This window comes from Pinus tabuliformis, chromosome 8, assembly GCF_031772625.1.
Source record: "Pinus tabuliformis cultivar Carrire ecotype Pingquan chromosome 8, CPIR1, whole genome shotgun sequence".
NCBI classification, from domain to species: domain Eukaryota; kingdom Viridiplantae; phylum Streptophyta; class Pinopsida; order Pinales; family Pinaceae; genus Pinus; species Pinus tabuliformis.
This window is the reverse complement of record NC_142294.1, coordinates 1,404,168,796-1,404,240,884: the sequence shown is the minus strand read 5'-3', so window position 1 is coordinate 1,404,240,884 and position 72,089 is coordinate 1,404,168,796. Positions and strand designations below refer to the sequence as shown.

At 38.6% G+C, this 72,089-nt stretch overlaps 1 protein-coding gene across 1 annotated transcript; it reads left to right on the top strand.

Moving 5' to 3' along the window:
- The first annotated feature begins 30,547 nt into the window (after positions 1-30,547).
- LOC149240809 (eukaryotic translation initiation factor 3 subunit A-like) lies at positions 30,548-38,563 on the top strand. Its single transcript, XM_089373843.1, has 13 exons — positions 30,548-30,938; positions 32,772-33,253; positions 33,660-33,875; positions 33,955-34,323; positions 34,477-34,506; positions 34,975-35,202; positions 35,485-35,646; positions 35,787-36,011; positions 36,126-36,332; positions 36,468-36,674; positions 36,893-36,973; positions 37,094-37,295; positions 37,421-38,563. Exons 1-13 carry the CDS (start codon positions 30,893-30,895, stop codon positions 38,083-38,085), a joined length of 3,120 nt encoding a protein of 1,039 aa, XP_089229969.1. The 5' UTR covers positions 30,548-30,892; the 3' UTR covers positions 38,086-38,563.
- Positions 38,564-72,089: the final 33,526 nt, after the last annotated feature.

The following is a 72,089-nucleotide window of genomic DNA, read 5'->3' as shown; positions in this document are numbered from 1 at the left end:
TGATATATACTTTTGAGCTGCTGTGCGGGATTCTTCCTTTGCACCACGGGCACCATCTTCTCTATATTTCGGCACATGAAAAATGGAATATTCATCATTCGTACCCGGGTGAAATGCATCAACAAACGGATATGGTACGAATATAAACGTGAAAATCTGCCCTCACAAGTGAAATAACGCATAATGAGCCTCATCAAGGGTGCATACTCATCCCTTAGGAATCTGAAAGGAAAAACAGCAGTAAGGTGCCTCATGCATCCGGGTTTGATGTATGGTTGATAATGAAATTTGTCTAGCAGCTTGCGCTTGGTCCACTCTTCCCCAACATTTGGTATCCCGGTGGCTTGAGCAATCATTTCAGGTGATAAGATGAAATCTACTCCTGCAAGGTTCACATGGCCATTGTGCAAATGTAGGACAAACAAGCGGACCAGCTCTCTATGGTGTTGAATTTGTGAGATCCTCTCACAATATCCAAAGCATGATTGATACCGAAAACATGACATTGCAAGTGGACAAGCTTGCAAATGAGCCAATGAAGTGGGCTCCTCTCTAACATGCCGACCACCCTTACCACCCTTATGATGCCTCCTTGGCACTTCTACCTTTGGTGTTGAACCACTGTCATAGCTCTGCTCATAATCTGTTTCGGTTTCTGACATGGTTATGAAGGCAAGATGACTGAAATATATTGCTGACTTGGCACCCAATTAACTGCTTTTTGACTTTTTCAAATGCTGTCACCAAGGGGACATAAATACAAGGGAATTGTTAGGGATAGGGGAACATGTGGGAATTAGGGAAAATAAACACAAAGAAGGAATTTAGGGAAGAAAAGCATGGGAAATTACAAAACTGTGGGATTTAAAGTGAAGTAGGGTTTTAGGAATTAAATATGCTTTTAGGAATTTTAAAGAGGAGAATGATGAAATTTCAAGGGAAAATTTGAGGGAGAAAAGTGATGAAAATGAGGGAAAAAAGGAATTTACAAAGGGCAACCTTGGATAGCAAGAGAATTTAAAACCCTAGTGCCATTGAAACTTTAAATTTTCCATAACAAGAGAGGGTTTTGATTTATCATTTACATAGCATTTGAACACATTAATTCTCTTTTTCATTGTGCAAAACCAAATTTAGGCATAGAGGAGAAGCCTACCTGCACTTTGCCTGAGAGAAAAGTCGTTTTGATGACTTGCTGGCAGTTTTTTGAGCTGAATCCCCAACGCGTAGTGCGCCCTGCCCAATGCGTAGCGCGCCTCTGACGCGTAGCGCACTTGTAAATTAACACTGGAAAAGTCTGCCTGACGCGTAGCGCGCCCCTGAAACTGCTCGACTTGCTCAAGAACTCCTCAAATCGACTTTGCAAGGATTCACTTAGCTTGTAAATGGCAAATGAGTTGCAAATGAGGAGTGATGTGCTTTTATAGGTTTCCTTTTGATTTTTACTTGCCCAAAACCCACTTTGTAATGTTTTGAGTGTTGACACTTTTTGAATTAATTGGCTCTGACCTTTGATTTCTTTTCTTTGAAAAATTGGTTGAAATGATGATTTCTTTTGAAAATTTTTGCAGGGATAACTTCTAGGATGCTTTGGCAAAGGAGACCAAGGCTGCACTTCGACATTTGAAGAATTTGAAATTTTGAGAATTTTTACAAAAATGAGATAATGACCTTTGTTTTCAAAAACAGAGTTTTTGAGAACAAGGTGAAAATTTAGCTGTACAATGATGAGAATCTTTGAAATAATATTTAATGAAGGACATCCCTCTGGCCTGCTGGTCCTTTATGACCTCTCAAGACAAAAATGGACTCAACCCTAGACCTAAAACCTTAAAACTTTAAGCAAGATGAATGACCCTTTGAGGATTTTATTTACTTGAACACACCTGAACCAGCAGTGCCAAACAAGAGGGGAATACCGACACAAACTCCCTCCACCAGGATTATGGCATGCCTAACGGAATGCAACATGATCACACTGATGGGACACCTAATCATGAAATACAAAGAGCTTTGATCTCTGGTGGAGGGCTACTAGACCGACTCTAACAGGTACCATCTTTCTCAGCTCGTCGTCCTGATTCTTATGGGCTAAGTCACCAATGATTGACTGTTGGTTTAGAATTTTGGTACAAGTGCTGCAATTCCGCAGCTAATACAGCGTTTCCGCAGCCGATCAGAGATTCCGCAGCCATTTTCTTGTTTGCTATGTTCCACGTGTCCTCCAAAGGAAAGGGCCACATGGGCAGGTTGGTATGACTGTGTACATGGTTCGTGTGCTATCAGCTAAGCCAACTCGCTCATATATACCCCCGGTCAACGCAGATGTAACCACGGTCAAACAGCAAGGTTCCAAGCGGTGGCACGGCTCTGCGTGAGCAAATGAGACACGGAACCACAGCTGGCACTTCCTCCATGCCACGAAGACAGCAAGGGACAGGATCTAACCATAGATTTACTCCCCATGATGACCGTTTCCTCCAAACGTGCACGGAGTTGCCTGCGTGTTGCTGCATAGTTAATTAGTCAAGACTGTAGTTGCTTAGTTTACGCAGAGGACAGTTTGTCCCTGTGCCTATAAATAAAGCATTTGCCAACGCTTAGAGATTAGCTTTTTAATATTGTAATTGCTGTAATTATTTTGGTTACCAAACTCTGTTTTAAAGACTGTTTTTACAGCACTTTTTCACTGTATTTTGACATGCTGATTTAATATAAGAAGACTGTTCCTGTTCATCTCTACGTAGCTGATCTTTAGCTGGTTGAGTGGATGGAGGGCCCCCATCTGCCACAACCTATGTACAGTAGCATTTAACTTTATTTTCCTGCCTTTCTTTGTTTTCATTTTCACATGTACAATAATGTATAGTTTGATTTCTGCAGTTTTTCATTTCTTTGAACATGTATAATAATGTACAGTTTGATTTCATGCCTTTACATTTCCAGCACTTTTCAGAACTGATCAGTTTGTTTATGCAGGTGTGTTAGGAGCCCGGGATAGTGTGTTTTTATTTCTTTTTATCACTGATGGTATTTGAAGTTGTCTTGTCTTAGCTGTTGATTTTTACCTTGCTTAATTAGTTTTATTGCTAGTTTACTTTATCAAGTTTTTGACAAGTTGCTTACTAACCTTTTGATGGTCTTCTCATCATAATTGACTAACCTTTATTGGACCAAAATATCATTGAGTGGCAGCTTGGTTTGATTAGCTTTTGGACTCATATTACTGATTCCTTCTTCACTATTTTTCACATGAACAATTTCAGCTAGAGGCAGAAAGTTAAGGAAGAATGAAGTGTTATGATTTGTCATTTAAGTTTTGCAGTTAAAGTAGTGTTTTTCACTTTCCATTGAGTTAACATAGATGCTATTTTTGTTCTTATCAGCAGCATAGATAGTGGACTAGTGCCATTAGTCACTTTGTTTAATGCTTTGCTTTCATTTGAAGTTTCAATTCCATTGCAAGTCACTTTTCAAGCTTTCTCTTTAAAAAGTTCAAGAAGCATTTAGAAACCACCATATGCACACACACACACTCATTTGTTTATAACTCCATCACATCACATTAGGAAGATAACTGACACATGAACTAAAAAACGACAAAAAGAACTAGAAAAGGCCGCTTAAGTATATATTGTACACTTCACTTCATCAGCTTACGAGCCCCAGGTTGACAATTTATGATAGCAATTTAGACAACACTAAATTGACCAAACATTTTGGCACCGTTGCCGGGGAAGTGAAATTAGGTAGCCAATTCTAAAAAAAAAAATTAAGAAAATTTCAAGAAAGGGAAATTGATAACCTCTCAAAGTATGCTCTCCTCTTGCACCTAGAGTGATCTGGAGGATCAGAAAAGAGAAAGTTATTGGTTTAATAGTTTCTTAAGTATGCTCTCTTCTTGCACCTAGAGTGACCTGGAAGATCAGAAAGAGAATTATTAGCCTGACTTGAAGAAAAAATAAAAAATGACATGCATAGAGCTAGAGATTCTAGGGGAAGGTTTTTAGCTAGAGCCAAGAGTTCGATTTTTACAAGTCCATCTACTTCAAGGAATAGACAAGAGACACCTCCCTCATCTCCAACTGACACTCCTAGCCCTAGGATTCCTGGAATTCAAGAGGCAAGAATTGACTCTCCCACACCTTCTATTGAATTTAAATCAGAAAGAGATCCTTTCCTTTCTTCTACAGAAAGACCAATTGTAATTGAAGAAGTAGAATCATCTGAGGAAGAGGGAGAAATTCCTTCTCATTCACCCTTTGTAGAAGAACCAGAAGATTCTGAAGTCTCTAGGGAAACCATTATGACAGAGGAAGGAGGTGGTAGAGGTAGAGGTAGAGGAGGAGGAGGAGGAAACAATGGAGGAGGTAGAGGTCACATTGGAGGAAATAGAGATGGGGATAACTCATTTGGGTTTCCTATCGTTGATGAGGATTCCCGAGCCACTATGAAAAACATATCACCATCTGTCCTCCCGAACTTCCATGGGTTAACAACTGAGGACCCTGAAACATTTTTATTCAAGTTTGAAGTCGTATGTCGAACTTATGACTATCTGGATGACACTCAAAAACTCAAATTGTTCCCTTCCACATTGAAAGGACAAGCTTTGAAATGGTTCATGGGGTTACTCACTCAATCCATTAGGTCTTGGAATGATATGAAACAGACATTTTTGGATAGGTACCTGGACTATTGTATGCCCACCAATCACAAGGATGAGGTATTTAAAATGGTACAAAGAGAAGATGAGAACTTAGAGGATTTACTCGAAAGATTTCAATATAACCTGAAAAGAGCAAAAATGAGTAGCTTGGATGAGGAGACCTTGAAAGCCCTCCTACTAAAAGCCATTAGAGATGAATGGATAGACATTCTGAACATGATGGGGAAAGGAGATATATCTCAACTTTCACTCAATGATATAGCAGAGCTATGTATCCATCTCTCAAGGGGCAAATCAAAAACTCAAAAAGGGCCTAGAGATCCTTCTCTCCTCAGGGCAAATAAATCTGCAACTGGATCAGTAAGTAGGGCTGAGATCGGCAATATGCTTGATGAATTCAAAACTAACATCTTAGGGAGTCTTAGTGAACAATTAGACACCCTTAAGATCCACAATAAACAGAAAGCAGAAGCCGAGGCCTTGGCCATCTTTTGCCCGAAATGTAGGAAGAAACTTGCTTTAAGGGAATGTCCCTTGGAAGTACAAGTTGCGGAAACATGTGTAATTTGCTTAGAAAACCATGAGACCAAGGATTGTCCTTCAATCCCTGGGCTCAAAGCAGTCTTTCAAGAAGATCCAAATACACTTGAATCTCTCTGTTTTGTTGCAAGGAGACCTTGGCAGGGGCAACAAAATCAAGGGTCTAACAACTCTATGAATTTTCAACCCCAACCAAATTGGAATCCTTGGTAACAACCTTGGCCTCAACCTCAAAATCCTTTTCAATCATGGATGCAAAGCATGCAAAATCCTTATGGGAGATTTGCTCAATCCTATCAATATCCTCCATCTTTTCAAAACCAGCAAGCTCCACAACTTCCAAATCAAAGTCAACAACTATCATTGCCATTCCCTCAACAACAACAACCTTCTCCACAAAATCAAAATTCTCAACTCTTGCTCCAATCCCAACAGAAGTCAAATCAACTTCCTTCTCAGCCATTGCCAAACCCCAATAATAGGAACCCTCAAAATGCTTACATGATGGAAGGTCAACCATTCCCTACCTATATGATTGTTCCTCTCAATGAAGTACAACTCAGATCAGGTAGAATCCTAGATCAACCTTCTATAAATGTTCAACAGCCAAGCATTTCTGAGGAAGAATCTCTTAAAGCTAATAAGGGTTCTGAAGCATCCCTTCAAAACCCAAACACTCAAAAAAAAAAAAAAAAAGAATCAACCCCCACAACTCCCATAGTTGAACAACCTACATCTTTGGCCACACCTCCTTTTCCTGAAAGGTTACAAATTGACAAAGGAGTGGAAAAGCAAATTTGGTTGCCTGACTATAATTTTCTATATGAATTGAAGAATGTCTGTATCAAGATTCCCTTGTTACAAGCCATTAAAGAGATTCCCATTCTAGCAAAAACAATAAAGGAGTTGAGCCTTAAAAGACCAGGAAGGAAACCAAGAGATACCAGAAGGATCCACCTGGTAGGAAAAATTGCAGATATCATGATGGGAAAGATTACCATGCAGAAATATGTAGACCCCGGTAGTCCAATTGTCAAAACACATATCAATGGGGTAGAAATACCAAATACTTTGATTGATTTAGGGGCTGCTATCAACATTATGAGTAGACAGACCATGGACCAGTTAAAACTTCCTAACCTTCTCTTTACACCTACTTTACTGCAACTTGCAGATAGATCAATCATTAAACCTGATGGTGTATTGGAAGACATTCCAGTCTCCCTAGACTCTTGGGAATATCCAGTTGATTTTATGATTTTAACTCCCAAGAACAATCTAGGAGGACATCCTCTTATTTTAGGAAGACCTTGGCTAGCCACAGCTGATGCTTTCATAAGTTGTAGGTCTGGGGATATGTATATTTCTGATGGCAATTCAACAAAGAAGTTCAATCTGTATCCTCCAGCGAAAGCAATTACAGAAATAGGAGATAATGAGTGGATTGATGATGAAGATACTATACAACCTGTCTTTACCATTTCTGAGATTAGTGAAGATAGTCAAATTCTGAATACATTAGAAAATTTTGAACCATCTTCAGAATATGACTCTACACAATTTCAGTTAGATTCTGACATAGAGTGTCTATCATCTAGACAAATGTCTCTTTTCTCTATGGAAGAATTTGGTAGTTCTGCCATTGAGATCTTTCCAGGAAAAACATTAAACATTAACAAAAACTTGGAAAAATCCCAACAGGAAGAGCTAACCAAAGTCTTGCAAAGACATTCTACTGCTTTTGCATGGGAGTATACCGACATGAAAGGTATTGACCCTAAGACTTGCATTCATCACATCTACATTGAGGAAAACAGTAGACCAATCAGACAACCTCAAAGAAGGATGAATCCAAACCTTAGGGAGATAGTGAAAGAAGAGCTCCAGAAGTTACTCAATGTAAACTTCATTTACCCTATTTCAGATAGCCGATGGGTTTCTCCCTTGGTTATAGTACCTAAAAAGAATGGTAAATGGAGGGTTTGCATTGATTACAGAGAATTGAACAAAGCAACCTTGAAGGATCACTTTCCTTTGCCCTTTATTGATCAAGTATTAGATACTTTAGCAGGTAAAAAAAATTTCTCATTTTTGGATGGTTTTAGTGGTTACAATCAAATTCAGGTAGCACCTGAAGATCAGGACAAAACCACATTTACTTGTCCTTGGGGAACTTTTGCTTACCGAGTACTTCCTTTTGGATTATGCAATGCACCCGCTACATTTCAAAGGGCTGTACTAGGAATCTTTTCAGATCTAATTCATGATTGTGTAGAGGTCTACATGGATGATTTCACAGATTATGGTAACACATTTGAAGAAGCATTAGAAAATTTGGAAAAAGTCCTAATTAGATGTAAAGAAGCAAATCTTTCATTAAGTCATGAAAAATGTTTTATGATGTTTACTGAAGGGATTGTTTTAGGACATCATATTTCAGGAGATGGAATTAAAGTTGATAGATCCAAAGTGGAAGTCATCTCCAAGTTACATGTTCCAAATTGCCAGAAAGATGTTAGAAGTTTTCTTGGGTTTACTGGGTATTATAGAAGATTTATTGAAAACTTCACTAAGATAGCATCTCCTCTTTTCAAATTACTTACCAAAGACTGTGAATTCAAATGGGATCCTGAATGTCAGTCTGCATTTGAAACTTTAAAGACTAGAATATCTAAAGCACCCATTTTGAGAGGGCCAAATTGGAAACTCCCTTTCCACATTTCTACTGATGCTTCAGATACAGCTCTAGGAGCTGTCTTGGGACAAAAGGATTTGGTCCCTTATGCCATTTATTACACCAGTAAAAATTTGACTCCCACTGAGTTAAATTACACTGTGACTGAAAAATAATTCTTAGCCGTTGTTCATGCAATCAACAAGTTTAGACATTATATAACCGGCTATGAAACTTTTGTCCATACTGATCACTCTGCAATTAGATATCTCATGAACAAACCTGTTACTAATGGCAGAGTTACAAGATGGCTTTTACTTTTACAACAATTCAACATTACTGTGTTAGATAGACCAGGGAAACAAAACACAGTAGCTGATTTCTTGTCTAGAATCCAAAACACTAACGAAGATTCTCCTGTAGAGGATAAGTTTCCAGATGAATACTTGTTTGCAGTAACTACCAAGACTCCTTGGTATGCAGATATTGCTAATTATCTAGTTACCTTATTTCCTAATGAGAAAAGGAAAATCATTCAGGAGAGTTCACATTATTCTTGGATTTCTAATGAATTGTTCAAAACAGGGCCAGATTGTATGATCAGAAGATGTGTTCGGGAAGATGAAATGCCTGACATCCTTAAGGCATGTCATGATGAACCGTGCGGCGGACACTTTGCTGACAAGAGGACGGCCTATAAAATCCTTTCTTTAGGATATTATTGGCCTTCTCTCTTTAAAGATGCAAAGCAATATGTTAGAAGGTGTGACAGCTGCCAAAGAGTTGGGAGACCAACTCCTTCAAATGAAATGCCACTACAGCCACAGGTATGCATCGAACCCTTTGAGAAATGGGCTCTAGATTTCGTTGGACCTATTAATCCACCATCTAAGCAAAAGAAGTATATATTGGTTTGCACTGATTATGTTACTAAGTGGGTAGAAGCCAAGGCATTGCCTTCCGCCACTGAAAATTCAGTTGTTCAATTTCTTTTTGAGGATATTTTTACTCGTTTTGGTGTCCCAAGAGAAATTGTGACAGATCAGGGAAGTCAATTTACATCTAAATTGATGGAGAAGCTGATGGAGGAATACAAAATCAAGCACAGAACATCTACTCCATACCATCCGCAAGCAAATGGTCAAGTGGAATCTACAAATAAAGTTCTTGAAAGCATCATCACCAAGACTGTTCATCTTCATAGAATAGATTGGGCAGAAAGGCTTCCTGAAGCCTTATGGGCCTATAGAACTACATGGAGGAACACAACAGGACATTCTCCCTATGAACTTGTTTATGGGAAAGAAGTTCTGCTCCCCATTGAGTTCCAAATCAAGACCTTCAAGATGGCAGTTCAATTGGGGATGAGCCTATCAGAAGCCCAAAAGCACAGAATGGACCAGCTAAATGAGCTAGATGAAATAATACAAGATGCAATTCTAAGGACCGATCTAGTTCAGCACCAAAGAACTAAGTGGCATGATCGACACATCAAAGAAAGAAAGTTTCAGAAGGGAGATTGGGCACTATTGTTTGATTCCAAGTTTAAGGACTTCAAAGGGAAATTTCAAACTCATTGGCTTGGGCCATATGAGATTGATGAAGTCTTTAACAATGGAGCAGTTCGAGTGAAGACCATTGATGAGCTTCAGACTCCTCTCATTGTGAATGGCCACCGATTGAGAGTCTACCATAAGCCACTCTCAAGGGAGGAATTTGTTAAAATGTTCCAAGAAGATTCTGCAATGAGGCTAGTGGAGAAGAATTCTTCTCCTCCATCAGCCTAACCTTTGTTTCTTTCAGTTGAAAAAAAAAATCTCTTGTATAAGCCTGAAAACCAATCTTGGATTGGCGGTCTTATGCAGAAAATATGAAGTGAAAATCAGGGTCACCTGACACTTTATATTTTCCAAAAAAAATCTCTCTCTTTCTCTGTCCATCTCATCCATCTCATCCATCTCATCATTTTCATTCCACTTCATTTTCTTCCAGTCCATTCATTCCATCTCATTTTCACCAAATAAAGTCCCTCTTAGGACTATTCCATTCAGTCAAGTTGTTTTAATCCTCTTTGTGCAGGCAGAAAAGTGTTGCTGCAATTTCCACAGCTAGGAGCCAATTCCGCAGCTGATATCAAGATTCCGCAGCTAATACACTCTGTTCTCGCAACAAAAACAAACTTTGTTTCAAGAAGAAAAAAATCTGCAATCAAAAGCACCAGCATCATTAAAGAGCAAGGACACATAGCATATACAAAGGCAACAACAAATCAAAGGTTAGCCACCATAATCAACAAAGGGATCAAAATGCAAATACACGAAGGTATGTTCTAGATTTCTAACTAACAGTTATATCATTTATGTATGGTTTTCGGATTATGGTATGAGGCACTTAATGTAATGATTGACAAGATCCCCATCCACTCCTCATCCATTATTCTGCGTAATCCACCTCACCACCTTCCCAACGGTTCCCTAATTGCTGTTGATTCGAACTTAATATGAGCTGCTCTTCCATTAACTACTCGTACCTCAGTGACGTGTACTGGTGTACTACGGCTCTCCAAATGATCATTTCCACAGCCAAGTGTACGCAGCCACCCGACGTTCAGGGATTTGGTCGTTGTATCCTCTACTCATAACTCCCCTTCTACGCATGCATAACTCCATTTCTATTGCTGTTCACTCCCTCATTCCACCGTTTCTCACTCTCGGTTTCATTCACTACTCTGTTTCACCGTAAACATTCTCTGTTCTATTTTCCTCACCTCTCCACTCAAAACCCTGACCACCAGTCTTGTAATTGCATCACGGCCATTCTGTTGTAGCCGTAATACCCACTGCTGAGCACTGTTTTCCCATATAGCTCTCTCCTCCAGTATTCAAACAGCGCTGTCAGAGCAGCAAGAGAGCTGGTAACCGAAATGGGCAAGTTATTAAGAGCAGAGCCGGAAGGTTCTAAGTTTCTAGACGGTTACCCACAAACAAAGGATGCCCTGCAGAAGGCCAAGTGGTTAAAATTTATTCAGAAATTCAAAGGATATCACAAAGAAGTTACCAAAGCGTTTGCCCGATCATTTAATGGAAAAACAAATACTGTGGAGGTAGGAGACCTGCAGTTCACTGTCACAGAGAGCAGCTTGGCTCAAGCAACTGCTTTGCCTCGTACTGGGGAACGTTGGTTCAAAAATCGAACTGTTGAAGACCAAGAGTGGAAGAACATGTTGAAAAATCCAGGTATGGATACCACTATCTTCACCAAAGGAATACCTGTAAGTGTCATTAAAGAGGAATGGACTGCCTTACTTTTGCTAGTTCAGAATTTTTTAACATGTGAAGGCAGATTTGGTATAATGTATGTTTATCATGCAAAGATAATGATGCATTTTATGGGTGAACATACCATCAATCTCCCTTATTTCTTGCTAGCTAGTCTAAGAAAAATGAGTGCCACTGTTCAGAAACACGTGGGAAACATTGAGCCCCACTTATATCACCATGGACTCATTAAAATTTTGATTGAGGAGCAGTTAAAAATTAAAAAGGATACATGGGAGAAGTTCCTTGTTAGAAACCATTTTCAAGAGGCAGCTGAAGCCTCTAGTAGCTCTCCTAGGGTACCAAAGAGAAGTAGAAGAAAAGGGAAAGAAATGGTTACCCAAGAAATTGCTATAGAAGAAACTGCTGCCCAAGAAACTGCTGTAGAAGTTGAAGAAACTGCCCAAGAAATTGTTGCAGAAACTCTTCAAGAAATTGCCCAAGAAACTGTCCAAGAAATTGTTCAAGAGAAAAAGAAAAAGGGAGGCAGAACTAAAAGACAAAAGAGGGATAAAGGGAAAGCCATTTTGCAAGAGTCATATCCTTCACCTGAGCCCTCAATTGAAGAAGATACCCAAACATTAGCTCATAGGCTTGCTCAGCTCCATGAAACTGCCATCTCCAAAAAGAAACAAAAGCAAAAACAGCAAAAGCCAAAGAGTACTAGCCTGCAAGTGAGAAGAAGCAGTAGACTTATAGAGAAGAAGAGTGTGACTAAAGAAAAACAGTCCCATTTCATTGACTTAGGCACACCTGAGAAGACTCCAATTCGGCTAGATATTGAGCTAAGTCCTCCAAGAGAGGAAAGTCCTTTCCAGCAAGAGAGAGAAAGCAGTTTTCAAGGATTTGAATTTAGGCCAAGACAAATACCTGACATTGACCCTGTCCAGCAGAAGGCATATGATTATTTGGAAACATTAGAGCAATCTGTTGCTGGTCCTAGTACTGTCTTGCCCCTTGAACAACAGGTTCAATCTCTGAAGCAAGAAATATTTGAGCTAGAAGTCCTCAATCGCCATATCAAACAGGAAAACGAAGCATTGAGACAACAGAGCAAAGTGGACAAAATGGTCCACGACAACACAATGCTTCATTTGGGTCTTTGGCAAAGAAAGAACAGGAAATTAAAGAGGAAATGCAAGAAATTAAGCAGGGCCTTGGTTAACTTGAAATTCAGGTGCTTGGTTAGGAAACCAAGAACAAATTTGACAACAGGGAGAAAAAGGAGAAGGTTGGATGTCTTGGCAGAGGCATCTGAACATGTGGACTGAAAGATTATGACAAAGTTTTGGTTGCATGAGGACATGCAACACCCTCACAGTGGGGGTATGTTGAGCCTCAACATTGCACTCATTTACCTATCCTCCCAACAGCTTTTCCCTATTCACTTCTCTCTTTTGTCATCATTTCCTCCATCAACTTGTTCAATTCATTGCATTATATGTCTTTTTAACATGATTTGTTGACTGTGCTAATGATTGACTGTTGGTTTAGAATTTTGGTACAAGTGCTGCAATTCCGCAGCTAATACAGCGTTTCCGCAGCCGATCAGAGATTCCGCAGCCATTTTCTTGTTTGCTATGTTCCACGTGTCCTCCAAAGGAAAGGGCCACATGGGCAGGTTGGTATGACTGTGTACATGGTTCGTGTGCTATCAGCTAAGCCAACTCGCTCATATATACCCCCGGTCAACGCAGATGTAACCACGGTCAAACAGCAAGGTTCCAAGCGGTGGCACGCCTCTGCATGAGCAAATGAGACACAGAACCACAGCTGGCACTTCCTCCATGCCACGAAGACAGCAAGGGACAAGATCTAACCATAGATTTACTCCCCATGATGACCGTTTCCTCCAAACGTGCACGGAGTTGCCTGCGTGTTGCTGCATAGTTAATTAGTCAAGACTGTAGTTGCTTAGTTTACGCAGAGGACAGTTTGTCCCTATGCCTATAAATAAAGCGTTTGCCAACGCTTAGAGATTAGCTTTTTAATATTGTAATTGCTGTAATTATTTTGGTTACCAAACTCTGTTTTAAAGACTGTTTTTACAGCACTTTTTCACTGTATTTTGACATGCTGATTTAATATAAGAAGACTGTTCCTGTTCATCTCTACGTAGCTGATCTTTAGCTGGTTGAGTGGATGGAGGGCCCCCATCTGCCACAACCTATGTACAGTAGCATTTAACTTTATTTTCCTGCCTTTCTTTGTTTTCAGTTTCACATGTACAATAATGTATAGTTTGATTTCTGCAGTTTTTCATTTCTTTGAACATGTATAATAATGTACAGTTTGATTTCATGCCTTTACATTTCCAGCACTTTTCAGAACTGATTAGTTTGTTTATGCAGGTGTGTTAGGAGCCCGGGATAGTGTGTTTTTATTTCTTTTTATCACTGATGGTATTTGAAGTTGTCTTGTCTTAGCTGCTGATTTTTACCTTGCTTACTTAGTTTTATTGCTAGTTTACTTTATCAAGTTTTTGACAAGTTGCTTACTAACCTTTTGATGGTCTTCTCATCATAATTGACTAACCTTTATTGGACCAAAATATCATTGAGTGGCAGTTTGGTTTGATTAGCTTTTGGACTCATATTATTGATTCCTTCTTAACTATTTTTCACATGAACAATTTCAGCTAGAGGCAGAAAGTTAAGGAAGAATGAAGTGTTATGATTTGTCATTTAAGTTTTGCAGTTAAAGTAGTGTTTTTCACTTTCCATTGAGTTAACATAGATGCTATTTTTGTTCTTATCAGCAGCATAGATAGTGGACTAGTGCCATTAGTCACTTTGTTTAATGCTTTGCTTTCATTTGAAGTTTCAATTCCATTGCAAGTCACTTTTCAAGCTTTCTCTTTAAAAAGTTCAAGAAGCATTTAGAAACCACCATATGCACACACACTCACTCATTTGTTTATAACTCCATCACATCACATTAGGAAGATAAGTGACACATGAACTAAAAAACGACAAAAAGAACTAGAAAAGGCCGCTTAAGTATATATTGTACACTTCACTTCATCAGCTTACGAGCCCCGGGTTGACAATTTATGATAGCAATTTAGACAACACTAAATTGACCAAACACCTATCGTATGGGCGAGTAATCTCTCCGAGTGCTGTTCTCGGTGTACTGTAGCAGCAAGACAACTGATAGTTTATCTATGGCGAGGTTTCAAGGGAGCTAGGGGACTTCCGATATACCCAGAAGGTACTTGGAAGACAGTCCGTGTGCGGTTCTGTCTAATGCGCTACTACTCGAAGGGGTACCCATAGGGGTTACAAGGGAGTCCAACAAGCGTGACCACCTCTTGTATTTCCTGCGTGCATGCCTCCCCAAATCCGCAGGCTTATGTGCTCAATGACAGATCCCGTGGTTTAAAGACGCCGGAACACGTCTCTAGCCAAAAAAAACAAAAAAAATTGCTAAAAAATGGAGATCCCACTGGCCCTAGAAAGCGCTCTGATACCACTTGTTATGTTCTTAATCTTGCAAGACGATACTAGAATACCAAATATCCGAAAAAATATACCCAGAACATAGAACAAGAGCAATAACAACAAGTATTTTATTATTTAGAAAACAAAGTTCACTTGCCTCTTCGAGGGGGCAACCTCCAATAGAGCTGAGCTCGATTACAAAATAAGACACGATGCTCCTCGCAGGGAGTCTATATCCTTTATATAGGATTTATACATGCAATACCATGGGGCAATACCATGGTTCTTATTAATACCATTTATCTAATACCATGGCCCATTTGCAACTAACTGTGGTCCCGTCATTAAATGCGAGTTAACCACTTACAATTATTAATATGGGCTTTATTGACTCTTTACTTAACTATAACTATGACTCGATCCTATTACATAAATAAGGGGGTTAGGGTGGGACCCTAACATCCTGAGGGTGATTTTTTATTTATCAGCATTGTTATTATGTTTTTAATGAATTCTGGAAGTTACCACAAGTTCTCGGTAGAGGCCAGGATTCTAGGCTAGAAAAGTGGCTTAAATCTCGGGGTCGTTGGCACAGAACTAGGAACTTTGGTCCACAATCGCTAGCAGGCAGGCGTGTGAGAGCGACTTTGGGTTTCTGGTCACTCCCTTACCCATAGCATGAGAGCGAATATGGCCTAAGAGTTGCAGAATAGTAGTGGGGCCTAGGGATAGGCTATCTGAGTGGTTGACTTATCTCCTAAGGGTTATGTTGATGATGTTGGATAACTATATGTGATGTTCTGTCGATTCCACTTCCTTAAGGTGACATAGGAGGTCGAATCTGATTATAGTAGCATCTCTCCTCAAGTTTACCCTAGTTGGCATGGTTACTTTGGGTAGACCTGGGAGGGGGTTTTACATATTGGTATCAGAGCATGCTTGCACTCTCTTTGGGTCATATATGGTGCTACAAATATGGGTGAATGTGTTGGTCATGCATGCATGTCAGTTGTGTGTGTGGCTCTTACACTTGTGTTCCATGTGATTATTGCACTGCATCATATTGATCATGGTAGTAGTAAGGTTATCATGAGGAACTTGATGTCGATTTTATGGAATGCATCATCATGAGTATATGACTAGTTATACAATTATATGCAGCTTGATTACATCCTTATACGTTGGGTTGGATTCTTGGTTATTTTATTACATGCATCAGTCTTGTAGGTTGATTACAAGAATTGATCGCTTATGCTCGACTACATGCAGTTATGCGTATGTGTGGTTGATTAGGCATTGCTTATGTAGGTGGAGAGTTGCATGAGGCAATGTGTATACTAGAGTAATGGTTGTTTTCATGCATGAATTCATAATATGCATTGTTAATATGGCCTTGCATTGATGACTGGACCCTAGTTAGTATGATGATTATGCATCGATGCACTTATTGATATATACATATATGTTATTATGGTTATGTTGTACATGCATCACACTGATTTGATGATCTTGCAGATAAGGTATCCTCCCCGAGTTATGCTAAGGTATGTTGATTTATGGTGACTTGGTTTAGCTGAAATAGTATGCCTTGCAGAAAAGAGATCAGATGGCTAGCAAGGTGGTAGACTACATAGAATCTCCCTATGCATCAGATGGGCAGCGTGGTGTGGGGCATTCTTCTGACATGGTAGACACATTGAGAATCTTGCGGGAAGAAATAAGGAGTTGCAAAGAAGACAATGACAAAATCATGAAGGCACAAGAGAAACAAGCAGAGGTGGATGCGATATTACTTCAGAGTTTGTCAGATTTGCAACGACAAAGACCTCTTCGGATCAGTGATGGACATGAGGACAAAACTAATGGGGCATATGGCAGTAGATCTCAAGTACACATAGGTCAAATAGATATGACACTATAAGAGATGGCAGGATGTTGGACACTCCGTATAGGAGGGGTGACAAACACAAGTATTACTCTAGTTCTGGTTTTGATAGACATCATGATCGTCACCATTATCATCTGTACAAGAGAAATGATATGGGATACTTGCTAGATGAGTTCAAGAAGGCAAAGCCACCTACCTTTGATGGAGAGATGAAGAAATCACAAGATGTGGAGGCTTGGCTGCTTGGCATGAGGAAATTATTTAGATTGCATGATTACTCAGAAAACATGAAAGCAAGGATAACCCTTTTCAGTCTCAAAGGTAAAGCAAATATTTGGTGGGAAGACACGAATAATGTCAAGGACATACATGAGGATGATTTGACTTAGCATGCATTCGAAAGGCTCTTCAAGAAGAAGTACTTGTTTGAGAGGTATTATGATGACAAAGCTAAGGAGTTTTATGAATTGCAGATGGGTTCTATGACATATGAGGAGTATACTAGTAGACTTTTGGAGTTGTTGAGATATGTGCCTTACCTCAGAGAGGATAAGGTAGAGGTTGAGAGATTCATCAGTGGATTTCCAGTTGCATACAAAGACCAGATAGAGTTCAGTGAGCCTAGATTGTTGGAGGAGGCCATCCAAAAGTTGAAGTATTGTTATGAGCAATCGAAGCACAAAGTTGAGTCGAAACAAGACTTGAAGAGAAATGACCAAGCTAAAGGAAAATGGCCACCAAAGTGAGGAAGACCTCAAGATGCAAGTGAGAAAGATAATGCAGTTCCTTACAAGATATTCAATACAACTGAGAAGGGACATGTAGACTAATAGGCTAGAGGAGGTGGTAGGGAACCATTGCAGTGTTGGATATGTGGTAAGGATCATCATAAGAGGGATTGTCTGTAGTATGAGAGTGGTCATAGACCCCAGATTTGCAGTGCTCGGGAGGCACATACAGTTGGTGATGTTGGTCATAACATTCCTTAGATTTATGTAGTTGTGGACAACAGGCAGGCGGATCATCAGGCATCGATCATTGATATGAACGGTAAGATTTGTGATCAAGTTGTTTCTATTTTGATTGATCCTGAATCTAACTATAGTTATATTAATCCTGACCTGGTGGATAATTGTGGTTTGAGAAAAGAAGTGCATGCAAAATCTTGGTTGGTACAGTTGGCTACAAGTACAAAGAAGCGAGTTCACCATTGGGTAAGAGCTTGTACATTTGAGTTAAATGGTATGCCTACAACAACGCATTTGAATGTATTGCCATTGGGATTGTATAGTATGCTTTTGGGTATGGATTGGTTATACCTTCACAAAACCAAAGTGGATTGCTTTGACAAGGCCATTGAGTGTGTGGATGATAGTGGGGAAAAGAGGACCTTGCAGGGAAAGAAGAAGCCTACATCAGTGAGGATGGTTACCATTATGCAGGCTAAGCGTAGTTGCAGAAAAGGTTGTGCGATATTTGTAGTACACATTTTCAATGAGAAGGGTAAGGAGCTTGAGGATGTGGATGTGTTAAGCAAGTACCTAGTTTTGCAGTAGTTTCAGGATGTATTCCCTGAGGACATTACAGAGTTGCCACCTCACAGGGAGGTAGACTTTTATATTGAGTTAGTGCTAGGGGCAGCTCCAACATCGAAAGCACCTTACAAGATGAGCACACCTGAGTTGGTAGAGTTGAAGTTGCAGCTAAAGGAAATGTTGGACAAAGAATACATCATACCCAGTGTATCACCTTGTGGCGCACCAGTGTTGTTCATAAAGAAGAAATATGGTACTCTCATATTGTGCATTGATTACAGGCAGCTGAACAAGGTAACGATTAAGAACAGGTACCCATTGTCGAGGATTGATGATTTGTTTGATCAGCTAAAGGGAGCATCAATGTTCTCTAAAATCGACTTTAGATTAGGATACCATCAGGTACACATCAAGGAAGAGGATATTTTCAAGGTTGTGTTCAAGAATAGGTATGGACATTATGAGTTTGTTGTTGTTCCATTCGGTTTGACTAATGCTCCAACTACATTCATGTGTTTGATGAATAGTGTGTTGCATCCTTATTTGGACAAGTTTGTTATTGTATTCATTAATGACATACTGGTATATTCTAAGAATGAGGAAGAACATGCCGAACATTTAGCAGCAGTGTTGAGATTGCTAAGAGAGCATTAGTTGTATGCTAAGCTTAGCAAGTGAAACTTCTTTCAGACTGAGGTACATTACTTGGGGCATGTTGTCTCCAAGGACGACATAGCAGTAGATCCAAAAAAGATAGGGCCATCATGTAATGGGTAACTCCTAAGAATGTAGATGAGGTGAGATCATTCATGGGATTGGCAGGTTACTATAGGAGGTTCATCAGGAACTTCTCATGCATTGCATATCCTATCACATCATTGCAGTGGAAAGGTAAGAAGTTTGAATGGACGGTGGAATGTGAAGATAGTTTTGAGCAGCTTAAGCAACTGTTGACACATGCACCAGTGCTAAAGATTGCGGATCCAGACACAGAGTTTGTAGTGTGTACAGATGCTTGCAAGAGGGGACTTGGTGGAGTTCTCATGCAAGAAGGACAGGTAGTGTTCTATGAGTCATGGAAACTGAATGAGTACAAGCAGAACTATCCAATGCATGATCTTGAGCTAGAAGCGATTATACATGCATTGAAGATGTGGAGACATTATCTTCTCAGCAGGAGGTTTACATTGATGAGCGATCACAGTGGGTTGAGGTATTTGTTTGACCAACCAAATCTAAATGTCAGGCAAGCTAGATGGTTGGCTACCCTTAGTGAGTTTGACTTTGAGATTAGATACATCAAAGGGAAGGAGAATCAGGTTGTAGATTCTCTTAGTAGGAAGGTACATGTAAATAATATAACAGCTATATGCTCTTATGGGATAAAGTTACAAGATAGGATCTTGCAGGCAAGACAATGGGATGACAAATACATGGAGATTATGCACAGGTTACAATAGAGTACAGGCACATGTACATGTGCAAGTACAGGTATAGGGAATCAGGATGTAGACTATCATCTCATGACAAATGGCTTGGTGAGGTTTCAAGACATGATCTATGTGTTGAATTGCAGTGATCTCAAGAAGCTTATCTTGAGGGAGTTTCATGTGAAACAATATTTAGGTCATCTAGGATATCAGAAGACATTGACAACAGTGAAGAAGTTTTACTATTGACCGAATTTGAAGAAGGAAGTGGAAGAGTTCGTGGCTAGATGTTTAGACTGTCAGCAATTAAAGGCAACATGCAAGCATCCAGGTGGTCTACTACAACCTATTGTGATTCCGGAATGGAAATGGGAGGTTATTTCCATGGATTTCATCATAGGTCTTCCAAGGACAGTGAAGAAACATGATTATATTATGGTCGTGGTCGACAGGTTGAACAAGGTAGCTCATTTCATTCTAGTGAAGACTACATATTCAGCCACTAAGGTGGCATAGGTGGTCATTAGAGAGATAGTGAGACTACATGGTGTTCCAAAGAAGATTGTGTCGGACAAGGATGCAAAGTTCACTTGCAAGTTTTGGAAGGATCTATTTGCCTGCTTGGGTACAGAGTTGGTCTTCAGTACGACTTATCATCCGCAGACAGATGGTCAGACAGAGAGGGTCAACATGATCTTGGAAGATATTTTGAGGATGTACGTGATGCACCAATAGAGGAAATGGGAGGAGTATCTTCCATTGGTGGAGTTTGCATACAATAATGGTTATCAAGATTCATTGAGGATGAGTCCTTTCGAGGCATTGTATGGACAGAGTTGTAACACTCCCATTAGCTGGAGTGATCAAATGAACATGGTACTTATTGGATCGGACATGTTGATGGACATGGAGTAGGAAATGCAGGTTATAAAGAAGAATCTAAATGTGACACAAGATAGAAAGAAGAGTTATGTGGATCAGCACAGGGTTTTCAAAGAGTTTCATGTTGGGGAGCATGTGCATTTGTGCATCAAGCCTAAGAAAACCTCTTTGAGGATTGGTTCATGTGCCAAGTTGGCACCACGGTATTGCGGGCCTTTTGAGATCCTTAAGAGGATTGGACCAGTGGCATATCGACTTGCACTGCCTCCAACAATGAAAGTCCATGATGTTTTCCATATTTCATTGCTTAAGAAGTATATAAAGGATGTTGATAATGTTATTGATTGGTTTGTATTGTAGGTGGAGCAAGAAGGAGAGTTCCAACCAAAGCCTCAATGCATATTGCAGCGGAAGCATCTCATGCTAAGGAACATAGTCATAGAGCAAGTTAAAGTGCAATGGAGCACTTTGGGCCTGAAGAAGCTACATTGGAGATGGCGGATCAGATACGGGCCCTATATCCTTCATTATTTGCCAGTTGAAGCAAGGCAATTTTGGTTTGATGTTGGTTTATGTTTGGCATATGTTTTGCTGATGTTTTGATATTTGTATATGTATATGTATATGGATGTAAATACCACCATGAGCTAAGTTATAAAGCTCCAATAAGCGGTATGGTTATTATCTTGTCATGTTGTCATGATGTTTTGCTTTTGAGCAGGTTCTTCATTGTAAACACTGCAACGAGCTAAGCTATAAAGCTCCATAGGCAATATGTTTGCTTTTCAACGGTTTTGTTGGGGTCTTGGTGTGGTTTAACACCGAGGACGGTGTTCCCCAAGGGGGAGGTTTCTGTAACAACCCTTTTGAAAAGTTCATGTAATAAAAGTTAATAAAGGCAAAATAAGACCACGGGTAAGAGAGACGTATTCCAAGCTAAATATTATGCAAATATATCCTAGTGGGAATCACTGGATGTGTGTTTTGACTAAGGAAAATTGGCAAAGGCATTAAAAGGAAAAAATGTATTTTTGGCACATTTATTTATGAAAATAAAGGAAATTGGGAGAAAAGTAAGGTGAAAGGTCACAGGTTGCATGTGAGGAGGAAATTGAAGGAAAATAATGGAAAATGAAGAAATTAGAGGTCTCATGCATAAAAAGGCTTTTGAGGACCAATTCATGGCTTTTGTCAGTTCAAGTTTGGAGCTCTCTCATTATTCTCTCTCTCTCTCTCACTCTTGGTCACTTAGAGTTTTCTTGGAGCACTCTAGTTTGGAGAAAGGCAAGGAAAGCAAGGAAAGGAAAGGAAAATCAGACAAGGATCAAGGAAAGGAAAGGAAAACCAAACAAGGATCAAGGAAAGGAAAGCAAGACTCAAGCAATTTTAGCAGGAATACTTGCAGGTAACCTTTTGCATGTGTGATTTCCTAGCTGGTTTGGACATGCATGGCTTTGCATGTTGGTGTATGGTTCTCTTATTGTCGATGACATGGTTTTGCTGGGTGATGACAGTGGATTTTAGCCTAGCCTAGCCTTTTTTCCAGATGCCATGGTATGTTGGGATGTTTATTTCAATTTTTGAGCTTTGGAATTGCCGAATGGATTTCAGAATCCAAGGTAGAGGTGGTCTCAAGGTTCATTCCCAAAGGCCTAGGAACCCCTTGACTGGTTTTGGCGGGATACACGGCAAAGCTTGAGGGAGCTGTCTCGGTTTAGGGCCTAGTGATCTAGGTTTGGATTGCAGTAAAGCTTGAGAGACAAGGAGACGGAAAATGTCTCAAGGATAATGATGGATTCCGGATGGCATTCCAAGTTTGGTTCGGTTGTGATCGAAGCACCGGTTTTGGTGTGATTGTTAAACATGACAATGGCAGAGACAGAATGTGAATGATAAGCATGAGAGTACACCTATTATGGACAATGATATACATTTATAGTACATGGTGTGACCTTTGGATTCATATTCCAAGTGGTCCCTTGGACTCCCTTTGGTTGTTCAGCTTCCACACCAACCCTTACAGGATTAGGTGTCCAACATTCCCCCTTTAATCTGAAGGGTTATGTATGAGTCCAAGAAGAGAGTTGTAATACAAAATGTGCAAAAATGCATGGCAGCACTAGGCTAAATGTGCTCTCTAAAATGTTGGTATCAAGGGAGGTGGTTTAAGGATGACCACCAACACTGGAATGCTTAGTGAAGTTCCCTGAACTCTTCCAAGTCTGGCATGAAGCTCAGGTCTTCTGTTAGAGGAAGTGCTCCTGATGTTTTGAAGAGGGAAACCTTCAACCATGAAAGGGAGGTCTCACCCTACATAAAAGGGAGAACCTCAACTTGAAAAGGGAGGTCTCAACCTGTGATGGTTTAAGGATTACTAGCAACTCTGGAATGATTAATGCAATTCCTAGAACTCTTCCAAAACTGGCAAGAAGCTAAAGTCTTCTACAAGAGGAAGTGTTGCCAATTCTCTGAAGAGGCATCACCAACTGAAGGCATGCTCAGGGGCATCTTTGTCTTGCTACAACTCTAAATCTGGTATGGCAGGTTGTGGCTCAAGCTCGCTTGATGTGGCTTTGAAGCTTGTAGATGACCATCACTTCCCCCCTGTCAGATACAAGGTGAGATGATGAAGAAAACTCAACTGCAAGACTGTTCAATATTCGAGAACAAATCATGTTGTATGAGTGAAATATCTTCTTGGCTGTTGAAGCCCATTTCCAAGAAGTGATCCATCCAAGATGAATCTTTGTTCTTGCAGGAGGTTTGTTTCTGAAGCATCTGTTTGAATAATGACTGGTTTTATGACAGTGCTTACATGGATGAAGATCAAAACATTGATCTTTCACATGGCCAACTCGGTCACAGTGTTGGCATTTCACAATCTATTGTTGTTGCTATGGAAGAGGAGCAGAATCTGGAACAACTGAAGGTGAACTGTCACAAAGGAATCCAACACTCTGAAACTAAATGGGCTTTGAGTAATTTGGAATATGAAAGGACACGTCCTTCTCATATCCAAGACCTGTTCTGTGCCTGTTATGGACAAGCTCTTCCCAAGGTCTGATGATTGGCTTGGGAAGTGCAGACTGAATTTCTTCTTTTGCATGCAAATTTGTTGTTGCATTAGGCATTGAATGTGAATCTTCCTCAACCTTAGTGATTTTATCATTTGCTAGTTGTTGATGGGTGTTTGTTTTAACCTTGAACAGAGAATTATTTTGAGTAGAAAACAATTTAGAATGACAAATTTGTTGAAGCTCATCTCGCTGGAACTGAGATTCTAGTTGCAAAAAATCAATATTTTCCTGTGCATTATGTAAGTAGGTTCGAATGTCAACAAGAGAAGCTTTGTTGATTCTTACTATATCATGATCAAAGGAATGTATCAGAGTTTTTAAGAACTCTAATACTTCACCAATTCTGGCTACCTTATCCATTGTCAAAATTACACTTAAAACTGATCAATGCACAAATACAGACCAAGACATATGGAGAGCTCGATCAACTTGTATAAATCGTACTATTTCCCTTCCAAATAACTTGTCCAGATAGTGAAAAACTTGTGCAGTAAGGATCGAGTGCTTCTTCTCTTTTGTTTTTCAGAGAAAGAGTAGTGAGAGAAATAAACACCATGCCAAACAAGTACGCTATGCTGGTGGGTTGCGATTATCCCAATACCGTATATGAACTTCACGGATGCGTTCAAGACGCACTGAGGATGCGAGACATGCTGATTGATCATTATGGATTTCCCCAAGATAACATTCATCTCCTCATCGATTCGGGCGAGTTGCGTAATATGAGGCCCACTGGCGAAAACATTCGCAAGGCTCTCATCGTGATTTTGTTCAACTTCTGAAGGACCTAAATCAAATGGGAGAGTGAGGCTGCTAAGCTTATTTCCCTAGCCACGTCTGCTGTGGGACTAGGACTAATTGAGCTCAGGCGTATCGAGGCTGCCAAGGAGATTGCTTCCACCCTTTCTTGGGGCCTTAATGTGGTCTACTTGCCCTTTGGCAACAACATGCTCTTGGGCTTGAACCCTTCACATTGAACACAAGGCTGCTGATCTATCTTAGATGGTAAGGAGTTGATGATGAGCCCAAGTCACGGATGTGATTAGCATGTCCAGTATTTCTCGATCAATATACAAGAAATTATTTCTGTATATTTTTTTATGCGGTGGAGGTTTTTATTTTTGGGCAAAGAATATTCATATTACCGATTTAGAACTCAAAAATATTTCAAATATCAAGATGCAGAGAAAGTATTAACTGGTGGGTATTATCACGTATGGATGCTATTATCCTTCTTTCACTGTGCAGTCGAATGCAAAGCAGAACAAACTACTGTGTACATAGAGAGGATATGTGAACAAGGAACCTGTAGTATGAAGAAATTTGGAGTGACCCAACTGCATACTTTGGAGAAATTTGGAGCTAACCATCCATAAGAAATGATGTCGCTGACCAATTAATCGAATTGCGCAGCACTGGCATGAGTTATTTTGTATTGATTCAACTCAAATAGTCCATGGACAGTCGATTTCCCTCTTTTCTTGGGTTACCAGAGTAGTTTGTTTGATTCGAGTCACAGGTTGGTTATGGAAGACATGGTGACCACTATTAGATTTGGTGAAGATAATGCAATGGCTAACTTGGAGGTATTAACCATAGCGGGATTCAATGTAATGGTAGCATGGTATACGGTGAGGAGCAACGTTCAAGTTTGCATCGAGCAGCTTTAAAACCGGGAAGGAAGTGTTATATGGGCACAACAAAACGCTTCGATGCCAAGGTATGAGGGGCGTATGGACGCAGAGCAAATGGGCATTTAAACACAAACGTAAGAGCGGCCTTCACAAGCGTTTAGACAACACACAGTGGTAAGAGTGGTCTTCACAAGCATTTAAACAATGGACAATGGTAAGAGTGGCAACAAACACAATCGATGTGTGGACAACGTGATAAAAATGCAATTACATATTACAAACCAGGGGAGAGAGATACCAGAGAGATACACAACGTTAACAATGATACTTCAACCATCTTCTGCTCAACCGTTCGACGCAACCATTCAGCGTAATGTGGTATATAGCCGGACACTGAGGGAGGCAACAAAGCAGCATCAATATTCAACAGAGCCATTCTGTCATGTGTAGAGAATCACCATCATTCAGAGTCAGGAATTTGTGCTGGCAGAAGGCAGATGTGTCAGGCTGCAGAAATGCAAAACATGGGCAGAATAGGCAGGAGTGTAGGTGCGTTTTTTTCTATTTGAGATAGTGGAAAGAGAACCCAGCACAAATATAGCCGAGAGAGGTCAGTCGGACAGTGTGCAACATGAAATAGGTATGCACACAATAATAGCAGTTCTACCAGTAGGACTGCAGAATTGGCATGCACAGAGAGACCACAATTAGTGGCTCAAATTTGAGCAGGATAGAAATTCGCCTGCAGCTCTAATACCATGTTAAACATGACAATGGCAGAGACAGAATGTGAATGATAAGCATGAGAGTACGTCTATTATTGACAATGATATACATTTATAGTACATGGTGTGACCCTTGGATCCATATTCCAAGTGGTCCCTTGGACTCCCTTTGGTTGTTCAACTTCCACACCAACCCTTAAAGGATTAGGTGTCCAACTGTGATCACGGTTTGATGAGGATGGAGGTGGTTTAACCTTTGGATTCCCTTGGTTGTTCTTGGATTGGTTGTTCTATGAGATCCCACATTCATGTTTGGAATACGGCACGGGGGTGACTGGCTGAACGAGAGATTTGGTTAAGCCATGTCTATGGTCGGGTGGTACGTGGAAGTCCCGAACCTGGTCGGATTTGCCTATGATTAATAAAAGCTAAGTTCTCTAACTTTTTCACTGAGTTAGATGTGGATTTAATGGCTGTCATATCTTTAATATTTATATGGTTTTATGCTGGTTATAAGCATGGTTGAATGACTAGTTCATGTCATGTATTTACTTGTCACTGTTAAATGAATGGATGAAAGATCTAATTGATGATGTAGTAGTTCAATGGAGAAGGAGGTGATCCTTCTGGTTATGTTTCATAAGTTGTTTCAGTCATCTATGCTCTATCTTGTATCCTAGACCTGTAGGTTGCATTGATCCAAGTGTTTGATAGTATGTCAGTCCCAGTTGGGGATGCTCAGGCCTAGTCCTGAGGGGTGATTTTTGATTGATCAACTTTGTTATTATGTTTTTAATGAATTCCAAAAGTTACAACAAGTTTTGGGCTAGAAAAGTGGCTTAAATCCTGGGATCACTGGCATAGAACTAGCAATTTTGGTCCACAGTTGTTGGCAAGCAGGCCTGTGAGAGCGAATTTGTGTTTCTGGTCTCTCCCTTTCCCATAGCATGAGAGCGCCTATGGCCTAAGCGCTACAGAATAGCAGTGGGACCTAAGGACAGGTTGTCTAAGTGGCTGACTTGTCTCCTGAGGGTTACGTTGATAATGTTGGATGACTGTATGTGATGTTTCATCAATTCCACTTCCTTAAGGTGACATAGGAGGTCGAATCTAATTGTAGTAGCATCTCTCCTCATGTTTACCTTGATTGGCATGGTTACTTTGGGTAGACTTGGGAGGGGGTGTTACACCCTCAATGACTAGGTGAGATGATTTTTTTATCAACCTCTTACATGCATTCAATGACTAGTTTTAATAAGTCAAATGGGCAGAAAAGTCAATAAAAATATGATTTATGAAGGTAGCATGGGATTCTAAGCATGTAGAATTTCCCTTGGACCCTACTTAGCCCCCTCTCTTATGGAATCATAACCCCCCATGAGTCTGTCTACAATTGATGATGTAGTTTATTTTTATTACTTTCAATGTACAATGGTTTTAGATTACATTGTTTGGCCCTTGTCCATTCATTGTATATACAAATAAACATTTCTAATTCATGGATCAAACTGGGGTGTTCCAATATCCTTACAATCAAATGAGATAGACCTAAAATTGACCCTTCTTATCACCTCTAGAACACCTCTTAGAATCTGTGCTAATGACATCCAATACATAGGGTTTGCCTGTAAAACCAACTTTACTAGGGCAAGATTAATAACAAGTGATGACACATAGATCTATTATCTTTTTCAACCTTTGTGATCAACCATCTATAGTCTTTTTTTATAATTATTTGGCTTTAAGATAAAGCCTGGACACTTCATGCCCAAATCCCACTCAACCTCAAAATATTGTAAAATCCTATTCTACAATCCCTATAAAAGAAATAGTAGTTTTCCTAACATTTATCATCACACCAATAGCTAAATAATACATGTTTAAAATCTCTTTTAACTTAACCATATCTCTTCTAGTCCCATTACAAAAAATTAGGATGACATCAATGAATAGAAAATGGGATGAGTGAAAGAGATACCAATTGTAATATCTTTAAATGCACTAGATATCTTCGCATCCAATAGGGTCCTAATCAAAGCTTCTACCACAATAAAAAAGGAAGGGGAGAAAGAGTACAACTTTGACTTAATCCTCTCTCTGGCTGAAAGAAAGCAATAGTGCATCCATTAATCAACACTGAGAAAGAAACTGTAGTAACACAATTCATGATCAATTCACAAAGGAGACACATAATCCCAAGCATTAGTGTTAATTAAAGCCAACTAACATGTCATAATCCTTGGATAAGTCAACCTTTACTACCATAGGTTTGAGCTTTCGAGATTTATTAATGTCATCCTTTTGCCACCCCAATAACGTCTTGAATCTTCCTCCTTTCTAGAAAACCAAACCATTCACTTGAAAATGACTTTGAAAATAAACATTTAACCCTTCTTCCAATGACCTTTATAAGAATCCTATAACTGCAACTACATTGATATATAGGTTTGTATTGTTCAAAGGAAACTAGGTTATCAAATTCCATAATAAGGGCTATGAAACTCACATTAAATGGTGCTATAATCTTCTTAGAGGAACCCGATTCATCAACCACTCTCAACATTTCCTCTTCTAGAATGTTTAAAAAACCTAACAAGAAATCCATTGTCCACCCATCTAGATTTAGACCTTTGTCTTTTTGGGAACTTTGTAGCACAAAATGCATTTTTTCCTTGGACACCTCTTCCATTAGATAGGTCCTTTTTACCCCACTTACAAGGCTAGGGAAAATGAAGTCTTCTTGATTACCTCTGCTATAATAGCTCTTCTTTTAGCATTATATATGTTTGTAAAATAGTCTATCCCCATCTAAGCAATATTCTCAAAATTAAAGGCCACTGGCCTATCTCTTCTCACCACTTTCCAAATAGTATTGATGTTTCTCCCGTGATTTGCATAACAATGGAAAAATTTAGTATTTTTATCCCCACTCAATAGCCAAATGACCCTACTCTCAAGTCTATGGGGTTCTTCCTTTTCCAACTATAACTTCTTCTCTTTTCTTTGAAACATATGCCTTTAGCTTATAATTCTTAAGAAAGGTAACCAACCACTTATTTATTATATAAATCCTCTAATTTACTTCCACCTCATATATAAATTTCTCATCTTTAATAGAAGTAATAGAGGCTTGCTTTACTTTTTCTAGTTTGTTCTCTAGTTGGATCACCATTGATTCCGTTAAGGACACATCCAAGGGAACCCTAAAAACTTTTAACAATCTGACATAGTCCTCCTCTGTTATCCACTCAAGTTTTTGTTTGTTTGTTAAGTGGTTTGAGTTCATCAGAGATTACATCAAGCTTGACCCGGGGCTTGAGAAACTGTGACCCATGGGCATCTAAGCCGTGAAAATCACTAGGGGACTGCACTTGACTTGAGCCAGACCAACCCTTAACATGATTGGATTTTTGCTCACAGAGTTTCGAACTAGTTACCTTCACATCAAGGAGTGACTTAACAATGTACCCCATCACCGTCTATTCTACGCCCCGTGGGCCACTCAAGTTAAATTTATATAGACTAGGAGTTTTCCTCCCAACATAAGCTACTTCAATGAAAATTAGGAAGTGTTTGAATTCCCCTTTAGTGTTTACCCATTGTCTAATTTTGATAAGATCATCAAGCTAAACCTTTAATGCTATAAATCTATCCAATCCTTTTGCTATTTTCTCTTCACCCACCTTTTTGTTCTTCTAAATAAATTTTAATTTAATAAACTCACTATCATATAAATCTATATTATAAATTCCACAAAATATCAAACTTAAATTATAATCTAATTATGTAAGCTCTCCAATCTCATATTGATATTTCCATAACTTAAATTATAAATCTAACTAGGTAAGCTCTCTAATCCAATATCAAAATTTCCATATAAGTATATGAATAATATTAGTACATAATAAATTTTCCAAATAAATTAATAATTTGAAATAAATAATTGATGTGATTAATGAAAAATTAAAATAAAACAACAAATTTTTTTCTATAGGTGGGAAAACCTATCATAACTCAATTGTCAAATTAACACTGAAGACAAATCTCTAGCTACCAATTGCGAATGTAGGCTTACTCATCATCGTTAATCAAGGAAAACCATGCCACCTGGAATAGCCCTGGTCCGTAAAGGGGCAGGTTTTCACTCCTCTCAGATGCCTCTGAGTCTTGAGCTATTAACATATTTCAGAGTTGAGCTGTTAACATATTTCGTTACGAGGAAGACGAGCTCTTAGCCAAACAAAAACAGCGTTAAAACATACTCCAAACCCCAAAAAATATAAAACAATATAAAATAAAACAAAATAATAGCACTACAGAATTTATCTAAAATTCAATTTCCAATAAAATAAATAAATAAATGGAGTGTCTCCATCTCGCCATCAATGCCAAAACCACAAGCATAGAGTTTGCCCAAAGGTAAGATTTCAACATTTTATTTTAGAATGTGAGGCTTTAGAAAACGTAAGTTATGCAGATATACTGACAGCTAGATAATCTATTTAGCAGAGATTTGTCAAGAAGCTTGGAGCATTTATTTTGAAACTTAACAAATAAAAAAGGCCTAATACATCAATAAAAAAAATAAAAAAACAATCTATCCCATAAACTATCTTTAACTTCAAAAAAATAAAGAAACAATCTGTTCCATAAACGCACTGAGAAAAGTGAAAAATGCCTTCTAATAACTTACCCTACGGACAATTCTATATATTTATGATTATGCTTCTTCAGTTCTACTTTCCAATGCAAAAGTCTCTCTTACACTCGACCCCAAAGTGGACGTCTTTGACAAAATCCGGAGCTTCACAAAGCCAAGGTGCTAGGTTTGAGTTGTGCTCCTGAATCGTCACGGATTCCTTTAAGTTCCAAACGGCACAGGAACAAAAATCGCAGGTGTTTTCTTTGGCGAGGCCCCCAGATCGTCTCAGGCTGCGTTATCCAGTCTGCTGTGGTAGTTTTTTCGCGCTCTGGGATTTGGGGTTTGGGGAAATCCCCTATATGTTTCTAATAGCCCAGCAGTTATCCATAACGTTGGCGGGTTCGTGGTGTTCTAAGTTCTACGGGGTTTTATCATCATGGCGACCTTTGCCAAGCCGGAAAACGCTCTCAAGCGGGCCGAAGGTATGTATCAGTTACAGAGATTTCTCGTTACATGGACTCTTTTTTTTCAAACATTTATTGAATTTGTATTATTTTATAAGCTTCAGCAGCTTGGTCTGATAAAATCGTGTATAGGAATTTCCTTGTAGTGTTGGTCTGATAAAATCGTGGATAGGAATTTCCTTGTAGTGTTGAAACTATAAGAACTTTGCGTCTAGATGGGGTCCTGAGAATCAGAAGGGTTTGTGCTTCCTTGTACTAGCTGGGTTCATCATGTCCTAGGGTTGGGTTTCGAGATTGCCTATCTTTATTTCTGAAATTCTCATTTTTTCCTCCAAAAACCGTACATCTAAGACATGATTAAGATGTGGATGTAATAGATATGCTAATTGGCAGTGAAGATTCAGAGTATCTTCTGCAAAGGTTCGCCGTTGCATTGTTTTTATTTTTTGTCTTTACACTTGATATTGACTCTTTGGTATTTTAAAGTTTTCACCGTAGAAATTGCTTTAAACCCTTCATATTCGTAGCAGACCCTTGTTGCCAGATTTTTTGGACCTTGAAGTTTTGTAAGGACCATTTCAGGGTAGTATGTATAGGCATTTGTTTTCGGTAGCCTTGTCTATACCTTTGAGGTCACTTTTTTAGTTCATGCGAATTTTGGCATACTAAAAATCCAGTGAACTTCGGACGTGAAGGACATATCTGGTTTAATTTTCTTTTTTCTACTAAAAAAAATGAGCTTTTGAATCAAATTTAGTGCTGTTGGCATAGAAGTGAACCGTTTTACTTGTTTCTATCGATAATGTGCACTTGCTGATTTGCGTTTCGCATATTCCCATTGTTTAAAATATTTTTCTCTTTTTATGCTGGATTGCGGAAAAGCAATTTTAATTTATGCTGTTTTTAATGGTTGATATGACTGTGTTGATCCATGGTATTTTTGATTACAGAAATAGGAGAGGAATATGCCATCGCTGTTTAGCTACAGTTTTGATTGTTACAGTAAAATTATTACAAGTCTAGCACATTTGTTTTCTATTGCTTTACAATTGTTTTGAATTTTCACTTAAAAACCACTTAGGCAAAGACTATGTTACAAGGTTCTCTGAACTTCAACCTTGAGGTTCGAAATTTGGAGAACCTAAATTTTTTTGTGAGGTTCGGCAAACCTCAAGGTCATTGGCCAAGTCCATAGCTCAAGCTCATAACATCATGTCACAGCTTAAGCTTGTAGCCTATCCTTGCAGTTTCCAAGTCCATAATAGCATATATATAGAAAATGTATATATTATATAGATGAACCTAATGGTGAACCTGATCCAAACCTCATCGAAAAAATTGAACTCAAATTGAACCTAATCACTGTAACTCGAACTCAAACCTGAAGTGTGTGACTTAGGGCAATGATACACTTCCTGGCAGGGATGTACTCTTCTGATTCCTCTCACAGTCACTGATGAGAGGGTCTTTGAACTTTTTTATTTTACATAGAAAATTAAGAATTCTTAGATGATTTGTCATGATTATTTATCTCATGAGAGTGCCGGAATTTTTTTTGATTTCCTATTATTTCGATGATTATGGAGAATAATAATAAATTATCAACGTCGACTCTTTTGTGCATTGACAGAAGGAACAATACATAAGAAGAGCTTGTCTCATTATTTCAGATCTGAGTTGAAATATTTTAGAAAAATAATTATAAAAAATAAATGGCATGTTCTCAGTGCCTAGATGTGAATGCATGAAACGACGGTAATCTGTTTGGAGATGTAGAAATATGTGCCTAACTCTTTCAGTAATGATATAGAAGATTAATGAGCTTTGTTGTAACTTGTAATCTGTATGCAGAGTTGATGAATGTTGGCCAGAAGCAGGCAGCATTACAGGCACTTCATGACTTGATAACATCAAAGCGGTACAGAGCATGGCAAAAGACACTGGAAAAGATAATGTTCAAATATGTGGAACTTTGTGTGGATATGAGGCGTGGCAGGTTTGCAAAGGATGGACTTATTCAGTATCGCATTGTATGCCAGCAAGTGAATGTCAGTTCCTTGGAGGAGGTTATCAAGTATTTCCTCCAGCTCTCTAGTGAGAAGGCTGAACAGGCCCAAGCTCAAGCACAGGCATCTGAGATCGCTCTAGATGTTGAGGACTTAGAGGCAGAGAAGAGGCCAGAGGACTTGATGCTCAGTTATGTCAGTGGAGAGAAAGGCAAAGACAGGTCTGATCGGGAACTAGTTACCCCATGGTTTAAGTTTCTTTGGGAAACGTATAGGACCGTACTTGAAATACTTCGTAACAATTCAAAGCTGGAAGCACTATATGCGGTGAGTGCATATTAAATAGTGTTGGAATAGATGGAACGGTCGCTTAATTTGGACAATTTTTTAGGAATGGTTGTTAACATGTATTCCATTTAATTCTTTCACTAACAACTCCAAATAGGCTGCCCCAATCCCAGCAGCAGTGGATGCACTGACATTGATTGATCCTGAGTTGTCTTGTTTTAAGAGCTTTAAATGTTTTTCGATGGCATGGCAGAGTTTGTTCTATATATTCTATTTCAATGACAGAGACACATACTGCACTCCTCCTAGCATGTGCAGTGGATATAACAGCTATTGTTTATAGAAACCAAAAGGATTGTGTTGTCTTTTCGTTGCCTGTTAAAAAATGTTTTGAATAAGGTCTTCATTCTAGTGTGGCTGACTACAATCCTAATTGGATTGACAGATGACTGCACATCGAGCCTTTCAGTTCTGTTTGCAATATAAACGGACAACAGAGTTCCGTCGGCTTTGTGAAATAATACGCAACCATCTTGTGAATTTGAATAAGTACAGGGATCAAAGAGACAGGCCTGACCTGAATCTCCCTGAGAGTTTGCATCTTTACCTTGATACAAGGTTTGAGCAACTGAAGGCTGCAACTGACCTTGAGCTCTGGCAGGTTGGTGAGCTAAATTTTTTATTTTTAATTTTCCTTTTCCTTATACTATTTCTTATGATGGATGGCATATGATGTGTAGGAAGCTTTTCGCTCTATAGAAGATATTCATGGCCTTATGTGCATGGTCAAGAAGACTCCTAAACCTCAAATGATGGCAGTTTACTATTCAAAGTTAACAAAGATATTTTGGATATCAGAAAGTCATTTGTATCATGCCTATGCATGGTACAAGCTCTATATCCTCCAGAAAAGCTACAATAAAAACTTAGCACAGAAGGATTTGCAGCTAATGGCATCATCGGTATTGTTGGCTGCCATTTCCATTATGCCCTATGATCACAAACATGGGGCTCACCATTTTGAACTGGAGAATGAGAAGGAAAGGAGTTCAAGAATGGCCAGTCTTTTGGGATTTAGTTTGGATTCTAAAAAGGACACCAGAGAAGTGGTAGGGTATTTCAATGGAAGGGCTTAAGTGTATCTGTCACTGTTTGAGATGCTTTCATTTGTATAGTTTTTTTCTGATATGAGTATTATGCTTTATGCTTAGTTCAAGGAGTTTTCTTCCATTATGTCTGCTAATAATATATTTTTGTGGCAGTTGTCACGCTCAGCACTTCTATCTGAATTGGTAAGTAATAGGTATAGAGCTCGTTAAAGCATTTATTCATGAAATTAAAAATCCTTCCTTGATGTTGCTGAGAAGTCAGCGCACATAAATTCTGCTAAGCACTTCCTCTGCTTGTACAGATTTGTGTTTTAGCAAGCTACATGGTTTCAATTATAACTGGATAGAATGTGGTGCAATATTAGGACAGTTTTCACTATATCTACTTACAGTTATAGCTTATACTAAAGTTTTGTACCATATTTTTTAATAATTCAAAAGCGTGTTCCCCTCAAACTATTTGGTTTGACATATCTCCGTTATTGCTTATAAACAGCTGGTTTATGTTAACTGTTGCCTTCAAATAGAAGTTACAATTTGAAGATATGTGATATAAGTTAATCGTACCAACTTTAAAGGCTCTTTGGGTTCACGAAAAGAAACTGGCAACATGTACTTATGTGGGTAACTTGTATCTTTGTTATATTCTAGGTTTCCAAAGGTGTCATGACATATGTTCCGCAAGAAGTGAAAGATTTGTATTATCTGTTGGAAAATGATTTCCACCCTTTAGATCTTGCTGATAAAGTTCAACCACTGCTAGGCAGGCTCTCTAAGCTTAGTGACAAACTGTCTTCAGCTTCTCCGGTCCCAGAAGTGCAATTGGAGCAATACATTCCTGCTTTAGAAAGGCTAACTACTTTAAGAGTGTTACAGCAGGTGATGCGGTTCAATTCCTACTTTCGTTTCATGCTTTCTATGATTCTGTGGTGTGACTACTTGTGATTTGTAAATGTGGCCAACTTTTAGAGTTACACAACTTACAACATGTTATGGGGAATTTAATTATTGCTTTGTTCAGTTCATTCGTCTCAATTATATTATGCCATCTTGGATTTGTTTTATTTCTTACTCTTTGGTGTTAAAGTGCATACACTCTCTTCTGTCTTCCAAAAGCAGAATTCTTGGTTTTTTTTTAAAGTTAACCCTTGCATGTTCCAGGTATCACAAGTGTATCAAACAATGAAAATCACAGTTCTGTCAAGGATGATACCATTTTCTGATTTTTCTGTTATAGAGAGGCTTAGTGTGGATGCCGTGAAGTACAATTTCGTACAGTTGAAGATTGACCATTTAAAAGGCATTGTACAATTTGGCAGTCAGGTGAAGTAATCGAATTTTCTGATTTTTAATATTTTGTATAAAAATATAGCTTCTGCTAATTTTGAGGATTCAGCTTTTCTGCATGGAGTATTTTTTAGAGTGAGCATGTTATAAGCTCATCATTGAATTTATTTATGCAGGACCTTGAGTCAGACAAGATTCGTAATCATTTGGCTATTCTTGCGAAACGGTTAAACAAGGCTAGAAGTCTTATACAACTGCCTTCTGTTGAGAAAGTACCCAAAACAACTCAACACTTCCCAGTATTGCTTGAGGTCATAGAGAAAGAGCATAGAAAGCTTCTTGCTCGCAAAGTCTTGATTGAGAGGCGCAAGGAGGAGCAAGAACGACAGATGCTTGAAATGGTGTGTCATTTTTGTTTGTTTTGGTGGTGCAAGCCTTTTATATCACAGTTTATAGGAGGTTCTCTGTGGTAATGTTTTGTGCTAAATTTGTTTACTTTCACCGGTCTTGTGAAGGAACGAGAGGAAGAGTCCAAGAGATTGAAGCAGCAAAGAATAACAGAAGAAGCGGAACAGAAAAGACTTGCATCTGAGTATACAAAGAGAGAAGAGCAGAGAATTCGGAGGGAGATTGAAGAAAAGGAACTGGAAGAAGCTGTACTTTTGCTTCAAGAAGCTGAGAGAAGGAAAGGGAAAAAGGGCAAAAAGACTGCCATTGAAGGGGTATGCAGCATTTACTTATGTGCCTTGTATGCTGTAGTTCTGTTAAATAAATTTTGCAAATGTTAGTTGTTTTTGGTTATAGAGGAATTCTTATACCTGTGATATTTTTTTTCTATGATTATTTTCTCCTTGCAGGAAAAGGTCACAAAGCAGACCCTCATTGAGCAGGCGCTGAATGAGCAGCTTAAGGAAAGGCAGGAAATGGAACGTAAACTCCAGAAACTAGCAAAAACTATGGATTATTTGGAAAGGGCCAAAAGAGAAGAGGAAACCCATCTTATTGAAGCAGCCTATCGAAAACATTTGGTAGATGATGAAATATTCTTTGAACAGCAACAACAGGTTAGCTTGATTTTGACTTTCTGTATCTAATAATGATATATCATATACCAGTTGGATGAGAATCAATTTCACGAGTCCATGAGACTTGTTTAAGAATTGATTAATTTAGAACTGAATATCTTGCTTTAGTGTATACAAGTTCTTGCAATTAAGCAATTGATGTCTTTTGGTTTTATTGTCTGAATGGTCTATCTAATATGATACTCGTGTAATGGCAGCAAGCAATTGAACAAAGCAGACAACAACATGCTGCAGATCTCGTGGAGAAGAATAGGCTTATCCGAATGCTAGATGATAAGGTAAGGTTTTTAATATTTTGTTATGTTGAGGTTTTGGTTTGATGTATGGCTGTTATGGCAGGATCTATTTTGCTTCCTGGAACTGCAACTGAGTTATTTTGGTTTTTATGATTAATGCAGAATATCTTTCAGAATCAAGTAGTTGGCCGTCGCCAAGGAGAGTTTGAGAGACTGAAGCGAGAAAGAGAAGAGAGACTTGCAGAGCTCCAAGCAATTCGAAAACAGGAAAGGGAGTTACGCAGAAAGATGGAATTTTATAGAAGGCAGGAGGAGGCAAGGTTGATCAAGCTCAAGGAAGAGGAAGAAGCTCGCAAGCGTGAGGGTAAGGGGTTCAAACTTCAAACTATATTTTGTACAATCTATTGATTGTATGCATTATGTTTTTATTTGTTTTCTTTTGAGGATCATAAGTTAATTAGAGTTGCTTGTGAGATTAATGTGTTACAGAGGAAGAAATAAAGCGCAAACAAGATGCAGAAAAGAAAGCCAAGCTGGATGAGATTGCTGAAAAACAGAAGCAGCGTGAAAAGGAACTGGAGGAGAAGGAGAGGCTACGAAAAGAATCTTTGATCAAGGAAGAACCAAGAGTTATAAAACCCTCAGAGCCAAATTCAACCAAATTTGTACCCCGAGCTCTGCGCAAGGCAGTAGAATCAGTTGGTATTGAAGCAGATAATGATAGTTGGCGACGCCCAGATCGACCAACCCATATTAATGATAGGAGATCATTTTTTTCAGATGATGTTAAACAATCTTTTAGTCCAGCTCATGGTTTATCCAGCAGAGATGGGAATCCCATGCCTAGACAACGTGAAGCAGATGTTGTGCCTCCTAGGGAGAAGTATGCTCCACCTGGTAAATATGAGCCACCTACAAGACAAACACAGGGTAAATATGAAGCTCCATTCTCTGGAAGGCGTGAAAATCAATATGAGCCACCTCGTGGGCGGGATTCTCAACCCCCTATTGGGCAACGACCCAAGTATGGTGGATTTGGTAATAGGGATAATGATCGTGATCGTTGGGGAGGTGGTCCTGACCGTGAAAAGCAACGTGATGAAGACCGATCCGTAGGTGCTGATAAGTGGAGGAAGCCTCAAGTTGCCACTTAGGCATGTGGAGGAACAGATTTAGTTGCCACCTAGGCATGTAGAGGAACAGGCTGCTTAAAAGTCATGCAGCTGTCTTTCCTACTGCACTATGGCTTACATGGACCAGGTTTTTAGCTGGCCTTGCCTGGATATTGAGCAATGGAATTTAGTTGAGTACTCAATTTTGTTGCCTTCAAGTGACACGGAATTGAGATATGTCAGTTTTTGGTTGCAGAGAATATTGGAAGTTTTCAATTTGCCTATGAAGACTATGTAGAAATACAAATATAGTTACTTTTAAAATTTTATTCTGGTAGTTGAACTAAGTTTTGACCTATATTATTTTTTTAACTTCTTTCTGTTAATTAAGGGAACATACTTCTGGTATCTTGCGTGCAAATTTGTTATGGACATTGCAAGGGATGTACAAATATTCGGGCACTGGTTTTATAAAAGCAGTAAGTAGCAATAATATATACTATTCTGTCTACTTCTTTCAGATCTTCCAGCATCTGTGAGATATATTTTGGATTGTGCTCTCTTCTCAAAAATCAAAGTTTATCATTGTGGTGATATTTAGTAAGTTACTCAATTTTGTTGCCTACAAAAAATCAAAGTTTATCATTGTGGTGGTATTTAGTAGGTTACTCAATTTTGTTGACTACAATTGACATTGAATTTGTTTAGTTTTAGTTATGTAGAAATAAAATGTTGAATTTCTAACCATAGCAACTTGGCAATTTATTAACTGGTAGATATTATGCAGATTTACTGACTAAAAAGCACGGCTGGGATTTTAGCATAAAAATAATCAGTGGAAGCAAAATTCAATACACCAATCTCACGGTCACATGCGCACAAATATTTCTTCCCTTCAAATCAGTTCTTCATTTTAAAAACTTCAGAACTTACAAGGGCTCTCTTCCTGAGATAATGACTCACCGAGGAAAATACATGCAACAAGAATTTGAAACTGACCCAGCCGATCAAACTGTAGAGCTATCCTTTGATCTTGCTTGGCTGATTTTGATCTCCCTTGCTGTCCATTGCACCTTTCTTGAACACTGCACACTTGAACGGAAGCCCTCCACCCATTCACTGAGATGTCTCTCTCAATGTTTTGTGCTCAAGATGTCTTGTGTCTTCTGCCTTAGCCCAGCCTTCCTTCTAAATTTTGAGTTATTCACTGAATCTACAATCTTAATCTTCAAAGTTATTGAATGTTCAAATTAGGTCTCAGTTCGCTTGAAATCGTATAATGAAATGCAGCTTCATTTGAAATCATATAATTAACCTTTGCATTTCATTACTTAATAACTTAAGCAACGCTAGAGTTAAGGGTCTAGTGGGCAACTTACACATGTCTAAACACTAAGGCCTGTGCCAAAGTACCTTCCCGTGCTACAAACATCATCATAAAGATCTAGTTACTATTAATATTTTATTCTGGTATTTAAACTAAAGTTTTGATGTGCATTTGTCATGGACATTGAAAGGGATGTATTACTATTGGGGTATTGCTTTTCTGAAATCATTTAGTAGCAATAATAATATGCTAATTAGTCCGCATTTTCTTAAAAAGGGGATACCCATCTTCTAGCATCTAAGACTTATATTTTGAATACTTGTGCACTCTTTTAGAAAATTTGTCTGTAATAAATTATGATTATTAACAATAATGAGAATATTTGTATTGATTTCAAGATACATCATTATTATTATTATTTTTATTATTATTAACAATAATGAGAATATTTGTATTGATTTCAAGATACATGCCCGGTTCACAGCTTTACATTGAGGTTACAATTCAATTTTTTCATATACTTCAGGTATGTCTAGTATAACTTGTATCAAAATTATCTGCTGTTGAGGAACGCTAAACTGACAGACAAATTATTGGCCTTTGGAGTTGAAAACCTTCCAAAAGGACCCCATGTTGAGAGCGATGTATTACTACCTGGGGTATTGCTTTTCTGAAATCATTTAGTAGCAATAATAATATGCTAATTAGTCCACATTTTCTTAAAAAGGGGATACCCATCTTCTAGCATCTAAGACTTATATTTTGAATACATTTGCACTCTTTTAGAAAATTTGTCTGTAATAAATTATTATTATTAACAATAATGAGAATATTTGTATTGATTTCAAAATACATGCCTGGTTCACAGCTTTACATTGAGGTTACAATTTAATTTTTCATATACTTGAGGTATATCCAGTATAACTTGTATCAAAATTATCTGCTGTTGAGGGACGCTAAACTGACAGACAAAGTATTGGCCTTTGGAGTTGAAAACCTTCCAAAAGGACCCATGTTGAGAACTTTGTCATTGATGTCAAAGCAAAGGGCCATTGATGAATTGGAAGTAACCCTTGATAGGTTGCATGTGTCAGGATTCTTCTTGAGAAATGTTCAGGCCTTCTTAAAAGACTGCCACCAAGAAATTCACTATCCTCTGAAGTTGACTATAATCCCTTGCCTAACAGAATTCTGGATTACACATTTTTCTGAGCAAAAGCTTGAAGGCTTTCACAATGTGAGGAAACAATTGTGCAGTAAAAATGCAATAGTATGAACAGTGTAAACATGTGTGTAGATCTATAAATAATAAACAGATGTATGCCTATGTGTTGACTGTATGCCTAAGGTATCATAGTCTCAGAGCTGTGTGCATGGTGAACTCTTATCTAGTGAGTATTTGATCACAGGAATTTAGAGGCTTCAAGTTGTTGGAAAATCAACGAAATTGTTGATTAAGGTCGATTTTCCTTACTTGATAATTACTTGTGAGATTTGTTGGTTTTTTATTACTTTGTTATTTATTCTCTGTCAAGCGATTATCCAAACATAAAATGCATTAAGTTCTGTTAATTTTAGGTAACAATGGTATGCTCTATGCTTAGAGCAATTTTACTTCAATTTTTTTATTAGCCCAATATCAATATCCAGATTAGCAATCACATCATCATGATAGTAAAATGCAGATAGAGCATAAACAATAACAATAGAAGACAAGCCAAGACAAGAGGACACAAGATATGGCATTAGCTAGGGACAAACCCCAATGTGGGGAAACCCTTGATCAATTCTTCTTATGATTCTTCAAAAGTTCAACAGAGAGAGAGAGTACAATATACAATATTCACTTGCCCAATTATAGTGAAATTCTGATCAGTGACGAAGCCACCAGAAAGTCTAACGCTATTCAACAGGGTAGATTTTGACCCCTAAAACAGCGTGGTCAAACTCGGTCAACTTGGCCTCCAACAAGAAGTCAAATCTGGTCAACAAAAGTTAATGTTGTAGCAAACCCTACGACAGTTAACGCTGGTCAAAAAGAGGTCAAACAACCTCAGATTTCATGCCCAGAGTTGTGGCTTGCCCAAACAAAAATACCCCACATAAAACCGCAGTCAAAGATGGTCAAAACAACTTTCTGCAATTTTCGGTCAACTCTAGTCAACGCAGGGACAACAAAAGAACAGTGCCTTCTTCGCACGTGTGGAGAGAGAGAAGCCTCAGAAATCCGTACCTAATCAAGAAGAGAGAGATGTGTGAGTGAATGAAGTGTCCAAATGAGCAGGAGGCATCTTGTATTTATATGCAAATGTTGAGGATGAATAGTGTCTGTTGGGCTTTTGAGCCTACATTAGATAGCTCGCTGACCTTGACAATTTGTTCATAATCAAAATAAATTCATAATTCTATTAGTACATGTCAGAATGGGATGATCTTTAGATTAATTCTACACCTCTTGGAGAGAGGAATTCAATAAAAATATGCGCTGTCTCATATGAGCTATCGAAGGTGAAGTTTGGCTCTAGTTGCCAAAATTAACACCCCTTTTCAACTAGGGAGAACTTCACCTGTCAATTGTCTGACAATCTGTACCATCATCGTCTCTGCTTTGGTGAACCATGAAGAAAGAAGAAATGATCAAGAATGTATCATACCATTCTCCGCTGACCCGAAGTCGGTCTCCAATAATAGAGAGTGCGTCATACCACTTTTAACCGACTCGAAGTCAGTTTCCATTGATCCCAGATCAATATCAACATCCTAGCTTAAGGAGTACGGTAGTACACGATGCGTCCATCGGTAGTACTATGGTCCCTATCCTTATTTACTTACTCATTGGTCAGATGAGAAGTACTTCCCACGAGTCCTAGACAGCATGGGTAGGATGTGCTCGCAGGAGAAGGTGAACCACTCATCCTGCTCATATGCCATAGGAGAAGGTGAACCACTCACCCTGTACATCGTGCACCATTAGGGGAAGGTGAACCACACCCTGTGGTTGCTCATCGCTCCAAGTAGTACACCCCAAGCCCCTCGAAGCTCCCAGAGGTCAACATCCATCTCATACGGGACCTTCATAAGAGGGTCTCTCCACGACTCTAAGTCGTTCATGAAAGGTTAAAAATTTGACCTTCCCCAGGGGCTTCGTAAGAATATTCAGCAGCCTGATCATCAGTCCCAATGTGTTGGAGCCTTGTTGCTCCCCGTTGTACCATATCTCGGATAAAGTGGTACCTGATATCAATATGCTTGGAGCGGTCATGAAACAAGGATTTTCAGATGGAAGAATCCCACTCTGGTTGTCGCAAAAATTCATGGTGGTATCAAACACATGTCCAAACAGTGCACTAAAGGGCTTCTTCAACCAAACAGCTTCACAGGAGGCCAAACTAGCAGCAATGTATTCAACCTTAGCGATGCTCAAAGCAACTGATTTATGCTTCTTGCTCATCCATGATATCGAAGCAAAACCTAAAGAGAAGCAACATCCAGATGTGCTTTTACGATCCACCACACTGCCAACCATGGTCAACTTCGACCCATAAGAACTTCATGAGGCTTTGATCATGAAGCATGGCACAAGTCGCTTCTATGTTAAAATAATTCTTCCTTTCAACAACACCATTTTGCTCAGGAGTATACGCGGTAGTAGTCTCCCTCTTAATGCCAACTTCTCTACAATAATTTTTGAACTCATTTGATTCATATTCGGTTCCATCATCAGTGCTCAATATTTTGATCTTCTTCCTGGTTTGATTTTCAACCAAAGCTTTGAAAGAATGGAACCATGAAAATACTTAGTCTTTTTTCTTCAAGAAATATATCCAAGTCTTGCGAGAGAAATCATCCATAAAGATAGCATAATATAAATATCCTCCCACTGAGTTCAGGAGCATTGTACTATATAGATTAGAATGAATCAATTGCAATATGTCAGTGGTCTTGCTATCACTTGAGGGGAATGGTCCCTTGTATGCTTTACTTCGGCACAACCCTAACAAACACCTTCATGTTCTACTTTAAATTCAGACATACCTATCACCATTTTCCTCACATCGGGTAGAGCCTTATAATGTAGATGAGCAACCCTCCGGTGCCATAATTCGGATTGAAGTGATATGTCGCAAGACATAGCTCCCAATGGGCTTGCTCCAACTTGATATAGGCTATCAACCCTGAAGCTAAGTGTAAATGCATCTTTGAATTTTTTGTTCCCCACACGTACTTTTCCATCAATGAATTCCACCTTGAATTCTTTGGCCTCCATCGCCGATATAGATACTAGGTTCTTCTTTAAATTGGGTACATATAATACTTCTTGTAGATAAATGGGGTTACCTTGATTCAATTGAAGAGTAACATTCCCAATTCCCTTTATGTTGGGTGTGGAACCTGATTATCTTTTGTATTCAAAGGTTTCAGCTAGATGTATACCTTAGGAACACTGTACATTCTTCCATGCGGGGGGGACTTTCCCCCCCATGGGGGTCCAGGGGGGTAAATCCCCCCCGGCTGGGGGGTCCGGGGGCCAGTGGTCCCGGCGGGGGTTTGGGGGCAGCACCCCTGAAGCTAAAAATAGATGTAAAATTGCCTTGTAAAAGTCTAGTAATTTCTAGTCAATCTGGGCCGTTCATTAGGCGGATGATTTGACTGTAGAAGTTATGTTTAATTTAGGGTTTTTTGCCCTAGAAGGCAACCCCTCACTATATATGATGGAATTGTATTGTGTCTATGGATATCTGTATTCTGAGTGAGGAAGAGAGAGGAGATTGAGAGCGAAGAGGGTGTTACAGCGGATCCGCTGTAGGTTGTATCTCTTCAGTTTGCTGGATAATATAAAAGGAAGCACTAGTTATTTCTCCGTGGATGTAGCCCAAACTAGGTGAACCACGTATATCTGTGTCTCTCTTGTTTTATGCGTTTTTTGTGTTTATATTTTTGCAATATTTTATGTGTTCCATTGCACCGTAATATATAATTTTCTAACAACTGGTATCAGAGCCGAAGGTCTATTTCGCTGATAAATTCACAAGAGAGAAGGGTTCCTGGTTCGAGTGGGAGCAATAGCGGAAGATGGTAGGTTTAGGGTCACAAAATTCAATGGCCAAAACTACTAGCTATGGAAGATGCAGATGGAAGATTATCTGTATTAGATAGATCTGTGCCTACCATTGAGCGGAAAGACAAAGAAGCCGACGAGTATCATAGACACAGAATGGGATATTCTGGACAGAAAGACACTTGGAACAATACGGCTGTGCTTAGCGGCGTCAGTAGCGTTTAATATTTCAAAGGAAACGACAATACAGGGTTTAATGTCGGCATTGGCCAAACTATATGAAAAACCCTCGGCCTCAAATAAAGTATTTCTTATGAAGCATTTATTTAATATGAAGATGTCAGAAGGTGGATCTGTTGCAGATCATTTAAATGATTTTAATAGAGTTACAAGTCAGTTAAGTTCTGTAGGAGTAAATTTTGATGATGAAGTTAGGGCTCTGTTACTTTTGTGCTGATTGCCAGAAAGTTGGAATGGTTTAGTTATGGCCATTAGTAACTCTGTATCTGGATCTAGTACTTTAAAGTTTGATGATGTTGTCGATGCAATCTATAGCGAGGAAATGCGACGGAAAAGCTCCGGTGAGACATCAGGTAATGCTTTGACTGCATAGACTAGGAGAAGAAAAATGGAAAGAGGAAAGAGCACAGTTTATCGCAGTAAGTTAAGAAAAGACAGATCCAAGTCCAGATCGGGGATAGTGTGCTGGAAATGCAGGAAGAAAGGACACTTGAAGAAAGACTGCAAGTCTTGGAAGGGAAAAGAAGGAGATGCGCAACAAGAAACTAATCATGAAGCGAATGTAATAGGTGATGTATTGCAAGATGCTTTGATTATTTCAGTAGAAAATATTATTGATGCCTGGGTGGTAGATTCAGGAGCCTCATTCCATGCCACACATGATAAGAAACATTTTCATGATTATGTTCAAGGAGATTTTGAACAAGTTAGATTGGGTGATGATAAACCCTATAAAATCATTGGAATGGGTACAATTTTCATAAAACAACAAAATGGAAATCAATGGCTATTGAAGAAGGTAAGGCATGTTCGAGATCTGAAGAAAAATTTGATTTCCACAGGTCGGTTGGGAGGTGAAGGTTGCGTATCTACTTTCACAGATAAGACCTGGAAGGCCACTAAAGTTTCCCTGGTAATAGCGAAAAGAGAAAAGGTTGGTACATTGTATTTATGCAATGGTAATTATCATTCTGTTAATGCTTTAACATCTACATGAGAAGATATAGAATTGTGGCATCATAGGCTCGGGCACATGAGTGAGAAGGGGATGCAGATTCTTCACTCAAGAAATTTGTTGCCAGGTTTGAAGCATGTTGATTTAAAATTCTGTGAGAATTGTGTTTATGGAAAACAGAAGAGGGTCAGATTCCTTAGAGTTGGGAAAGAAAAGAAGAGCGAACAATTAGAGCTTGTGCATACAGATGTATGGGGACCTGCTCAGGTGTCATCTCTTGGTGGCTCTCGTTATTATGTTACTTTTATTGATAATGCGACCAGAAAAACCTAGATTTATTGTATTCGAAATAAATTTGATGTATTTGATACTTTCAAGAAATGGAAAGCTTTGGTTGAAAATGAGACGGGGAAAATGTTGAAGTGTCTCAGATCAGATAATGGAGGTGAATATTGCAGCAAAAATTTTGATAGGTATTGTTTAGAGAATGGAATTCAAAGAGAAAACACAGTTCCAGGAACACCATAAGAAAATGGTGTGTCAGAAAGGATGAATAGGACAATCATGGAGCGTGCAACGTGCATGAGATTGCATGCAGGATTCACTTTACAATTTTGGGTAGATGCTATAGATATTGCTGTTTATCTAATAAACAAAGGGCCTTCAAGTTCTTTGGATGGTGGTGTTCTAGAGGAGGCATGGACAGGTAAAAAGGTAAATTACTCATTTTTAAAGACTTTTGGTTGTGAAGCTTTTGCATTAACAAAGAAAATAGAACAAAGCTTGAGGAAAAATCAAAGAAATGTACTTTTATAGGATATGGTGTTAATGATTTTGGTTATCGCTTATATGATTATGAAAATCACAAAATCATTAGAGTAGAGATGTAATATTCAATGAAAAGGTCTTATATAAGAATCAGTTGCAGGAAAATAAGCAAGAAAAAAAAATAGAAAATACAGAGTGCTCGACGATATCACAGGAAAAGTGATGGTGCCTGAAAATCATAATGATCAACAACTAGAACAACAACCACAACAACAACAAGCGCTTCAAAAACATGAAAGTGGTGTTAGAAGATCTACCAGGATAAGTAGACCCTTTGAACGATACTCTCCTTCATTATATTATGTATTGTTGACTGATTCTAGTGAACCAAAATGTTATGAAGAAGCAGTGCAGGTAGAAACCAAGAAGAAGTGGGAGCAAGCCATGAAAGAAGAGATGGACTCCTTAGCACATAAACTTAGTCAGGTTGCCTGCAGGTAAAACAACATTGCAGAATAAATGGGTTTATAGACTGAAGGAAGAAGATGGAGGAAAACAGAGGTATAAAGCTAGAGTTGTAGTGAAGGGGTTTGCACAGAAAAAAGGTATTGATTTTAATGAAATATTTTCTCCTGTTGTTAAAATGACTTCAATTAGAACTATTTTAAGTCTAGTAGCAGTTGAAGATTTGCATCTTGAGCAGTCAGATGTAAAGACAACCTTTCTTCATGGGGATTTGGAAGAAGAGATATATATGCAGCAGCCACAAGAATATGAGGTAAAAGGGAAGGAGAAACTAGTGTGCAGGTAGAAGAAGAGTTTGTATGGCTTAAAACAGGGTCCAAGGCAGTGGTATCTAAAATTTGACAGGTTTATGTCTGAACAAGGTTATATTAGATGTCACTCTGATCATTGTGTTTATTTCAAAAGGCAAAACGATGACAACTATTTTATATTGTTATTGTATGTAGATGATATGCTTGTTGCAGGATCTAACATGCAGGGAATAAATGTGCTCAAAAGGAAATTGGCAAACTCATTTGCAATGAAGGATTTGGGTGCTGCAAAACAAATCCTTGGTATGAGAATAATTAGAGACAGGAAGAATCACAAATTAACATTGTATCAAAGTGAGTACATTGAAAAGGTGTTGAAAATGTTTAATATGCAGAATGCAAAACCAGTTAGTATACATTTGGCTAGCCATTTCAAATTAAGTAAGGAGGCGTGTCCCAAGACTCAAGAAGAAATGGCTCATATGTGTAAAGTTCCATATGCATCAGCAGTTGAAAGCTTAATGTATGCAATGGTTTACACAAGGCCTGATATTGCACATGCAGTGGGAGTTGTAAGCAAGTACATGAACAATCCAGGAAAAGAACATTGGATGGTGGTGAAGTGGATTCTCAGGTATTTGAGAGGTACCACAAATCAAGCATTATGCTTTGGTGGTTCAAACATTGCTTTACATGGATATGTTGATGCAAATATGCCAGGTGATAGAGATAACACGAGGAGCACAACAGGGCATGTGTTTACTGTAGGTGGAACAACTGTCAGTTGGGTTTCAAAAATCCAAAGTGTTGTTACACTTTCAACAACAGAAGCAAAGTATGTTGCTGCTACAGAGGCTAGTAAAGAAATGATTTGGTTACAAAGGTTTCTGGATGAATTGGACAAGAAGCGGGAGTTGGGCAGGTTATACAGTGACAGCCAGAGTGCCATACATCTTGCAAAGAACTCTGCATTTCATTCCAAGACTAAACATATACAGTTCAAGTACCATTTCATACGGTCAGCATTGGAAGATGGACAGTTGAAGCTAGAAAATATACACACTAGTCAGAATCCTGCAGATATGTGAACAAAAGTTGTAACCAGCGAGAAACTGAGAATCTGCTCAGTTTCAATTGTTTTCAAGTATGATGAAGAAGATGAGAAACAATCAGGCCCAAAGTGGAGTCATTGTCTAGCAAATGAAGCAGCGGTGGAGTTGCTATAATCATCTCCAAGTGAGAGATTGTTGGGTGTGGAGCCTGATTATCTTCTGTATTCAAAGGTTTCAGCCGGATGTATACCCCAGGAAGATTGTGCACCCCTCCACGCGGGGATGCGGGGGGGACTTGTTCCCCCCGACTGGGGGATCTGGGCGCAGTGCCCCTGAAACTAAAAATAGATGTAAAATTGCCTTGTAAAAGTCTAGTAATTTCTAGTCAATTTGGGCCATTCATTAGGTGGATAATTTGATGGTAGAAGTTATGTTTAATTTAGGGTTTTTTGCCCTAGAAGGCAACCCTTCACTATATATGAGGGAATTGTATTGTGTCTATGGATATCTGTATTCTGAGTGAGGAAGAGAGAGGAGATTGAGAGCGAAGAGGGTGTTACAACGGATCTGCTGTAGGTTGTATCTCTTTAGTTTGCTGGATAATATAAAAAGAAGGACTGGTTGTTTTTCCGTGGATGTAGCCCAAACTGGGTGAACCACGTATATCTATCTCTCTCTTGTTTTATGCATTTTTTGTGTTTATATTTTTGCAATATTTTATGTGTTCCATTGCTCCGTAATATATAATTTTCTAACACTTTATGGGATATGCGGTATTGTCTCCAAGGATAATTTCCAAATTTGCATCCCTTTCAATCAGATTTAAAAGAGCTTCCTTATACCCAGTGAAGTGCCTTGAGGCACCACTATCAATCAACCAATTTCCCAAAGTGTATGGAGGAGATGGAGTGGAGAGGGTAGATATAAGATAAAATTCATTTTGCTTGTTATTAACAATATTTGATTCATGATATCTAGTGTTTTTTGATCTCTTGGGAGGGCGACCATTTCCTTGATAAGGAGCGAGAGCATTCCTCTTCCCTTGGTTGTTGAATCTACCATTCCTTTGATTGTTGTTGCCCCTGAACTTCTTGTTGTTGTGGTTGTCATCATCATGAGGTGTATCCCTTCTATTAGGACACTCCCTAGCATAGTGACCAAACTTGTTGCAAATGAGCATCTTCCTTTCCTTCCATTTTTGAAACCCGACCTTCCTTGGCATTACTTCTTTGAACCTGCATTGTTCTTTTTTTTAGAATGAACAAAGAATGCAGTAGGATCATTCCTATTTGAAGGCATATCTAGTTCCATCATCATTGTTTTTCTTGAGAACATCTACTCAGTAATTCTTCAAAACCTGGAATCCTGTCGTTGTTAAGAATAGAGGTGTTGAACACCTGCCATTCATGAGGGAGTCCTCCAAGGGCAATGAGAGTAAACTCCCTATCAGCAATAACTTCTCCAATCAAAAGAAGATCATTTTTGATTTCAGTTATCCTCATGAAGTAGGATTGAATATCTTCATTTTTTCCCTTCTTTATATCCTTCAGCTTGTTCTTGAGGAAAATAATTTGGTTTGCATTGCTAGGTTTGAACATGCCAACCAATCTGTCATATATCTCATTTGATGTATTCAAATAAGAGATGTAAACAACTAAATGCTTATGAATAGAATCCTTGACGATCTTCTTGGCTTTGACTTCACCCTTCTTGTACTTTGTCTTAATAGTGACCGATGCATTTGAAGGAAGTTCCAAAATATTTCTCTGCACATAATCCATAACATCTTGCTCTTCTAATGTCAAATCAAGAGACATCTTCCATGCATGATAATGAGACTTATCATGAAGCTTATCATCAGACTTGAAGTAGGATGTGGAGGCCATTGAATCTTGTCCTTGATTAGTGATTGCTCTTCTCACTCTTGCTTGGGCTTTGTCTTCACCTCAATCCTGATACAATGTTAATTTTAGATAACACTGGTATGTTTTATGCTTAGAACAATTTTACTTCAATTTCTTTATTAGCCCAATATCAATATTCAGATTAACAATCACATCATCATGATAGTAAAATTCAGATAGAACATAAACAATAACAGTGGAAGACAAGCCAAGACAAGAGGACACAAGATATGGCACCAGGCAGGGACAAACCCCAATGTGGGGAAACCCTTGATTAATTCTTCTTATAATTCTTCAAAAGTTCAACAGAGAGAGAGAGTACAACATACAATATTCACTTGCCCATTCACAGTGAAATTCTGATCAACGAAACAACATAAACAAAAATCCCTAACCAGAAAGTCAACGAGGCAAATTTTGACCTCTAAAACAACTCGGTCAAACTCGGTCAACTTGGCCTCCAACAAGTCAAATCATCCCAAAACAGTGCGGAAAAGTCCAGTCGAATCGGGTGAACAAAAGTAAACGCTGCGGCAAACCCTATCACAATTAATGCTGGCCAAACAACCTCAAATTTCGTGCCCAGAACTACAACCTACCCAAATAGAAATACCCCACACAAAACCGCAGTGAAAGATGGTCAACACTAGGCAAAACAACCTTCTGCAATTTTTGGTCAACTCTGGTCAACCTAGGGACAACAAAAGAATAATCTCGTTATTCGCACGTGTGGAGAGAGAGAAGCCTTAGAAATCCGTACCCAATTAAGAAGAGAGAGATGTGTGAGTGAATGAAGTTTCCAAATGACGAGACACCTTATATTTATATGCAAACGTTGAGGATGAATAGACGTGTCTGTTGGGCTTTTTACCCTACATTAGGTTGCTGGCCGACCTTGACAATTTGTCCATAATCAAAATAAATTCATAATTCCATTAATACATGTCAGAATGGGATGATCTTTAGATCAATCCTACACCTCTCACATCTCAGATAGAGGAATCCAATAAAAATATGAGCTGCCTCATATGCGTTGTCCAAGGTGTGTTGAAGAATGAAGGGCAATGATGTATATTAGGATTCTTCTCTACTTGATAACAATTTGTGAAACACTTTTACAATTATCTTAGCTTGATCTTCTTCTTATTATTAGTGTGTGTGTTTCATGAAACTGCGACCAAAACCATAAAGACATAAACACATATGTTGGCTCTATGCAAGGGCCAAAACCTCTCTCCCTTGGGAAAACCCTTTGGTAAGTTTCTCTTATTGAAGCTTCTTATTGATCAATGCCAAACCCTAGACCCTTGACTAGGATTTCCTCCAAGCACAAGTCAATTCCTTCTTCTATTTTGCACTTTAATCCACGACACATAGACTTCCTCCTTCTGGCACTTTGCTCCCCAGCACTTCGTCCTCCTTTGTTGCTTGTCTAGAGATGGACCTTACTTATGTGAGCTTCTTGATGATATACACTTCTTCTTCTCTTAGAGATGATCTTTGCTTAAGGAGACACCCTTCCCTTGATCCAACGAGATTCTTCTTGAGATAGGTTTGCAAACTGATGTAACTGAACAACAACCCTAGTTTTGCCACGTGTAGTAGGAACCCTAGAGACTTAGGGTCCTTTTTCCTTTGCTAGAGAGATAGGCTTATTCGCTTGACTTGGGAGTCCTTGTAGGTCTAGTTTCTAGCCCAAACAACACTAGTTCATGCACTGTTTTTTCACTATTGTCATACCCGTAGACTTGACCTCTTTTATCTAGCACGTGTGACTGTATTCTGCCCTAGAAACAATCCTCTTCACTTCAGTCTTCTTCCTCCTTTCTTCACTTGTCTTGGAGACCCTTAGACTTGCCTTTTCCTTCACTTTCCTCGACTTCTACCTTCGATGATTTTAGAGCTTGCTTTTTGGACGTTGAAAGGGAGTGGACAACCTCTATATATAAAGCACTGTCCCTCCTTTAGGACGACATGATGTCTTTAGGCCGACTTGACTAGTTCTTCATTATTTTCATCGTTTAGCTTCTTTTGGAGGATGTCATTGCATGGAGAGGACTTGCACTTGGCTTGGAGGTATTCCTTCGACCTTATACAATTTTTATACATAGTGTAACATGCCCTTTAACGGTCTTACATAAATACATTGACCTTTTGACTTCCTAGAAGCACTTAAACATGTGCTTTACCTACTTCAATGAACAAGAAACTCATTGACAAATAATATAAAAATAATCTCTTTTCTTGAATAGATACAAATGTCAAAATCACATTTATGAAGACTGAAACTAGTTACATTTCCTTCAACACTCCCTCTTAACTAGGGAGGTATTCATACACCATTGCAAGGTGTTTGGCTATGTTTCAGTCTTGAAGAATTCACATACAAGAATCTGGATTTGCAATCCATCTGTTATAGCATCATAATAACCAACATTGTTTCCACAACAAGGCCTTGACTGACAACTCTATCTCTCAATAGATCAGAGCACAATGTTGGTGAGACCAATGACTTAAAGACACCTTAGTCATTGTCTCTCAAGATACATACCCACCCGGGTGTTCACTGTGTATGACCTTCTAGGAATATTTTTATCTTGGGTTCCCAACCCTCAAAGAATATCGGTCCTCTTGCCTACTCTTGTCTTGGATGCCCTACACATCCTCAAAGAGTATCGGATGCCAAATGATTACCCAATCCTCCCATTATTTATTCCCAAGTGAAGACAAGAATGTTGTGTCTATCACTTCCTCTCAATTGAGGAAGACATGCCCAAGTATCCTCTTACAAGGTACTTGTCCAAGTTCCTTTGTAATTGGGAACTTGTTTTAACTCCCTCTTAGCTAGGGACTTGTCCATGCATAGAAAACTTCTTTGTGGGTCCTCCAGCTGCTTGATCTCCTTCCTTCCTTTGATGTCGTGAACTGTTTGTCTGAACTTATTCTTGGTAGGGCACCATCCATCGATCACTTTCCTTCTTGGTTTGTCATGTCATTGCTTCCTTTGTGGAAAGTGGCCTTCTTGTCATATATCAGGTTCTATTGTCATCTGGTTATTCCTTGTCATCTTGTCTATGCTTCAGACTACTCTTCACATGGATGATTCTTTTTACTTGCTTGTTCCCATGCTTTGATCTAGTAGCCCTTCATGACTTCATCTCGATATTGCTTCAACATTAAAATAGTGCTTTTGCTGGATGATTTCTTCATCACAAGATCTTTGTAGAGTAGAATCAGTTATCTGCGCCTTTCATATCTCCAAGGCCTTCATAGATGTCAAGGTCCTTTGATCTTTTTCCTCCTTTGTCAGATTTGTCACGCCTTTTTTCGGGAGATGTCTTCAAAGTATCTTTGTCAGATAGAGAGATTCTTTGTGATCATGATGTTCTTCACATGCTTGATCTCTTTCTTCATTTGCTTCTTCATGGATAGATTGGTCAACCACCTTCTACTCCTTGTGGGAGCACTTCTTCATCTTGGACTAGTCAACATTTCTTCTTGCTTCTTATTTAACACTTTTGTACTCCTTATGTGAGTATTTCCTTTGTTGACCTTCATTGCATTGTAGTACATGCCTTCGAGCATGTCATTGGTGAAAGAGATTCTTTCCTTCTTGATCATGTTATATGACTATTCCCATGACTCAATAATATACATATGATAACATGACTAAACTTGATGCATACATACCTCATCTTGATTCTCCTATGATCATCTTAGCTTCATTTGGTTGTCCTTGGTGTGGCCCTTCTTGTTTCATCTTAGCTTGCCTGTATATCATCCTTTTCTTCAATCCCATGAATGGGATTCCTAATGAGACATCTGCTTTTGTTTATGAATATTCTTTTGAATATTCCATCATAGGATCTTGAAGACCCTTACCCTGCAAATGTTTCTTTCCTTTTGATGATGGTGGTCTTCTAAGATTCTTAATCATGATCAAATTTCTTTCATTGCGGATGCGGTCCTATTCTAGGTATGCTCCTTCTACATGAATATCTTGAGTTATATCTATCATGCTCATATTCTAGAAGATATTTCTAACTGGGCATTTTGTTCGACTATAAATGCTTCTTTTACATGAGTATTTTGTACTCTATGTACATCATGTTTCTAGATTTTAGAAGATGTTTCTAGTCATGCAATTTTATTCTATTCCTACATGCTCCTATACTACTAAAGACTTTGAAAGAAGACCTTAAGTAAAGAAGTAGACTTAGTCATAGTAGAGATTTGGAGGATTTTACTTCTTGTCTTCTTCTTTAATTTCTTGAGTCACATGAGCTTCTTCCCTTTTTCTTTTGTTGTTGTTTCCTTTCTTTAGTTTAGGACAATTCCTCTTGTAGTGTCCATATTCTTGGCATCCATAGGATTGGATTTTGGACACATCTTTGTTGTTTATTCTTCGTGGACCAAATTTGCCAAATATTCCCTTTCTCTTGGCCATGGTAGCAAATGCTTGCTCTTTTGATCCCACATCTTTCTTTTCTTTAAGTCTTGTTTCCTCTATCTTACATAGAGACCAAATTTCACTTAGTGGGGTGGCTTCCTTCTTGGCATATATGCTTGACGTGAAGTTGCCCCAATCCTCAGGTAGAGCATTAAGTACTATAGTTGTCATTTCTTTGTCAGACACGACTTCCCCTAGCTCTTGAATTTGATCCCTCATCTCAGAGATCTTCATGAAATAGGGAGCTATTTCTTCCTTTGATATCTTCATCTTGTACAACTCATTTTGAAGAGATATCACTTCTGCAACTGTGCTTACCGAGAATAGCTCTACTAGTTTATCATAGATTTATTTTGATGTTTCAAGTTTGGAGACATAAGGAATGAGAGAGTCCTTGATGGTTTCTATTAGAATCCTTGGAGCTCTTGTCTCATCCTTATTGTACTTGGCTAAGGCTTGAGTTTGTTCCTTAGCAGGGACAATGATATTCTCTTTTATGTGTTCTAGAAGTTCATTCTCCTTGAGAAGTAAATCAACCCTCTTCTTCCATGCAAGAAAGTTATTGGTACCTACCAATTTATTGCTTTCCTTGCAAAAAGACATTGATGTGTATTCATAAGGGAACATTGTAGAATTTTGTAGAATTTTTCTACACATCAACTAGCTCTAATACCATGTAGAATTTTTCTACAAATCAGCTAGCTCTAATACTATGAAGAAATTTCACCACCTGTAGATCAAACTGATATATGCAATGTACTAAAGCATAATACTAGATCTACTTCTACAACCAATTTAGCGGAAGCTTAATTGAACATGAACAACATCAATAAGAACACATATAACTGATATGGAGAAATCAAACACACATAACACAGAAGATATAACTAGGGGAAAGCACCAGCCTAAAACCCCATCTCTGTATTATCATACAAGTGGAAATATGTCCGGATTACACAAAGCCTTAGCTCGGAAGCTATCCAGCTCTCAGTACAATCCCTCTGCTGCTCATAGACAGTTAAAGACTTCTCACAAATCTCTCCTTTGCCCTCCAAGCCTCCTATTTATATGCACAGTTTTTCTTGGGTCCTCCAACTGCAACCTGTGTGATTCTCACCTCACACACAACACTGACCTTTGAAATAACTGCACAAACCTGAAGGAGATTAATCCTCATCATGGATGAGCTTTCTTTATAGGAAAAATATTCATCCAACAGAAAATACACTGTCACTTCTCTGATCTCAACTGGGTCTCTGTCTGAACTGACATGCATCAGTTATCCATGAGTGAATACTCAGTTATCTGAAAATAACAGTTGTCACATGCATGCAAGCATCAACAAACTGTATCTCATTAATTTAACAACTTGTTAAATTAATCTAACTGAACTTCACTAAGTTAAACTAAGTCAATTGATTCTCTCAATATAGAACTCATCCTTAATTCCTCAAATCAGTGGAGCAAATCAAGGACACATTCCTCAATCAGTGGAGAAATAATTGCATGTTCTCACAAAGACTTCAAGTTTGCTTTTCCTTAACTAATTAACTCATGGAGAATTAATCAATTAATATTCCAAATTGCTGGTAAGATCAAATTCGAATTTACTTCCTATAGATAGACCAGGGACTGCTATAAATAGGGATCCACACTGCACTGCTAAAAATAGAACTTATATTTTTAGTATTTCCATTTCTCATTCCCTGTTGCCCAATCCAGCACTGATGCCCAAACTGCTATTTTTAGCAGTGCTATTTTTAGCAATTTCTTGTTTCCCATTTTCAACACTCCCTCTTAACAAGAAAGGCTTCCTCTCGAACCCGATCCTGTACCTTTGGAATGTTCTGCATGCAACACATCTACCAAGTGTGGTTGCTCCAACAACTCTTGGAACAAAAAAACTCCCAACTGACCACTCTGTTGGGCTAGAAACATACTTTGATGCTGAAGCTCTATCTGCCGCTGACAAGTGCTCCCTCTTTGACCTATATGCTACTGCAACATCTCCATGCATCTCACACCATTGCACCCTTCTCTGTGCTACCCCACACAATGCAACACACTTGTGCCTCTCGCATTGCTGCAACCTACATGCTCTGCGCTGTCCTGGGATTCCCTGCACTGTAGCTCTCTCTGCCGCTCCATCCCTATCTGTCTCTACCCAATTAGTTAGTTCCTGCTACTCCACATCGGGGCCCCTGTAGCAAGGTCTCATCCAAGAGGTTAAGTACCTCAAGGATCCTGCCCCTCCTCCATGGGACGATCACTCCACATCGCCCCACTTCCTACCTGGAGGTATGGCTGTATGTGATCCCTCTGCCCACCTGGCTCGAAGTTTCCCCCTACTGGAGGTCTCTACATGAGTAGATGTCTCTACTCGATCTCCTCTCAGCGTCCTCTGTTGTGGCTGCTCCACAACCTCCTGACGCTGTTGCACCAGTCGTGGCTCCTCCACAATTGTCTGAGACTTCTTCTGGCACTGCATGTTGAGAGGTAATATACTCTTTCTCTCAACCACCAAGTCTCTAACCTTTGCTTTGCTCCTCAAGGCTTTGCATGCATCTTGTACCTCAATTGCATACAGGTTCTTGGCTAGCACACCAATCTATTTCCACTTTCCCGCCGTCACGAAATTTTCTAGAAAAAGAGCTGATTTTAAATCATCGATATCTCCCTCACCCGAACTCCGATTCAGCCGATTTTTTTCTTGATGTTGGGTATTTTTCCGCAAGGAATCCAAATCTGCTATTTATTTTTGAAAATTTTGCACATAAATTTTCAGATCTGCTCTGCAAACTCTCGGCCCAAAACTCAAAATTTTGAAATCTCCTCTCAGTGTACTGTTCTCTCCTTGATCACCTGTGCTATGATACCATGTAGAATTATGTAGAATTTTTCCTACAAATCAGCTAGATTTGATACCATGTAGTACTTTTTCTACAAATCAGCTAGCTCCGATACCATGTAGAATTTTGTAGAATTTTTCTACACATCAGCTAGCTCTGATACCATGTAGAATTTTTCTACAAATTAGCTAGCTCTGATACCATGTAGAAATTTCACCACCTGTAGATCAAACTGATATATGCAATGTACTAAAGCATAATACTAGATCTACTTCTACAACCAATTTAGCGGAAGCTTAATTGAACATGAGCAACATCAATAAGAACACATATAACTGATATGGAGAAATCAAATACACATAACACAAAAGATATAACTAGGGGAAAGCACCAGCCTAAAACCCCATATCTGTATTATCATACAAGTGGAAATATGTCCAGATTACACAAAGCCTTAGCTCGGAAGCTATCTAGCTCTCAGTACAATCCTTCTGCTGCTCATAGACAGTCAAAGGCTTCTCACAAATCTTCTCCTCCACCCTCCAAGCCTCCTATTTATATGCACAGTTTTTCTTGGGTCCTCCAGCGGAAACATGTGTGATTCTCACCTCACACACAACACGGACATTTGAAATAACTGCACAAACTTGAAGGAGATTAATCTTCATCATGGATGAGCTTCCTTTATAGGAAAAATATTCATCCAACTGACAATACACTATCCCTTCTCTGATCTCAACTGGGTCTCTGTCTGAACTGACATGCATAAGTTATTCATGAGTGAATACTCAGTTATCTGAAATTAACAGTTGTCACATGCATGCAAGCATCAACAAACTGTATCTCATTAATTTAACAACTTGTTAAATTAATCTAACTGAACTTCACTAAGTTAAACTAAGTCAACTGATTCTCTCAATATAGAACTCATCCTTAATTCCTCAATCAGGGGAGCAAATCAAGGACACATTCCCCAATCAGTGGAGAAATAATTGCATGTTCTCACAAAGACTTCAAGTTTGCTTTTCCTTAACTAATTAACTCATGGAGAATTAATCAATTAATATTCCAAACTGCTGGTAAGATCAAATTCGAATTTACTTCCTATAAATAGACCAGGGACTGCTATAAATAGGAATCCACATTGCACTGCTAAAAATAGAACTATTTTTAGCACTTTCATTTTTCATTCCCTGTTGCCCAATCTAGCACTGATGCCCAAATTGCTATTTTTAACACTTCTATTTTTAGCAATTTTTTGTTGCCAATTTTCAACAGACATATACTTACTTGATAGATTTTGAGATGTAGTAGACTTGATTTCTCCTTGAAGACTTGATGGCTTGCCTTCCTTAGTTCTTGATGTTCTTCAAGTTGCTTTCTCCTAGTGGACTTGACTTGATGATGAGAGTTGCTTGATGACTTGTAGCTTGATGTAGGTCCTTCTTTGATTTTCTCTTCTTGTAGGTGCCTTTATGTAAGGCTCTTCTTCTTGCCTTGTAGTCTTCCTTGATGAATGATAAATGGTAGACCTTTTTGTCCTCGAAGTGATTGAGACTTCTTGGCTAGATGCTTCAACTTTTGTAGATGTCCTTCCTTGATTTGTGTTCTTGAGATGCCCTTTCCTTGATGTGTCACATTAGCTCCAATACCATGTTGAAGAATGAAGGGCAATGATGTATATTAGGATTCTCCTTTACTTTATAACAATTTGTGAAGCACTTTTGCAATTATCTTAGCTTGATCTTCTTCTTATTATTAGTGTGTATGTTTCATCAAACTGCTACCAAAACCATAAGGACAAGAACATAGATGTTGGCTCTTTTCCAGGGCCAAAACCTCTCTCTTAGAGAGGAAAACCCTTCGGTAAGTTTCTCTTATTGAAGCTTGTTTTTTATCAATTCCAAACCCTAGACCCTTGACTAAGATGTCCTCCAAGCACAAGTCAAGTCCTTCCTCTATTTTGCACTTTAACCCCCGACACATAGACTTCCTCCTTCTGGCACTTTGCTCCCCAACACTTCGTCCTCCTTCTCTGCTGCTTGTCTAGAGATAGACTTTACTTATGTGAGATTCTTGATGAGATATGCTTCTTTTTCTCTTAGAGATGATCTCTGCTTAAGGAGACATCCTTCCCTTGATCCAACGAGATTCTTCTTGAGATAGGTCTGTAAATTGATGCAACTGAACAACAACCCTAGTTTTGCCACATGTAGTAGGAACCCTAGAGAATTAGGGTCCTTTTTCCTTTGCTAGAGAGATAAGCTTATTCGCTTGACTTGGGAGGCCTTGTAGGCCTACTTTCTAGCCCAAACAACACTAGTTCATGGATTGTTTTGTCACTGTTGTCATACCCGCAGACTTGATCTCTTTTATCTCGCACGTGTGATTGTATTCTTCCCTAGAAACAATCCTCTTCACTTTAGTCTTCTTCCTCCTTTCTTTGCTTGTCTTGGAGACCCTTAGACTTGCCTTTTCCTTCACTTTCCTTGGCTTCTACCTTCTTTGATTTCAGAGCTTGCTTGTTGGACGCTGAGAGGGAGTGGACAACCTCTATATAAAGAGCACTGCCCCTCCTTTAGGCCAACATTAGGCTGACATGATGTCTTTAGGCCGACTTGATTGTTTCTTCATTATTTTCATCATTTAACTTCTTTTGGAGGACGTTGCTGCATGGAGAAGACTTGCACTTGGCTTGGAGGTATTGCTTTGACCTTACACAATTTTTATACATAGTGTAACATGCCCTCTAAGGGTCTTACATAAATACATTGACCTTTTGACTTCCTAGAAGTAATTAAACATGTGCTTGACCTAGTTCAATGAGTAAGAAACTCTCGACAAATAATATAAAAATAATTTCTCTTTTCTTGAATAGATACAAATGTCAAAATTACATTTATGAAGATCGAACCTAGTTACATTTCCTTCAACAAGGTGAATTTTGGCCCTAGTTTCCAAAATCAACAAGATCACAAGATCACAAGATAAAGACTCTAAGCCAGGGAAAAACCCCTCAACTGGGGAAAACCCGAATAATCCTCTTCTTATAGAATCATATCAAATGAGATATTCAAGACCAAGACAATACAACTACCTCCATAAGATCCCCAAGTAAGCCCTCCATTCTCTATCATTCCTTGTCCTCAAACATGGTCAACATGTCTGTCATGAATCCGTCCTTATAGCCTTCTTATGGCTTGAATATCACAGTTAATACAATCCTTAATTAGCTCATATATCATAACAATGATAGTTTGAATGATTCACACAACTACACACAATTTTGACCTCTTAAACTCGTGTCCTTTCAAATCTTCTACCACATAGAACTTCCCATCCTTTTTTGATCCTTCTCCACAAAGAAACTCTCACTTCTTGTAGATCTATGCCACAGAGAATTTTGCATCTTCTTCCGATCTTGCTTCACAGATAAAACCACACCTTTTTGCCTTAGAAGGCTCGCTTGTTTTGCCTCAGAACATACACGTATTTCTCCCTTTCTGGTAGAGGATTCATGTCAATATATAGTTGTTCGTCACTATGAAGGGTTAGTTGACCAAGCTGACATGACCAATTGGAGGGCCAACTTGGTCTTATGGAGGACTATTTGGCTCTTTTTTGACTTTTTCTTTCTTTCTACTTCGTACAAAGAGTCCAAATGGACTTTGATTCAATTGAATTTTTCTTCTCGACTCAAATAACCCTAAGAGCATGAAAACCATGCTCCGACTAGGAAAATAATAATAATAATAATAATTTTCTTTTTCCTAAGTTACATGAAATACAAATTGATACAAGTACAAAAATAATTATGAAGACTGAACCTAGTTACTTTTCCAACACTCTTTCTTAACTAAGGAGGTATTCATAATGACTCAACATGTTTATCTCAAGTTGAAATAATCATATAAGAAGGTATCCAGATTGATAAGCATCAATGATGATAATATCGTTATAGCCAACATTGTCACATTACTAAGGCCTTAACACGTACACTCTATCTCTCCACAAGATCAAAGCAAAATGTTGGGAGGCATTCCATGGGATACCACAACGCATCTATGAGGTACATACTCCACCTAGGATACACAAAATATGTACTCCACCAAACCATTGCCCTCAAAGAAATGTCTTTTCACTAGACCATTCTTTATCCAAGTCCATGTACTTGACTTAGAATCTCCATCCTAATCCATCACAACACATGACTCAAAAATGTTTGTCCAAGACAGTTATCAAACCACCATTCTCCTTATCCATGTCCATGTACTTGATTTATGATATCAATCCTGATTTGTCACAATACCTGACATAAGGAGAACTAGAGTCCAACCGTACTCCCTCTCAACTTGATAGGATAAATCTATGTTCATTCCCTCTCAAACAGGGAGAGTGCATCAACAAGCCTCAACTTGTGTCGGAAGTACTCATGCTTCCCTTACATCAACTACCTATTTGTAGCTTCCTCAACCAACTCTCTTATTTCTCATATTGTAACGTCTTGAACTAGTGCTCCAATTCTACCTCTTAACAATCTATGATCCTACACTTGAGGCCTTCACCTACTGCATCTTGTATTGTGTCCAACACTACTTCCTGCACTGCATTTCTTCCTGCCTTGAAGATAGTCCATCACACAGTTCCTTCAACTGATTGATTATCACAGTACAAGGTTAGCTAATCTATTGTTCAGTCAACCTTGAACACAACATGGCTGAGCTTTCCAACTAGTCTTTATCAATCAACGCAACTCCATATACTCAAATAATTATTCTTCTAGCTACTATTCTCATCTTTCCAAGATAGCCAACTCCCATGGTCTTCAAATAAACCTTCTTGTCAGTCTTCTAATTGCCTCTTAGATCACTATCCTTAGGATTTCTATATACAACCCTCTAACTATCCTATTGGTGCTTCAAATTGATAGTCCTTAGGGCACCAATCAAACTGCCTTTCAATAGCGACTTAGTTGCTCCAAGATTACTATCATAAGATCTTCCAAGCACAACCCACTTTATAGTGCATGTCCACTGCTTCACTATGCTTAGGGTTTTCACAAATATGCGCACACAAGCGAACCAACTCTTTCACTCACTGCACATTGAGCTTATTCAAGTCTGCTTTCTAAACAACCACATATCTGAATCTGTACTATTTTGCCTATTGAAATATGTAACTAGGTTTGGTCTTCATAATGGCATATGTAATCGTGATTTTATGTATTTAATGAAAAGAGAAAAATAAATTTATTATTTGTGTTCTTGAGGCATGGGTTTCATGCTCAAGGGAAATTTATTTTTAGGTCAAGCACCCATTGAGTGCTTCTAGGTTTTTCATAAAGTCAATTGAGTCATTGTCATGTATTGAAGACCCATTTGGGCATGTTACATATTGTAAAGAAAAATTTATTGAGTCAAAATAGAGTCAAAAGACCCTCCAAGACCTTGTCATGGCACAAAGATCAAGTCAGCCTACATGAAGGGACAAGTCAGCCTCAAGATAGCAATTCATACCCTCACAAGCCTATAAATAAGAAGGAATTCGACCTCATTTGTACACTCACTCAAGCAAGTTTGATCTCCTCAAGATAGAAGTTGGAAAAGGACGATGAAGAAGAAGAAGATCAAGATCGAAGTTTTTGGGCCTCCCTCTCTCTCTTTTTCATTAGGGTTTCTACAGTTTTTGGGCTAGATGAAATTCTGAAGATGCATCGAAGATATGAAGTTGCGAGATTGAAGCTGAGAAGCTGCAAGGTTGAAGCTGTGAATCTGTTGTTGAAGAATGTAACTAGGTTCGGTCTTCATAAATTGTATTCGAGTCAAAATGAAATGTATTTATCAAAAGAATGATAAAGAAAAGTTTTATTATCATTATTATGATTTATTAAAGCATGGGTTTCATGTTTGGGTCATCATGTTTTACGTCAAAGTCCCCATTGAGGACTTCTAGGATTTATTTTGAGTCATTAGAGTCATTTCCATTAAAAGAGACCCTTCTTGGGCTTTTGAATCATGTAAGAATATTTAATATTGAGTAAAATTAGCTATTTGTTACCTCCACACCAAGTCAGCCTTGGAGATTAAGTTGGCCTCATTTTGGCTAATTCGACCTTACCAGAAGCCTATGTATACAAGAAATTCAAATTCATTTGGGATATCTTACTCACAAGTTCGATATCCAAGAGGAGGCAAAAAAAGTGCAAAATTCCAAGAAGAGAAGGAGAAGTGTTGGAAAGATCAAGATCGAAGTTTTTGGGTCATCTCTCTCACACGTGTGGATTTTCTGGTCTACTACTAGAGGATCGAAGTGCTGCTGCTAGGACAAAGTTGTTGTTGGGCTAACTGTTGGGTCAAAGGTGTTGCTGGGCTAACTGCTGGGTCAAAGTTGTTGCTGCGCTAACTGCTGGGTCGAAGTTGTTGCTAGATCGAAGTTCTGTTGCTACTACAAGTTGTTGCTGCTAGGTCAAAGTTATTGTTGAAAGAGTTAATCATCTACAGAAGGAAGAAAATGTTGACTTGGTGTGGAGGAAGTCTGTGTCTAGGTCAAGATTCTTGGATTATCTTGTGAAGTTATTAAGGAAGAGTTGTTGATTGGGTTTTCCCCTAGATAGGGGTTTTTCCCTGGCTGTCCGCCTATATCTGGTGTCTGTGATCTTTGTGTTATTGTTTTGGTAATTGCTTGATGAACTAAAAGATAAAAGAACATAAAACATAAGAAATTCACAAGTAATTATCTATATAAAGAAAATCTATCTGCCTTTCTGATTTTTCTAACAACTGCAAGATCGAAGTTGTGAAGCTGCTAGGTCGAAACTGCTGAAGTTGCATCAAGGTCGAAGCTGTGAAGCTGCTAGGTCAAAGTTGTTGAAGCTGCTAGGTCGAAGTTGCGGAAATTGTTGCTGGGGTCTAAATTGCTGGAAGGTCAAGGTTTGTTGCTTGAAGTTGTGTAAGGAAAACTCATCAGGAACGAAGGATGACTTGGTCTTAGAAGGTATTGGTCAAGGGTCATAGGTCTTGGAATTCGTCAATTGAAGTTCTATAAGAAAAGGATTCTGGTGGGTTTTCCTCTCAGTTGGAGAGGTTTTGGCCCTGGATGATTTCCCATATGCCGTGTCCTATTGTCTCATTATTCTTTATGATTTGGTAACTATTTGATGATAGAGAAAACTAATGATAATAAAGGAAACAAGAAGTTAATCAAGTAAAGTAAAAATACATCACAAGCAATTATCAAAGTAAGAGAAATCACCTACACTTGTTGCTTCCTAGATTTCTCAACATGGGAAACACGAAGAATGATAATCTAGGGCCCAAGTATAAAGAGATCATTTTGGAAATATCAAGAGCATCAATCATCAAGAAGGACTAACCCTCTCATCATATTGAAAGGAATAATTAATAGCATCAAAGAAGACCTCAAAACCCTAGCTCATGCAAAGAAGGGTTCCACACTTGGAAGTGCTTTTGGTAAACTCGTACATTCGACAATCATTATCACGAGGAAGGAAGAGCGAAGCACATTTGGGTCTGTTTTTTTGGGCTATATTCTCCACACATGTGAAGTATTAAGACATTCTTTTGCAACAACAAGTATCAAATTGTTGTCAGGTCCATCAAGGAAAGTTCTATGCTAAGAAAGGTCTCCTTTGCAAGACGAAATAACAAGAAAAACAGTCAAGCCAAGCGAAGTAGAAAGGAGGAAAATTTTTCCATCTTCAAGCCACATATGTGAACTAGGGTTATTGCAGAAAAGGCCAAAATTGCAGAACCGCTATAGCAAACCGAAATTCTAAAGAATGGGAGAAATTTGAGGTTGTGAAACAAGTTTAACTAGTGTTGTCTTGAAGGAAGAAAAGCAGAAAAATGCATTGTCATCATCATTAAGGAATCAATGTGATCTCCCTTTGAGCCAAGGATCACTTTTGAAGAAAGACATCTTCACCATGAAGATATCTTCTATTATCTACATCATCATCAAAGTCAAGAAGACGTCTTGAACTTTTCATCATCTAGGAGTATCTTCACTTGACAAGTAAATATTTTTATATCTATATTTGAATATGTCAAAATGATTTCATATTGCAAGGAGAGCCACAAAGTTGGTTGGGTTGTCAAACTTTCTTGCATGGAAGAAGAGGATAGATTTGATCATCATAGAAAATGAAGTCGTTGGTCATGTTAAGGGTTTAATTGTTGGACTGCTGAAAGAGGAAGCTCAAGCTCTACAAGATGTAGATATCAAAAGGAGGAATAACCTCATGCTTTATGAGGGTGTCACAAATAAGAGACCAACTCCAAGAGTTGGGAGAAATAATGCCTGAAAAGGAAATGGCTACCATAGTGCTCAATGCACTACTAGAGGAATGGGGTAACTTCACATCAAGCATATATGGGAAGAAGGAAGCTACTCCATTCAATGAACTATGGTCATTGTGAAAAATTGAAGAAACCACTTTGAAGGCTAAAAATCGATGTAGGATCAAGTGAGCATGCTCAAGCATTTGTTGTGATGGCTAGAAGATAACAAAAGTTTGGAAAGCTTGGTCCTCAGGAAAAAAAGAACATGTCGAAGGTTCAATGCTTTGGTTGTCATAAATATGGGCACTACAAGAGAGATTGTCCAAAGCTCAAAAAGGACAACAACAAAAGAAGGGAAAAAGCCATATCATTGAAGAAGTGGAAACAGCTGAAAAGAAGAAATCCAAGGAGGAAGTAAAAGATCTCTACTATGATTGAGATAGTCTTCCTCACCTAGTTCTTTTCAAATTTTCGTTTCAACTTTTCTTTTGTAAAGTATAATTATCATGGTAGGAATCCTTAGAAGCATGATATGATGCATCATGTTAGGAAATGACATCATAGAAGCATACCATTGAAAGTAAGAGCTCGTGACATCATCATAAAGAAGCATGAAAGATAATTGAAGTAGAAGTCTATGGCTGCCACCTATAGAAGGATGTAGCTCTTGGTAACCTCATTAGAAGCATAAGTAGTACTTATGGGAAAAAAAATTCATCTAGTATAGATCTCATTATAGATCATTAAAAAAGGAGAATTTGCAGGATGAGGATGATCAAGATCCTTTGTTGGAATATTCATCGGAAGGTTCACCTACTGGAAGAAGCAAGTGTCTTGCTGAAAATTCCACCTTGTATGGGATTCATGGAATGATGGTATGATGTCAAAAGAAGTGAAGTAGGTCAAGGTGATTGAATTTATTTCAATCAAGGAGGCTGCTGAAGGAAATCTATATGACCAAAAGGAAGAGATGAGGTATGTATGCTTGTATTTGATAAAATTGAGTCATGTCATATAGTTGCAGATAGCATGGATAAATGATCCACCTCATGAGCATGATCAAGAGAAAGGGATCTCCTCCTTTGGAAGGATGCATAAAGGCATGGTTCACATATTAACTACATCAAATCAACATAATAAGTCCTCATATGGAATATGAGGTGGTTGATAAAAAAAATGAAGAAACTATGAATGGAAGTTCTTGAGAAGCAATATGTGAAGAAAGTAGGGAGAGATCGTGAAACATGCAACTACTGTCACATAGAAAAGGAAACCAACATTAGACAACTAGAAGCATTGACCATGACATCTCCATGGGAAAGGTATGAAGACTCCGAAGAAGTATGGAAAGGAAGATGACCCTTGACCTTGAATATATTTTTGGAGATGTGTAGGATGTTGATACAACACACATATTTCATGATGTAAGAATATCACAAAGGTGATTTGATGTTCATTTTTGATTTTTGAATAATATCTGGATGGGCTACCAAAGGAAGAGTTGTAGATGTCATCTACAACTGATACTCATGTGGTGAGATGATAAGATTATGGAGAAAACATGATGTAGAGAAGGTAGCTGTATGAAGGAAAGCCATATATGGATTAGTGAATCACTTTCCAATGAAAGAAAAGATGACATGACTAACATGATTCATGAATGAAAGTGATGGATGGCTGATGCCCTATGAAAAAGTCCATAACAAAGAAGAAATTCATGACATCGAAAGAGGGAGTCTTACAATAAGTTGATTGTCCCATGATCTTCACCTAGAGAGCTGATGGAAGCAAGTCCCTCGTTAAGGGGAGGCTTGGTCAAGTCCCTGGTTAAGAGGGAGCTTGGGTACATTCATTTTATAGGAATTGGCACATTCCTTCATTGGAATAGGTATATCCTCTCTAGTTGAGAGGGAGAGGTAGACACATCATTCTTGTCTTCACTTAGGAAGAAGGGATGGAGGATTGGGTAAGCATCTGGCATTCGATACTCTTTGAGGATGTGGTAGGGAATCCAAGATAAGAGTAGTCTTAGAGGATCTATATTCTTTGAGGAGTGGGAGTCCAAGATAAGAATAGTCCCAGTAGAACATACTCTGAGAGAACTCGAGTGGGGTATGTTCCGAGAGGGACAATGATTAGGGTGTCTATAAATCATTGGTCTCACCAACATTGTGCTCTGATCTTGTGGAGAGATAGATATGTCAGTCAAGGCCTTGTTATGTGACAATGCTGGATGATATGATGCTATATATATGGGTTACAAATGTGACTCTTCTTATGAGAATTTTTCAGATTGAGAATGTCCAAGTACCTTGTATGGATTATGAATACCTCCCTAGTTAAGAGGGAGTGTTGAAATATGTAATTAGGTTCGGTCTTCATAATGACATATGTAATCGTGATTTTATGTATTTTAATGAAATGAGAAAAATAAATTTATTATTTATGTTCTTGATGCATAGGTTTCATGCTCAAGGGAAATTTATTTTAGGTCAAGCACCCATTGAGTGCTTCTAGGTTTGTCATAAAATCAATTGAGTCATTGTCATGTATTGAAGACCCATTTGGGCATGTTACATATTGTAAAGAAAAAATTATTGAGTCAAAATAGAGTCAAAAGACCCTCCAAGACCTTATCATGGCACAAAGATCAAGTCGGCCTACATGAAGGGACAAGTTGGCCTCAAGATAGCAATTCGTACCCCTCACAAGCCTATAGATAAGAAGGATTTCGACCTCATTTGCACACTGTTGACACCTAATCTTTGGGATTAGGTAAATCCATGTAAATAAAAAAATAAGGAGAATTAGAAGATGAAGAGACAGTAGGAGACAAAACGCAAGAGTCTCTCTCTCCATGTATATATCTATGATTCATCTTAATGCAATAACACAATTCAATTTGAGGAGTTACCTCTTGGCTTGACATGGTATCAGAGCCAACTCCCAAATTAGTTTTTTTGTGTTGTAAATCCTGCCATTGTCCTCATTTATTTCCTTGCCATTATTCTCTGTCCCTCTGCCTGAATTTAGAGCCTCGGAGCTGCGTTGGTGGTATCATGAGTATATTTGAAGGTTGCGCCGGAGGATGCAATTCTTGAAACTCTGCTGAGAACCATGGTGAATGCTGCCTAAATTGAACGCTGTGATGGGAGCATGACTGTGTTTGATAAAATGTTGCGGTGATTTTTTTTTTTATGGCCAATCATTGCAAAATTCGTTGGTAGTCATTGAACTGGTAGCCTGAGATTGGTACATGCGTTGAAGTTTTTATATGGCATATAAAAATCGTTGAATGACATTTATTGAATAGTGTTGGCCATGCTGCATTATGTGCATTTAAACAATGATGCCTCTTTAATCTGCATTAATTAAACACTGATCATTAAATTGTGGTTGAACTTTGCCTCTGCACTCAAAAATCGTGAATCATGCTACATTGAACTGTTTCTGGAATCTGTGTTGCTCATGGTTAGTGTAACCCCTGCATACCTGGGTTGAATGGCGTGTAACCCCTGCAAACTGTGACATGTGCGTTGAATCTTTTTTGTGTAGTGAAATTATTTAAGGCTATGGACGTATGGTATTTTTAATGGTGAACAATGATGCATATGAAAGGTTACCGTGCATGTGGTGTCTGTATTAAAGTGTATATGAAGTGAATTTTATTTCATATATGCGTTGAAAGGAGGCCTTATGATTATATTATGAGCGGCTGGCATATGAAGGTCGTATGAAGGTAACCATTTATGAAGGCATATTTGGTACACATGCAATATGGAAGTGGGTTATATGGTATAATGATTATATATTATACATAATTCCATTTATTTTAAATTCCAAAGGTTCTCCCATTATGAATTATGTTGTAAATATATTATGGAGATGTTTAATATATGGTGTGAGTAGTAGTGAGGGTTGGATCATATATTTTAATTTGTGAGTTGAGATTTTTTGGGTACATATTGTACTCCTTAATCTCTATAGTGAGAGTAGTTCTCACTGGCAAAGAGAACTACCCCGAGTGGTTCCGGAAGATAAAACACACTTTCATTTTCAATGAGTTATGGAAAGGGGTTTGTGAAGGAGAAGGAGACAATGCACCTGAAAAATCCACTTCAGCTAAGGAGTTTTCCATTTGGGAAAACAAGAATTGAGGCCTATGCCTTCATTGCAACATTAGTAAATGAAGAGGCGAGTCACCATATTTCTCCATTTTCAAATGCCTTTGAAGCTTTAAAGAAGTTGAAGGAATTGTATGACTCACACTCTAAACTTGAATTTGTTCAATTGATGATTAAGTTGTTCAGTCTTGAATTGAAAAATGATGACCCTCTTGCATTAACATCAAAAGTAAGATCCGTTATGCATGACATAAAAGCCACTGGTGTTGAGATAAATATTCCTCTCATATCTTATGTCAGGGCACTATATCCCACCTATTCACATTATCTTGAGTCACTGCAAGTAAGTGGCAACCTTAAGGAGATTACCTTTGATTCCCTTGAGAAAAAGTTTGCTGAGAGAGAGAATGCTTTTGGGAAGAAGACATCTCCTCAATCTACTGAAGACGCTGTATGCCTTGCACAAAAGGAGAAGAATCATGCACATAATTCTTATAGAGGAAGAGGTGGTCGAAGAGGAAGAGGAAGGAGAAATTTTAGAGGCGGGAGGGGGGGTGGGGCGCAGATAGTTCCAAGGAGAAAAGTTTGATATTCATTGCATCCGATGTAATAGAGATGGACATGATGCTTCCACTTGTAAGTTGTCTCGGGACCAAATTGAGCAGGAAAGAAATGAAGGGAAAGGTAAAACAACTGACAAAGGGAAAGGTAAAGCACCCGAGTCTGCTCATTATGTTGTGACACATTGCAGCATTAGAGTAACTGAAGAGTTATTCAATGCTTCACTTGCTTCGTGGAAGGATGATTGGTTGCTTGATTCAAGAGCAACTTGCCACATGAATTTCAGGAGAGATTTCTTTGAAGAATTCACTAACAATGTTGATGGAGCAGTATACTTTGTAGGCAAGTCCAAAGTCAAGCCATTAGGGCTTGGCACCATGAGGCTCAAACTGCCTGATCTTCCAGACTTTCTTCTACATGATTTTCTATACCTCCCGTAGCTGAGGAGAAACTTGTTGTCTTTTGTCCACATCTGCCAACAAGGACACTCCATTCATATACTTGATGGAAAGGTCGAGGTCAGAAAAGCATCAGATCACTCACTTGTCATGATGGGGATAGAGGAAGAAAGACTTCTAAAGTTGCAAGCAACCTCTGCTCATGTACATAACTTCTCATACAATTCTCACTATGATGAAGGTACATTTCCATCAAGTCTTTTATGACATGCTAGATTTGGACACTTGAACTATGGCAACCTTTGTTTGTTGAAGAAAAATGGTGTTACTAGTTTGCCTACAATTCCTAGGAAACTTAAGCAATGTGATTCTTGTATTCTAGGCAATGTTGCGAACATCGACATCGGGATAAAATCGGCAAGGGTCCGGAAAACCAAAAAATCGTAAAAATTGGGAAAATATAGGTAAAAAATCGGCAAACATCGGCAAAATTAAGATACCATAAAAATATTTTTAAAAATCGGAAAACATCGACTAGGCCAAAAAATCATGATTTCAAGATAAAATCGGGATGTTACCGAGATGTTCGCAATACTGATTCTAGGAAAGCACATCAAACAATGTTTTCATGATTCTCAGTCCAGAGCACATAGAAAAATTGAACTCATTCATTTTGATTTATGTTGCCCAATGCCTATTCCTTTTGCAAATGGCAATAAATATATGATGACATTTATTGATGACTACACCAGAATGTGTTAGGTTTATTTATTAAAGAAAAAATCTGATGCTTTTGAAACATTCAAGAACTTTCATGCATGGATCGAAAATGATGCACACCCTCATATTGACTTTATTCACACTAATAATGGAAAATAATACACTTCAAATGAATTTTCAAACTATATTCGCCAACATGGGATCAAACATTAAACAACTGTGCCTTATAATGCCCAACAGAACGGAGTAGCTGAAAGGATGAAGAAGACAATTTTAAATATGGTACGTTCCATGATGTTTTTCAATAATGTTAAACTGATGTTTTGGGATGATGTAGTTCTATGTGTTATGTATATAAATAATAGGTGTCCATCTAATGCTACCAAAAACAAGACTCCCTATGGAATGTGGTACGACCACATTCCTTCGGCGAGGCATCTCAGGGTTTTTGGTTCCACTTGTTATGCCTTGATACCTGAGGAACAGAGAAACAAACTCTGTGCAAGGAGTCACAAGTGTATCTTCTTGGGCTACTCAAATACCTCCAAAGCATACCATCTCTA

Coding starts and splice junctions, on each gene's coding strand:
- LOC149240809 (XM_089373843.1), top strand. CDS start 30,893: ATGGCGACCTTTGCCAAGCCGGAAAACGCTCTCAAGCGGGCCGAAG. Junction 33,254..33,659: donor AGCTGGAAGCACTATATGCG/GTGAGTGCATAT, acceptor TTGGATTGACAG/ATGACTGCACATCGAGCCTT. Junction 35,203..35,484: donor CTTTAAGAGTGTTACAGCAG/GTGATGCGGTTC, acceptor TGCATGTTCCAG/GTATCACAAGTGTATCAAAC.